The sequence below is a fragment of the Sipha flava genome, unplaced genomic scaffold (assembly GCF_003268045.1).
Source record: "Sipha flava isolate LNK unplaced genomic scaffold, YSA_version1 171_pilon_pilon, whole genome shotgun sequence".
Taxonomy (NCBI): domain Eukaryota; kingdom Metazoa; phylum Arthropoda; class Insecta; order Hemiptera; family Aphididae; genus Sipha; species Sipha flava.
The window spans coordinates 1,078,259-1,150,347 of NW_020271925.1; the positions used below are offsets into that span (position 1 = coordinate 1,078,259).

Here is a 72,089-nt window from a genome sequence, read left to right on the forward strand (position 1 = left end):
ATTTATGGCGGCCAACTTCACGCACACGCGAATTCCACTAACACAACAACACTTGCAGTGTCTTGTCGTTTTCATGTACAATTTACTTTTTAGTTACGAGTTTTTTTTACGCGATACCGTTTAATACGAGTGATTATTAGAACCCTTTGAATGTCGATTGCTAACTAGTTCAGGTATTTTTAGACCGTCGGACATACCACCGGCCACGGTTAAAAACGAATCAAATATTATTGATCGCGGTACGAATCGAAACGCGTGCACTGTTAATTCCAAAAAAATCGCCGTCCCCTTATTCAGGATCAGCACCGGGTCACCACGGTTTTGAAATGGTCGTACGTATGCCGTTCGAGGGTAAGTCAACCGAAATCGTAGTGCGGTAACGGTAATCGGATGTTGCGCACGACTGACGTACCGTCTCGTTCGACCCACGGTTCGCCGAGAGCTTTGGTCGGCGGACAACGGTGCCCGTCTTTTAACGTACGCCGTCGTACGCAACGACAGCAGATTTCCGGCACGGGCTTTCCGGTCAGCAGTCCTCGACCGTACTAGAAAACGAAACGAGCACCCAAAACTTGTTGAGCGCTGTGATCGTAACAATACGAGAGCGGGGGGAGGGGGGAGAGGAGACACTGTCGGTGTACTAATCGCCGTCGTCTCGCGCCACCCCCCTGCCCCCGCGAGTCGAACGGTAAAACGCGGGCGGTGGTCACCGGATCTTTTTAGTCGGCACCGCGCGTGCACGCCGTAGAAGAAACGTTCTCACGCCGCGTCCGCGGGGGATGAGGTGTCCGGTGCGACGGCGTTCGTTCATCGCGACGAACGGCGACGACGACGACGGCGGTCCGACCCACATAGGACGCGGCGGAATAATGCGATAAAAAGAAAACGCACCGTCCACGTGTACCGGGGCACCGGCGTTATGTAGGCGTGGGACTGATTTTCACGCGATTCCGGTCGAAAATTACAAATCATCGACGTCGTCCACGGTGCGTTCTCTGATACGGTTCCGGCGCCAAACGACGGCGCACGTTTGGCGCCGCGATTGTTGTCTCCCCGGTCGGCGAGGTACGCCGTTGACAATGGCCCAACGCTACGGTGCGCGGAACCGTCCCGCGGCCACGCGAAACCCGACGCGGAACGCCGAAGCGTACGTTTTCTTCCCGGGCCGCCAAACACTACCGGCCCGGACACCGTGTACACGTGTAACGTACGGTTTTCCATTATTTTCATCGCGAATCGCCTACGGCGGCGGCGCGTTGCCATTTTTTTTTTTTTTTTTGTTACCGATTTTCGTCGCGGTGACGCACGAAAAGTAGTCGTACACAATACGTGTGTACCGCGCTGTTAATTTCCAGTCGGAAGTCGTTGTTCACGTGTTGTTGTCGTTGTCGTTGTTGTTGTTTTTGTTGTTGTTGTCGTTATTATTATTATCGTTATTATTTTTATTATTGCCGTCGTCGTCGTCGTCGGACGCGTTTCGTGTGATTGTATATCGTTTTTGAATTCGATTCCGACAGGGTATATCATTACGTACGCGCGTGTAATAACGTTGCGCTCCGTAGCGCGTGGAAAGTGCGTTTCAACGACAATAACGTACCCGCGCGCGCACGTATTGTGCGATCCAAACACGAATCGTCGTTATAAAATCACGTGGATCACGCGGTTGCGCGGGGGATAAAATCGTTTCGACGAGATCGCGGAATCCGTTTTTAATAAACCGCCGCCGCGATAGTATAAATCTTCGTTGGACACGGCATATCTTGTGAGGTATTTTTATTGTTCCCGTGGATGGGTGGGCTCGGTGCGGAAATCCTGCGAGTGTTCTCGGATTATTGACATTTTCGCGAGATCGAGCGATGAGAACTGTCCGCTAACGTCGAAAGTTTTACGATTTTATGCGATTTCGAGGCTCCGAAAAGTCAGTGTCTAAAGAAATGCGTCGTTATCGTTATACTTCGTTTTAACGTGAAATTTATCGTTCTCGTTATGCAACGAATTTGTTGACTTCGCCACTAACCCCTTTGGATAAGAGATTTTCGTCAACCTAAATGAGACGGGATTTTGTTGACCGGTAACAGATAAAACGAGCGACGAGGTCATCGACAGTTAAAGCGTTTGACCGCACACGCGCCAATGTTTCTTCTGGTTGTTTAGCAATGATGTATTTAGGAATTTCGATACGAGCAACGTTTACGAACAGAAACGTTGTAGAAGTAGAGGACTAAACACCGTTTTTTGGGGTATTAGTAGCGATAATGAAAATACGTATTGTTTAGCGATCGACAAATACGTGACGACGGCGGTCGGTCCCTACTTTAAGGATCGTCGTCGGAGAGGGGGGAGGAGTTAAACCGGACTATTTATCCTAAAAAAAAGTTTTTGCAATATCGGTATTCTGATTGTCGACCAAATGTCAATTTTGTTAAGAATAGTACGATATTGTGGCAAAAGGAAGGTATAATTTTTATGTAACCATTTTTCGAATGTATCAATCGAATTTTATTAAACGTATCATCAATATTATAAAAAGTGATGAACAATAGAATCAAGCATCGTATTGCTTTTGTCACTTGGCGAGCACAATTTACGTGGGTGTCACCTGTACCAACACATCTGTAAACGAATTATTCCATTACTAAATGGTTAGAAAAGCAAATCTAACACTTGTGCTGTCGAATGTCTCAACAGTTGCACCGTGACGTTTGGGCCTTTTCACCTTTGACCAGTCAAATTAATCGTGTTGAAATATGTTTTAAAGGTTTTGTCGGTTGATGCTCGGCTATTCTAAAGCGGAAAACATTGATCGCCGTAATACAATCATAATTTCGTCGGGGGATTACTGTGACCCTTGTTATTGCTCCGAGCCACAGGGAAATTAAGATAGCGACAAGCAACAAAGACTACGGATAATCACCGGGTTCCAATATCCGATCGCAATCACTTCGTGTGCACAGCGGGTCTGAAAGCGTCCGGAAATATTTCTCCGAGGGCTGAAACGCAAATGCATACATGCACTTACCGTATGATCGGTGGTATAACGTATACACTATCCGCACACACACACACACACACACACACACACACGCGCAACATTCGAGTTGCAAAACAATCTTCGACGTGCGTACGCTATAATAATCATCATCGTACGCGAATAAAATTTTTACATCAATAATTATAGGCTGCGGGATCGAAGTCGAACGGGAAACACTTCACTCGTCCGTCCGCCGGGTGATGGATCTGATGATTTTCAACGTTTTCCACACCTCCATGTGCGGTCCTTCGCCTACATGATCGCTCGTTCAATTAACGCGCGATTAATAATTATGCACGGCTACGGGTGGAAAAATTTCAAAAATACTTTACTAATGAATCAAAAAATTATTATTATAATCGTCATACGACGGGTGGACAAGTTTAAAAGCGTACGACGCGCGGGACCCGATACGCGGACGATAAGAACAACTTATTTCTAACCGTCTGCGCACACACCACGTCGAGGTATACACGCCGACCGATACGATTCGTGTTTTCCCCGTTTCAGTACAATATAACACAATTTTTGTAATATAATTAGTGTTGTGCTTAGATAAAAAAAATTATCTAGATATAGATAAGATATCTGGATTTAAAATTATATAGATATAGATAGATACTGTATAAATTGAATATATCTAGATTTAGATAGATAAAATCACTTTTATCTAGATATAGATACATAAAATAATTTTTATCTAGATATTTGTATAAGGCATCAACGTTTTCATCCGTTTGTAGGAGAACTCTTTTGGTCTTGGGTAATGATTGTATTATGTAACGATCCATTTCAAAATATAAAATATTTCATCAATAAAATAAAATTGAAAGTCATAGACAAAATTATGAAAAATATGAAGACGGTCTGACGATAAACACTGAACAAGTTGTGGATAAGAGTACGCTGCATACAATACAAGCTTTTAATAAATAACGGACGTATCACGCCTAATATTTATTTTGTTGTACAATAATATGTAGACACATCAAAGTACGAATTCATGGAATTGGGGTCCGGTAATGACAATTATTTAGAGCACATGATTACATGAACAATGGACATAATTTATAATTAAATATTGAATTTAAGGCGGTCGAATGATGATGGAGAACGATCAATTTTTGTGTAGGTACAACGTAATGCGTATTGTAATATTGCTATTTTTTTATCGACAATTATTTCTGTATTTTAATATTTATAAACTAAAATAAACCGCGCAGCTGCAATAATAACCAGTTTAGACCCATGGTGCGTCATCTTTGGTTCTAATATTCTAGTAAATGCTCTTTCGGCGTTCATAATATCACAGAACAGTAGTAATACGGTCATGAGACTTCCCGTATGGGCCATACTATGAAATTATAAATAATTCTCACTCCGATGCATATTATGTAGGTAATATATGTCTATATACATAATAAATTGTCATTGTTCATAATTAATAATAAATGCTATGTAAAACTATTTTAGAACCAATTTTTGCAAGTAAATATACAAATGAAATTTCTTATTTAGTTTTTTATTTTATATTGAATGATAAAATTGTAGATTAGGTATTACTAATGATTAGCTACAGATTTTATGAATTATCTAGATAAATTTATCTAGATGGCTATTATTTTTATCTAGATGAAAATTATATGTCAATTTTATTTTTTATCTAGATAAGATATCGATATGAAGTTTTTATCTAGATAACACATCTAGATAAATTTATCTAAAGCACAACACTGAATATAATATTAAATCCAGAATAATAATTGAGTTATAATTACATCAATAAAGTTATAGAAAATTGTCTTTTACAAGACTGATGGTGATATCCTCAAACAATTTAGTACCTTTCGATGTGACCGTCCCATCCTTTATGAATCAAGATTAAACCAATACCCATATCTCAATAAAATACCATGTCAAGTAAAATACTCTTAAATAGATTTAAGTTTTGGACGGTACTAAATAATGTAAATGATTTTATAGTTTATTTTTTATATAATTTTATTTGTTCATAAATAATTTTTCCTTGAGAATACGAAAAATCAATTTGGTTTTATTTAAAAATCACCGTATAAATATTACGGTGCAACACGATTGCGCCCCGATCCTTTTTACCTGATAAAATCACAACACCATTGCGCACCAGATTATATGTGTATATACTATGTACAATAATTTATGTACAACATAAAATAATGTATACAATACATACTTCCTATAATTTGCATATACATGCACTCAAACTATTAATTCACAAAATGCACTTCTTAAAAATCAAAATGAAAAGTTGATTGAGCTAATAATAATTATTATAATAATATCGACTAATGACTATCAGTAAAGAAAAAAAAAAAAATGTTAATTAAAAAATTTAGACTATTTACCATGTCAGTATAAACATTTAGCGTACATGTAATTTAGAAAAGAAAACAACTTTTAACCAAGCTAACGATGATAATTTGTTGATAGTCCTAATCCTGAAATAATTGGTGAGGAAAATTGCGAATTAATAGGTCATAAGTTTGAGTGCGTGTATAAGAAAATTATATGTAAAAAGTATGTATTGTATACATCATATTATGTTGTACATAAATTATTATACATAGTATATACACATATTATTATTTGGTGCGCAATGGTTTTGTGATTTTATCAAGTAAAAAGGGATCGAGGCGCAATCGTGGTTTATTAGTCGGGTAAAAAAAGGAAAAATTGCGCGATAGTGTTGCAGTCAAAATATTGCCATCCCCTTAAAAAATGTTGGGTGGCTATTGCTTTCCTGAACCGCCCTTTAAATACGGTCCTATATGGGCCGTGTGAACTTTGGGCGATTGTGTAACCGGCCCGAGGAAAAAAATATTGTAAAAGGTCCGTTGTAAACTCGGCACCGATTTTTTTCAGATAAAAACAATTGATGTGTAAACTCGGCTGGACTTAGAAATTATACCCAGATATCTTATTAGCATAGATGTGACCAGATTTTTATAGTTTTTGTTGCTGAAACGTTCTAAGAACCCGCAAAAGTTTTATTTTTATTTATTTACAATACATTTAACAGTGATAATATTTTTTTTTTTTTTCATTGTACTACTGTAGTATTATAATTCATAATAACTAGGAAACGGATTTGAACGCAAATTGCATTTATTTTTGAACGTTAATTTCATCCATCAAATAATTAAAAAAAAAGGGACTTTTATTTTGAGTTTTTAAGCCTTTTTTACCTTTCAGATCATTTTTTGAAATTTTTATTGTATTTGTATGTTTTTAAGTAATTTTTATATAAGAATTGATAGAATTCGATAAAAATTTAGTTGAAATTCAAAAATGTTCATGTATTCATTTAAAACACTAGATGAAACCATAACGAATAAATCTATCTGGATTATAAATTGATTTTTCGGAAATAAAGATAAGAGATAAAAGAAGACGAATATTTGATAAAAACAAGAATTTACAATAACAAAACGAATTTTTCCAAAGTCAAATAGTACATCGTGTGGCAAGAGCGGAAAATAAGTTATTTCAGTCGTGGGCGACGTGTGCGGCACATACTATTTTTTGTCGCGCCCCTGCCGTCCGTGGAAAAAGTAATGCAGGGATCTACGTGACAGCAGACCGTTTTACAAAAACATTTTCATGGAAGAGAAGTTATTTTGTTTCGCAATCGTTACAGTCTCTACTTTATTTACATATATTTTCATAAATATGTCTTGCATATCAATGACCTTAGTATGTATTTTGATTTCTGGTTGTGCTGGAAACATGCGAATTTTAATGCATTTTGTAAAATTTCTGTTACGAGTGCATTAAATCGTATTTTTTTGAGGTATTTTTCTTGTTTTTTGAGCATTTAAATCCGTTACCTAATCGTTGAAAGCGTACACACAGAGATTATGAAAAATGGCTACTGATAATACTCAACCTCAACGTTCTACACTTTAGATTATTTGGTCTACTCAACACTCGTAGATAACCATGCTTTGTGACTATTAATGTAATGATGTAGTCGGTTACATTACATTTTTAAAATATTAATAAGTAATAATAATTTTAATTTTACAACTCACGCTTTTTATTGAGTCTTAAAAGCTATACAGTTTAGTTTAAAATACGTACAAGTATAATAATAAGTGACATATAGACTTAGGTGAATAAACTGGCCATTGGTGTACAACCGGCTTTTCTAACGTACTCTTCAAAACAATATAATAATTTTATACGCTCTTATCTTATAGCTAGAGGAAATCTTGAGGTTTATTTAGCTGATACATTGGCATTATTTTTAGTACTTAATTAAGAGCATCTGATACCGTTTTGTGACGTCTAGTTATTTTACACGTAAATATGGTAAAATAAAGTGAGTAAACACTAACTGAAAACACTCAATATCCTTGCATAGCGACCTGCAATTTGAATTATGTTTTTTAGTTATTTTTCCACATAAAAATACAAATTTTTATGATCTTCGATTTTTTTTATCTTGATAAGACAAGCGCATAAAACTATTTTTTCTTAAATGGACAATATCTATTTTAATCACTAACTATTTTTGCCTAATTTTTTATGAATTTTGGTAGCTTAATCAACTTCTTAAGTCCAAAATAGACCACGTTATAGCAATTTATAAAAAAATTGTTAAATTTTTATCTATTTTGGACTTATAAAGTTAGTCAAGCTACCAAAGTTCATTAAAAAAAAGGGCAAAAAATAATTAGTAGTTTAAATAGGGGGTGGCCATTATGGAAAAAAAAATTGTATGTGTATGTCCAATTAAGTTAAAAAAAAATTCGAAGTTTATAAAAATGTTTTTTTTTATGTAATAAAAATCAAATAAAAAAACTAAATTTAAACTGCAGGTCTTTACGCAAATATATTGAAAGTTCTCAATTATCGTTGATGCACTGTATATTCCTTATCTTCCATCATTACGGTTGATGTATTTTAGCGATAAGGATTTTGAAGAATTATTTGAAATCGGTATAAAGTTCGATGGATATTAATATTGTAAATCTAAAAATGTTGCCTCAAACTCAAGTATAACTTCGCATTTCATGCGGAATTCCAATGCGTTTTCAGAATCCATATCGTTTCAATACATCAACCGTAATGATGGACAAAAAGGAATATATTTTACTATATTGTAATTATAAGATGATACTGTATAAAACGATTATATTGTTTTGATGATTACGTTTAAAAAGTCGGCGGAACGCTAACGAGCAACTTCAGCCACGTGTCGGAGTGAATTATTACGATCGCAGTCGTACGTACTACTCTAAAAAAACGTTCAATACTGGTATTGTAGAGAACTCGGTTTCCGGACGAGCCAATTGTAGTTTCTCTCTAGGATGATTCGGTTAATCCTGCGAACTGTTCGAGCGGGTTGCATGCCGTTACCAGCGTATTTCTCAAGAGTTTTATACACCTTTCCGGCTGAACAATGTTTGGACACTTGGTCAACCTGAAAACACACAATCGGCAAAAAGATGCAACGAAAAAATCCTATAGATCGGTTTTTTGCAATACATAAAACTGATGCGAAAAACACCTCAACGATGCATCCAGAGGCGAGACTAGGGATTTTTACACACGGGAAAAATGTTAAAAACACGCCCTACCAAGAATCAAATACCCTTCCTTATAATTTTTTTCTAATAATTTACATACATTTCATACGTATTGAGTTGTAAACACATTACCAGTGACTAAGTTAAAAATATCAAACTATGATAGCAGTCAATAATAAATCATTTACTACGGAAATTTTACTCCCGGCGATAAAACCCCGTCTTCCTGCCGCTTCTAGTTCCGCCCCTGGGTGGTGCGATCGCATACCATTTCAAATCTGGGTCCGATTATCTGCAACAGTGCGCACAGGCATTCCAGGCAGTGCGCGTCGCCCGACGCCAGTAAACCACTGACCGTTTTCTTGACGGTGTGCGACATCTTGAATTTGTTCAACATGAACAGCCAGCCGATAAACCTACGCGACATGGTCGGCTTAAAAAAAAAGTCCCCTAATATCCAAATACCCGGACCAATGCGATTACCTGCAAGTTTCCATCGTGCGGACGCGCACCTTTTTGCTCACGCTGTATTCCGTCTGCGAGCCCGTCGTCGGATCGTACGTCTTGGGCAAATCTCTCAGCGCTCTCAGGCACGACGTCTTCATTTTCTTTATGAACACGTCGTGTACCACGGCGAAATAGCGCGTCTTGGACGCCTTCGTGACCGCGTCCGAACACAGACACGCGTACAGACCACTGCTGTCCGGGTCGCGAACGGCCTGACGACGTAAACAAATCCAAATAGATAAATTCGGCTAGTCAAATACGGTTCCACGGTTCCGGAACTGTGCGTCGTACCTTTTTCACGATCAAGTTGGTGATCGGCCCTACGTAAGATTCGTCGCCTCGTACCGCTTGCACTAGGACGGCGAGAAGAGCGTCCGTGTGCTTCGGCAATTCTTGCTCCGTGACCATGTTCAGCACGTCAGAAGCCTTCTGTACGAACATCTGAGAGCGCAAACGAATAAGGCTATCGTTTTTTTTTTTTTTTTTGTTAAACGGGAGGAAAAAAATCACTACCCTTCCAGATGTACGCAATAAATGCAGGGCCCGGATTCTGTAGCATTTTCCAATATTGTTTAAGGACACTAATAAAACAAGCTGTGGAAGCCATACATTTTATTTCACGGATTTCCAATATAAGATTGTATAATGCGTTGTATGTGTTAAATTTGACTTTTCGTGTTTTTAATATTATAAATCATATTATTGCACATATTTCATTAATTTTAATGCTATAGGATCCAAGCCCTGATAAATGACCCGCAAAAAGATGATAATCACCTTCTGCTCTTCGAGTTTGCTGAACGATTTGTTTGGCATACTAATCAATTCTAAGAATGATACTGAAGAAACTTTCACCGGACTCGGAGCTTGACGTATGTATTTATAATTCAAGTTTTGTTTGTCATTGAATGTCTCAGGAGATATTTAAATTGGTATACTTATCTGATATACTCAGTATATAATTACACAATATTAAATATTTATGAAATTAAAATATATGTAGATAATTTCCACGTCAAGTTCAAATTCATCTATTTTTCTTGTGGTGTATTTTCGTCTCTTATGTCGGCTTGAATTATCAACCACTGGCCCATGTACCGAAATGGATCACACCGATACCGTTCAGAAACTTTATGTAAACTTTCGACTAGCAATTTTCCTAATGATTGTTTAATATTATCAATATTTTTCTTCGTGGTTGCTTGGTACATTGTCGTCAAGGTAAAATTTGATTGTCACAGAGATTTCAAAATTCAAATTTTACTTGTATGTTGATTGTGATTATAACACCACACACACACACACTTTTATAACGTTTTAAAGAAATAATAAAAATATTAATATTTTTTATTTATTATAATAATAATAATAATAATAATAATATGAATAAAAATAATTATTTAGCACACTCAAATATTAAAATACAAATTCAAATAAAATATTAAAAATGTCAAATGATAGGGCTGCAAAAATAAAAGTAAAAGCCCACGAAGACGGCTAAAAACAAACAAGCTTGCCGATCGCTCGCGGTGGTCGGTACACCGTCCTCGAACACTTTGTGATACATCATTGTTTTCCAGAACTGATTCTTTTAATCAAGCAGGCGTTGATAACCGATCGTACGGTGGTAAAGGGCTATAAAGGGTGAGATAGCGGTATCCGTGTGACACGATCGTATCATAGTTACAGCCAAAGTTGGACTGTCCAGGATGGAAAATGAGTGATTGCCTCCTGGGCCCTCCATAGTGTCGTATTAATTAACAGTATGCAAGATGTAATATTAAAATATAATGGTAAAACCAATCGTTTACTATTAGAATATCCGAATTTGGATGAATCGAGCAAAATTAATTAAAAATATTGAATTATATCGCTTTGAAAAATGGTTAACTTTAAATTTTGAAAAAATGTGAATACTTTTTGAATTTTTTTTTTAAGTAATCAAAAAAAGTTAGGCTATTACTTAAATACTACCTTAAAAAAACTCCATTCAAATACTCGTAGTAGATTATGAGTTATCGCGACTGACTTTCTAATTAATTAACATACTGTATCATATTATGGGAAACAGTATACCTTTTTGGACTAATTTTGCATTGATTAGAACCATTTCTGAGGTAAAAGAACCAAAGGATCTGATGAAAGGAAATAGTGAAAGGGCAGAAAATTGTAATGATCTATTCGGCTGAATACTTGAGAAATATTATTGAATTAAATAAATGGTTGATAACATGTTGCATTGTTTTAAATTATTTTTTTTTTACACCTTAACAATGTATTTTCCATTACATAGGAAATTACGTTTGTTTGGCCAATACTTTTAGAATTATTACTTTTTGATGAGTAGTAAATGTTTTTAAATTTCGTGAGAATTATCTTGAAGTTTTTTTTTTCCAAGTACAGTTCTCCAATATTGAAGCGTCATGCCACCCATCAAACCCTTCAGACTAACAAAGCAAATCGGACCCAAAGGTAGATTGATGGTAGTTTGAATTCTTAGCTTAGGGTGACCTAAAATCATGTCAATTATTCCGATTAGATTTTCGCGTTGAAATTAAAAAAGTCTGTTTGTACTGAAAATCTATTGAGGTCAATAAAAAGTTAAGTTTTCACTGAAAATTAAAAATATTTCATAATGTGTTTAATAGTTATTCACTTATTTGTTTATATATTATTAAATGTTCATAAATTCTTTGTTTATTAATTATGTTTGTTTATGTACTCAAAATATATCTTTTAAAAATTTCAATTTATTATAATAATAATAATAATAAAATTATGTTAATTTATACTTTCAGATAAAAATAAAGGACCTAAACAATCATTTAAAAAAATCATTATGATGATGATTTGCATGTAGACAATTATGGTCCTTCAAATTCGAATGATATACCAAAATCTCATCCTCCTCACTTGAAAGGACGAGAAATTGGTAATATATAAATATATATGTTTTTTTTTTTTTTTTATCAAATGATATACTTATTTGATTTCAGGCTTATAGCATGCTCGTAAACAAGCAAGTATGAGAGAATAGTAGTATGAAAGTATGAAAGATGTATTGTTTATAAAATGTATCTTATAATAATAATATTAATAATTATAATTATAATTATATCGGTCGTGCGCCACCGAAATATAGTGTATGATAATATACAATATGATAATATATTATCCGTGGTAAAAACGGAAAAATATTTTGCTCTCAGATCATGAGTTCGAAAATTTGCAGATGGGTATTGTTGGGCCAGCAATATATTAAATTGAATAAAACCAAAACCCAAGGGGTGGCGATCCACCTATCACCCCTCCCCCCTTATAACTGTCACTTTATATATATTCTGACGCACAAAGCGTTTCGAAAATTTCAATCACAGCTAAAAATTATTAACTGTTTATTATAAACCAACAAAAACATTTAATTTTCTATTTGTATTTATTTGCATACTTTCTAATACCTCATGTAATTCGTCGAACGATTTTGGTAGTGCAGGCATTGAATTCTTATTAACGTTATACGTATTCCAGTATTGGATACCGTTAACTTGGAGATCTTGCGCGTCAGGGTCAGATTAAACTTTGTCATGTTTATCATATTTTATCGGCTAAAATTATGGTGCCGAGTTCACAATCGATTTTATTTTATTACCTGATGTTTCCTGGCCGAGTTTACAATAAAAAAGATAATCGAGAGCTGAGTTTACCCCTGTCCTGGACTTTAACGAACATTACGCAGTGGACGCGCATCTGTACGTCGACAGCCACGTGCTTTATTATGCTCTTCGCTTATATATATTTAAATAATTTCCTATTCTTTTGTGCACGCGTACGCCTATTGGTCGTCGATCAATTAACTTAAACTTATCATACACGATCAATTTTGAAACGTTTATTGTTCAAAAACGTTTATCGAAAATCTTCTCATATCCAACTGGTCCGAAAACAGATTTAAAACGCTTCCAACAAGAAGACTCGAGTGAAAAAAAATGGTCTATCATTTTTTTAAAAAGTGTCAAACAATGGTCGCTTCTTTGAATCAACATTTTATGTACATTAAACATTTTATAATGTAGTCTATTTTTATCCGTGTACAGTGCACAGAATGTCCTATGCAGATGCACCAATTGCGATTTCCTCTAAGATAAGTAAAATAACTTGATTTTTATCTTCATTACTTAATAAAATTATGTTTTTTTCACGACTCGCATCGTGTTCAGGCCCGTGTACATGAAAAGAGGTCTCCTCTGTTGACGGTCGTTTTACATACATTTTTACTAAGAATAGAGTCCTTATTTTATAAATGTTAAACTGACCTGAAAATTCAGATATAGTTGCCTACTTTTGTTTTAACAGTGTTAATTTTTTCGATTTGACGCACTTTTCGAGCCTTTTCCACATACTGTTGAATATCGTTGTAAATTCAATCATTGATAAAATGTATTTTTAGCTGTTCTAGTTCAGACATTTGTTGATATTTATTGATTTTCAATCAGGATATATTTGATAATGGACATTCCAATGTGTTTTTTTTATATTGACCAAATATAACATATATAGTTTTGACCACCTCCTTGGACGATTACTGTGCTCGGGCATTCTAAGGGAAAAAAATATTCATACGTAAATGTAAATTAAATTTCTAAGTTATGGTAAAAAAATTACAAAAATTACTTATTATATTATTTTTCGAAAAATTTAAAATATAGTTTCATGGAGTTTATTTTTTAAAAAAATTTTGACATTTCATTTTCATTAACATTGTGATTTTTAGCATGGTTGTTAGTGTATAGAAAAAATAGAATGTTTGAAATTAGCACAAAAAGGGATTAGATAGTATCAGAACTGAAAACAATATAATGTTAAGATGAAAGTACACTATTTTTTTCTAAAGTAAAATGAATGTTAAAAATCATAAGGTCTACGAAAATAAAAAATTGAAACATCAAATCACCCATAGAAAATAACTCTGTAAAATATGGCCATCTTCAAGTTTTTCAAATATAACAAAATAAAAAGTATTTTTTCTAAATTTTTTATTGAAATATAAACATATAATTAAAATATGAATTCCATTATACATATTATCTCAGGAGATGCAACGGGTAGTATATCTTTGTGAGACACTCTTTTATGGATTCTTTTATGGAGACTTTATTATTTATTATACTTGTGTACAGTTCGTAAAATGTAATGCTACAAAAAATTACCATCCCAAACATTTTCGGTTTATCCTGCGGGTTTTGAGCTTAAAAGCATATTATAATATAGTGGTGGATTACTTAATGCTATTTTATAAACTCGTCAATGGTTTTGCGGTTGTTTTCATTTCATAACACATCAACTTGTGGTTTATAACATAGACTAGTCGTAACCACCCCACATATGACAATACATGTTTTGTTGAATAAACTCTCCACGATATGGTAATATTAAGATGATTTTTAACGTTTAACGCGGGCACATATCCAGATGGGAGAGAGTCCATAGGGTCTAGACCAATAACCCTTATATTTTTCCGTTCTTGCCTACGAATGGTTAGCCATAAAAAAGAGGGTCTGAGAGTCTTTTTTCTCCTTACATTGTTTATGACCCTCTTCAAAAAAAAAAAAAAAAAAATCTAATTAATTCACTACGCAGTAAAATACATTGTTGTATTATCACTTATTATTATTATTATATGATTACTTTTCAATGTTAACAAAATATCGTTATTTTGTTATTATGTAATATTTGAGTTATGTAACCAATGTATGTGATATATTAAATGATGTGATGTATTAATTTTTTTTTTTTGTTACTTGCTAGACAGTTTATTTTTAATTTATTGTATAGAATTAATAAATTGTTTAACGTAATCACGAACTGATAAATTCCTTATCTAATTGTTACGTTCCAAAATCTAATAATATATTATGAATAGAACATAATTAAATATATATATTAAAAAATTATACAGCCCATCTCCACAAATTTCAAACATTGATTGAGCATATTAATTCATAATATTTAACAATTATAATATAAATAAAATAATTATAATTTTAAAAGTAATTTAAGAAAAATAAAATGTTATCAAAAAATGCATAAAATTTGTATAAAAATATATGTATTACTGATTACTGCACAAGGTTTTAAATTTAAGTAAAAACAATGTATTTTATTTAAGATACTCCCCAAAATAGAATTCCGCTTATTTGTCGGATTTTGCGTACATGTAACGTGGTGCATTAACGATTTTTAGGTGTAATTAATTTTTATAAAAGTCTATCGTCGTATTTAAATTTGTTTTAATTATACCCGATTGGAATCAATTAATCGGCTTCTAAATAAAGAAATGGATATTTATACAATATACATTGCGATACATTATTATACTGATACTATATATAAATCATTACTATCTTGATATTACACGTAATATATGCATACGCTATAAATTTAAATATATAATACCGAACAAGACCAAGTAGCCTAAAGTCTACTTAACGTACCATAATTATATAAAATCTAAATGTACATAGACACGCACGTGTATACGTGTACACACTAATTAAGATAACTAACAATATTTCATTTCGAATTCGAATAAACTCTCTTGTGAAATGTAAAAGTTTAGACAAATTATAATTAATGACGTGTACGAAGTACATGGATATGCATTATCATACAGCCGTACGTGCCTAAAATACGAATTACTCGTTTGTTGCGAACGAAAGTATTCTTTACATTTATTTTCATCAAATGTCGATGTCCATAACAAAAAACAATCTATATATTTCGTACTTCTTTTTTTCTTTTTTTTTTTACCTAAAACACCAACAGTGTAATTCATGTTTACCGTGTTTGCGTATAACAATGTAAGTAAATTATATGCTAGCTATCAGAACGTATATTACTGTTATTTGAAAAGCCGTCAAGCATCGGTTGCGTTAGTTAAATTGAAATGAAAAACAATTAATATAGATATCATTTTTTATTCGAAAACGTTCGGTGACTAAGATTGTAAGAATTTCTGGAACTCAAACTTTCGCGTTACGCATACTGAGAAAAAATTATTCTCGATCATCCATATTAGTCCATATCGTTTATAAATTATACTTGTCTAATAAATTATACGGTTCATAAATATTGTAAACGTTTAATTTAAAATAAAGTAAAAAGACACATCCACTGCTACTCATTTACGTTTCGGCTACGGGATAATAATTAAAAACGTACGTCGTATTTGTACAATAATCGGTCGAGTTGGTTCGAGAACACATATAATAATAATAATAATAATAATAATGGTCTCCGTTCTTGGAAACTAGTTTCTTGGATAGTAAATACGCTTAAATCGTTATTCGGTCATAATTATCGTAATAAATTATTAAAATCCGAAACGGAGCAACCTGCCAAATAATGAATAGCGATATCGGGGTATGTTAATTTAACGTTTTTTATTTATTTTTTTTATTTTCTATTTTAATTTTCTACTATAATATGAATGAAATATTATAACGTTACGCGTTGAACTCGTTTCTTCGAAACACACGCAACGATGTCAAGAAACGTTCGTGGGAGCCGTAACACTACCCCACCACTGCTCTGCTCTGCTGTGCGTCTACGCAAAGTCGACACTGAACGACGACGACGACGACGACGACGATGATAACGTCCACCGTTTATAAAGCCTAAAAAAAAACGTTTTAACATACAATGAACGAAACGATGTGGACGTATCCCGCGCGCACCTATGTACACCTATACGTACGTCGTAATACCGCGTCTTATCGGTACAATAATATTTCTTTATTATAAATTATATTCGACCGTTATTGGCCTCGCGTATCCGTCGTGATGTATATAATAATAATGCGATCGATCGTATCGTTTTGATATATTTTTATTTATTTTTTTTCCCATACAATGGAAATCGGACGTGTATGATGCATACGGATCGCACACGTATCGTTGTTACACATTTATTACGGTGCGCCGCGTAGTTTTCCGACCCAAAATCCAGCCGAGTCATGTTTGTGGGCCGTGCCATTCGCGCGTACCGGACACACATCGCAACGCGTACGTACGCGCTATCTGAAATTAAATCTTAATTTAAATGTGTGTACACAATTTTTTTCTTCTATCCCGTCTCTCGCGTCGTTTTCTCGGGCCAACCGTCGGGTTTCTTCTCTACTCGTTTCGCGTTCATTTTTTTATCGTTATTCCGCACGATTTTGATTGTCCGAATGCCATGTGATTTACTATTGAAGCGCTCCCGAGTCGTTTGCGTCTAGACAGCGATTTCATGCGAATATCCATTCTATTCGCGTTGCAGTGTAAAACAATTTTTACTGCAAATCTAAAATCCAATTATCTCTCACCTTACACACGCACACGCGACGCGCATCATTGACATCCATAAAAAAAAGAAGAAAGAAAAAAGGTTCTTCGATTTTATTTTCAACGCAACAAGAAATAATAATAATAAAATGATCATACAGCCGGGCTTGTCAATAATAATATAATTTCTGTACATACGTAATGGGTGTACTATTTTACTGTTGTCTTGCGAACGCGTACTATTGTAAATGCATTTTGCGCAGCTTATACCGTTTGTATTCATTTGGACTGTAAAAAATATCATTACTGTTGTTTAATTGCGGTATAATATTATAATATTATAATAATAAATAATATATAACAATAATGATGCGAAACATGATAATATATCAAATGGAAAAAGGAAAATAATCGATTGTTCAACAAATGGCTCACGTTTTAGTGTGTGGTGTTTTATAACATGTATATTTATATACATTTAGGTATACGCTAATACGTTTTAATGTGTTGTACGTGAACCCGTTTAATTTCAACATTTATTAACTTTTCAATTGCTTTTACGCGATTGCAAGCACAACAGAAATGCTATATTTTGAATTTTTCACTAATCAAATGGATTATTAATCACTAAAAAACGTACGTACTGTGAATCGAAATGAAAAAATTTAATATTGTTGAGTACAGTTACTCTTTACGTCGTTAAATCGACACTTTTCGAATTCGATCACATTGCCATCGATAAAATCTCGTGATGCACTTAGCGATAGTAATTAGGTACACGTTAACAACGCTGTTTGCGTCGGATAAACACGTATACGCGTGCGTCGAAAACGACGGGATCAAGTCGCGTGTCATTAGTTCGTCAAATATACAAGTAAAAATTATTCGTGCGGTGAAATCGTGTGACATTTTGTTGGCAATAAAACAGAACAGTAATTTCGACGAATATATATTATTAGTCACTCTTAAAAGAAACGTTCACATCTTGATCATCGCGAGCGGGGTAAGAGTTACAATTAAAAAAAAAAATCCATAACTAGACGACACGCACTCGTGAACGTGAAGGAGTGCATCTGGCATGGGTTGTATAATATGGAAAATCGTCATATTTTTTAGTACACGACACCGTCACGTATCGTGTTTCTTCGTACTTCTTCATAATTCTCCGGTAATAAATTTTAAATATACAACTCCCTATTCTCGAAATCGTTTCCCCTCAACATCAACCGGTATCCAGGAAAGGGTTGAACACAAGACCGACGACCTACATCCCTTCGTCATATTTCGTGTCTATTTCGGTAGCTTGCCGTGCATGACGATAAAAACTGAAAAATAAAAATATGGTTTCTAACCAGACTTATGGAAGATTTTAATTGATTGTGTCGACGAACCAAATGTTACACAGAATTTAATTACTTTTTCTGTAACTACGGGAGAAAAACATAATTCTACATAAGCCGTTCGTAACGTTCTGTAGTCGTTATTTTTACCGTCTCTGTACCGTATAATAATATTATTTACACGTTACGTACTTTTTCTCGAGATCATTGTGCGATTCACCTCTTGTAGATATTACTTATTTGCTATAATGCTATACCACCTTCATAAGCAATAAAAATGTGAGTACAGTAAAATCCATCACGCACTCTTGTATGCAATACGTTTCAGTTGATCTCTCGCGATATGTTCATTGTACAATATGCGTTAAGGGAAAAAACAATTATTTATCCATAAATTTGATTTCTTTTCACAGAAAAAAACTGTTTCAATTGAACAATTCGACCGCATTCGACCGAAAAAAGATGTCGGACAGTGAAAATTATAAAAGTGACGACGGTATTCAGAGCGAATTTAATCCGAACGTAACATACCAAGACGTGTTGGATAATTATAACTACGAGGGCGAATCTGACGGCAAATACGAATATTTTGCGGAAGGTGAAGAAGGATTCGAAGCCTACGAGGACAGGAATAAAAAAGTTCGTGTTAATGATATGATGTACATGTAAAATAGTCGAATAGTATCCTTTTTATGCAATTTTACCATCCTACTAGATCAGTAGTAAACAATGAAATTTTTTATATAATATTTTAGACTATATTTTTCAATAAGTCGTATTAATTGTTCGTAGTCATTCCGATTTTAATATAAATTCTGGTATAGTAAAATACTCGCAGGCCAAAAGCGTAAAAATGAAACGCTCGTAGGGTTTCATTTTTGAAAATTAAAGGTAAACGTTTTGTTGCCCGAATTCTTCAAGTTACAGAAAACCAAAAATGTAAAAATAATATACAATAAGTAATTATTTTATTTTTTGTGGGATTATCAAGAAAATATTTTATAGTTTTGAGGATTATAAAATGTATGTTTCGTTTTTCAACTCGCAGTACTCGTAGATATTTTGTTTTAAATTACTAGGCGGATAGTGAAGTGGCATAAATTAATAAAAAATTCTTTAACCGTTTGCTATGGGCATTCAGTTAAACGACCGACTTGGTTATGCGCTCAGCGTAACAAATGTGATATTCTAATCGTATTATAAACAGTATCAATGGTCGAGATCCATTTTGGAAGAAGACGCGTTGACCGACAACGTGTTAACTGCCGACGAAGCCGGAAAGTGCTTGTCACGCATCGGCCAAGTAGGATGCGGATTGTTATACGCTTATATTCAAATCGATGTCGATCACAGGTAAAACAGACGAACGATTCGCGTTCAATACAGTATTAATAAATTGCGGATAATGGCGGCCGTCCGTAATATTATGTTATTGTTGTATAGTAGGAACCTACGCGGTTTTATTTTTTATAATAAGTAATAACGTATAACGAATAAAAACTGATCGGAAATCATTACAAAAGATTCCACGTTCAATTATCCAAGTCGTCCGAATCCTCTCATCAATGGTAATACCTTCTCTGTTTTCTTACTCGACAATGTACAATGTCGTTTAAAAACTGGCCTGGAAATTTACTGAAATCGTAAATAAATAATAATTTTAATAATGAAAATCAACGCGGAACAAAACAAAATACACCAGCTATGGTTTGAATGGTTAAATTTATTCCTGCGAAGCCGTTAGTAAACTGTTTTTTCCACAAATTATCCGTGTGAACTGATATTGCTTGTACGCGAAACGCATTTACTGTTATGGATTATTTCAAACAAAAAAATAACAAATTAACGGACATCGTTTACAACTGTCGAATGCGTGATGACCAGTGGCTGAAATTTGGAGTACCTAATTATAAGGAAGAGTGCTGAGTTGTCCGTATCAATTGGACTTTACAATGTGGCTTGCAAATATTGATTTAAACTTTTGAATTGCATAAAAAAAATGTTTTCTTCAAAACAGTTAAAAAAAATTAAATAATAAAAATATTAGTAGTCCGGGTCAGTATTGTCTGTGATTTTTGTACTAATATGTGTCCACTGAAGCTGGTTTATTTACGTTAAAAATTTTAAAAAACTTTTTAACTATAATTTAATAATTATAAAAACTATTTATTATTGCTATTGCTATAAATAACTATTATTATTATAACTTATAATAAAAACAAAACTTACAAATAATGATTGAATTGAAATGCTTAACACTAAATTATAAAGTAACGAAAAATAAAATCTGAAATAGGTATTTAATATAAAATATCCAAGTCAACAAGAACATTTGAAAGTTGTAGCTCAGTTTACTGATAAACTGGACAAACTTAAATTTAATACACTCAACTTATCCTGATTAGTGTAGTTCGAAAAATCACACGATATTATTAATTATAATAATACAATTAGGCATTTTTGTTATTGTTAAAATTGGATTGCCAGGGAGGGGAGGAGAGTCAAAACATGTACTTGACACTTTTGGGGGGAAGGAATCGGTCCCCTTAAGCTCCCCTCCTCCTGATTTTCGCTTATGGCGATGTCTTAAACATTTTTGAAATCAAATAAAAAGAACCGCGTGTCGCAGTGCCCAGAATGTGAAACGAATCCCGTGCTACTGGTACGCCGTAACGATCGTTCTGTTTCAACGTTCCCAGGAACCTCACGGACATCGAGGTGATCACCAAATTTCGATGCTTGTCGCTCGTAAACGTGTCGCACAACGATTTGGATCTGACCGCTTTGGACGTGCTCAGGGACTTAGACTACGTGGTCGTCTTGCGCGCCGATCGCAACCGCGTCGATTCCCTTTGTCTGTCGTCCATGGCGTATCTACAGGTAAACAAGACAATCGACTCCGTGGGAGGATATAATGTGCGCGCGTTTTGACATGTACACCATTACCTCTATCCAGATAAATTTTCATCATTAATAATGTTTTTATTTTTGTTTTTTTTTCAACGGACACAACAATAGCCGCCGCCGCGTATAATAATATTATTTTTATTATAATTTTTTGTATTACTATTATTGTTATTATTTTTTCCACAGGTTTTGACCCTAAACTCGAACAGAGTCTCGTCACTCTCGGGCCTTAAACAACCGTCACTGGAGTGTTTGGAACTGAACGGTAAGTGGGGTGTGATTTTTTTTTCTTTTCCATTTTATTCCACACACCCTGTGCGACTTGGACGCGACGAGGAATCTCTATTATCAGTATTGCGTACTATTGTTATTATTTAACATTCTTAAAGGGTGCATTACAATGATTTATCGCGACACAATCGCCGTCGTCTCGGGCGTACAGTGTCAGTGGTGTAATATTATCTCCCCATTGTCCCCCGTCCATTTTTCTCGGTGGACAATACGTATGTATTGGTAAAATTACTCAATGTGTATAAAGTGGTTTTGTACGTTCCGAGTCCATTTTTTTTAAGGAGATTTCAAATATTTGTCCACGCGACACTAGGTAAAATCGGCAACGTTTGCCGTACTCGTAATTTCCATAAAAACCTATTCGTTTGTTCCGAGTCCATTTTTTCCTCCAAAAATGAGATACCGTTTTCCTTCACAGTCCATTTTCCTCAAAAAAAAAAAAAAAAAATTCTTGACCATTTTCCTCCAAAAAATGAAATAATAAAATCGTCATTCGTTGTCGAATGATAAATTAAAAATAAAAGAACAAATTAATTATTTTAATAATTAAAAATATTTGGAACTATCATTAATTATCAAAGGTTTTCTTCGAAAACTTTCAATAAACGTTTCTTTTTCAGACATGTTAAAAATTTGGTAGATTCACAAAAACTATAAAACACATTATAGATACTATTTGACGTACATTAAGCTACTAAAAATATAGTCTTATTGATACGAATATATCGTTAATTTGTGTGTCTGTCTCACTCAATGAGTCTAATCATAATAATGAGTGATAAATTATGATACACAATATAACAATATAAGTATATACGTATATTTACGTATCTTTATTAATCGCAATCAAAGTTACAATATTAAGTTATCGACTGTTATAAACTGCGAGTGCTGTCGGACACTTGAACTAGCGTTTTTCCCTAGCCGAAAAGAACGCAACCAGAATTTAATCAACAGATACGGGCAAATCGTGATCCTACAACACTGGCTAAAATATTAGAGAATAATAGACATAATTTTAATCAAAAATAATGTGGATGCAAATGGAAACCAACCTTTTTTTTTTATTTTAACAACACATTTTTTTTTTTTTTTTTTTTTTTTTTTTTATTCCGGAAAAAAGGTGATTCGCCCAAACGCATTACGCTCATCGGTGAGTACGGAATAATGCGTTGGTTTCCATAATACGCGCAATGCCGTGCAACATTACCATATGCATGTATGGTTACTTATTACTAGGGTTCAGGACTTCATGCATTTGCATATTGTTTAATAACGATTGTAGAATAGTCTAAGTAAGATATCAATTTGTTTTTAGTCATAACGGACTAAAATACAAAAATTTGAATTTCATAGTTGGCAAGTTTTGGCAATTTAATGTAGCATATTTATGTAGATTTTGTTTGATGTTACGTAAATTTATTTTAAAGGTTAACATTATTTATTTATTTTCTTTTCATGCGTCGGTCGATATACGTTATCATAGAACGATCGAGACAGGGCAACAAAGGAAATACCTTGTTCCTACGTTTACTATCGTTTATCGTAAATCGTTTAGAGAGTGTAAAAGAAAAATAAGTATTCAGTTAGTGTTTTTCATTGTAGAAGAAAATTAATTATACAGTAATATAATATATAAAGTGTGATTGTTGTCAAAAAGTACTAATTAAAATAAATTTATCTAAATTAAAATCAAAATCAAAATTTATAATTTTCATTAAAAAAATATTCAGTTGCATATATTTGCGCATATTTCAGTTATTTTAAATGCATATTTCCTAAAAGTTTGTACAATAAGTCCCGAACCCTACTTATTACATACGGTCTTAACGCACGGATTCCTTTAAGTTAATTCGTTATTCTAATTGCATCACGAGCATCTGTGCACACACCATCGTCGTGAAATTATTTCAACAGTATTTGCTGCAGATTGTACCACATTTTATTGGGTTTAATCGATTTTTATCGATTATTTATTTTTTTCCAAACATTTTGTTTCGAACGATTAACGGTACGAACATCCTTGTGACTTGTCCGTCGCATCTAGTTTCCACATCAGCGTTGGGAGAGTTAAAATGCTGTTCCGGTCGGTTTTCGAATGCTTTGATTCACCTTAATCGATTGTGATTTATGGAGTGCACAGATTCTCTAACGTGTTTATGAGAATAATAATTTAGCGAACGTTCCAACAGTTTTAAGCTATCAATTATTTAAACGTGTTTTCGCGAAAACTCCGTAGAAATGATTTGGTTGATCTCGGTATACGTGTTCATAGTTGTTTTCCTCTTTCTCCGCAAACGTTCCGAATCGAAGTTACAAATCATATTTTATAAGGCGACCGGCGTCTAGGGAATGATATGTTTCACCGGATGCGATCGGTACCCAAACTCTTTACAATATTCTTCAGAATGCTTATTTCATGCGTACATAAATATTGGACACAGTCTGTTTTTTGAACTTTGCGATGTTGATAAGTTTTATATCCGTTTTTCGAGTTGAAACAACAATGTATGTAGTAACGTATTCTAAGTTATTATTGAACGGCGTCAATGTTATTATTTTCTTTGCACAATAATAGCAAAAACGAAATCAATACTTTTAACGTAAAGTAAATGTTCAACTGCGTAAATAGTTAATATTCAATGTGTAATAATTATTACTATAGTCTCACGGCTATTTAACAACATATTTAATAAAGAAGTCTTTTTTTAAATGTTAATATATTATAAGACGATGATCCGAAAAACAAATGTCAACTACAAACATATTATAATGTTATATTATTCTCCGTGTATCAAAAATATTAATATAAATATTCATTGTTTTCACATTTATGTTTATTATATATTATTAAAATAAAACATCAATATATCGTACCTGTAAATGGTTTTATTCAAGTATGAATTTAAAACTAGTTAGAGGTACAAAAATTGTAAAATTAAATTAAATTTAATTTAATTTAATATCTATAAGACTGTAAAATTGTTTAGACCTTTTAAAGTACGAAATCATCCTAAATGAAACATTTTTACTAGACAGATATAGTATCAGATTTATTTTTATATCCAAAGACAAATATACAATCCACGAAAATGTTTACAATAAAAATGTTTGCTGAAATATGACGACACAGAGTTTACACGAGAAAATAAGTGACCCAGTGGTTACACCTAATATAATAGTATCAAATTATAAAGTCATACATATAAAGTGTGACCGTCGAATTACTTATTTTATCGTGCAACTTATTGCATCAACAAATATACTTGTTGGAAAAAAAAAGTTATTAAAAATTAAATCCAGAATTATGTCTAATATAAAATCGATCTATATTGGGTACGGAAATCAATTTTTTTTATAATACTATGCGTATGTAATATGTAGATATTACGCTAATTTGTTATTTATATTTGTAGTATAACAGTTTGTACTATATTGTATATACGGGTTTGAAATAAGTTACGCACTTCCGTTTCGACCGTGTCTGCATTTGTACAATTATCGTTGTTGCTTTTATAAACATAATTGTGCCTAAACTCTTGTGCAGAGTGAACATAATTTCAATACATTTGTTAAACGGACATTAAACGAACGGTACGTTCTTCGATTGTCCGCGCTAAGCTTTTACATGTTATTAAGACGCATTTGCAGTGCTTACGATTTCGAAATATTGAATTGAATCGGAAAACATTATATTATAAAATTTATAAAACACTCATCGAACGCGAACACTTTTCTTTATTTTTCTTCCTCGCCGCACTATTTCCCGTAATAGGTTTTATTCCAGCACGCGTACTTGATGTTTTTCATTTTCCGTTTAAATTTAAAACCAAAGAGTTTTCGAACGATCTCGTTTTACAACGCTAAGCACTCCTCGCACACATTTGGCATTATTCTACGTCCCATGCGCATATTAGGGAACCGTTTATTGTTATCGCGCGAGCATTATATTATTATTAAACTAGCATGCACTACACATACGTATGCACACGAGTCATGTATATAAGACCGTATTCAAATACGCATTCATCACGCAGCACCGTGCACGCGGCGTAAATATATTGTGAACAATATCAACAATTTCCCAGTTTGGATAATGCTCTCTTGCGGTTTCCATCCACCTTACGGATTCCATTTACACGAACGTCATAAAGTGTATGCACCCTGACATTCGTTTAACGCGGCGACGGGCATCCGCGCGTCAACGTCGTCCATGCGTGCGCGCGCGTTATTCTATTTTTGGAGGCATTTTCTCTCAGCCTCGATTAACCGCAGGATGTGCAGCATTAAAACCACGAAAAAATCTCGTCGGAAAGAAAGAAATAAATAAAAAAATAAAAATATCGAACACGCATGCGCGCGCGACGAGTGAGAGAAGTAACGGAATGTACTTAAAAGTGAAATACGCGTGTGTAGACCGACTTGCGAGAGCCCGTTTAAATGATTAACACGTGACGACGATGCCGATTCTTTTGACCCCGGCCCCGAGTCTCCCTTTTTGGATAGATACGACGGCATAGGCCTGCGCGGAGGCGGTAGTTAGACGCGCACCGTTCCCCACTGACAGGCAGCTGTCTTGAGTATTTTCCGTGTTTACGACGTGTAAAAAGTCGAAGGTCCTGTCGGGGAGGAGGAAAAAACATTTTTTTTTCCCAACAAGATTACGCGTGGCAGATTGCGCGCACCGTATAACGTACACCCGCAATAATTGAACTAATGGCTGTAACATGTTTGTATTATTTTATTATGCGGTTCCCTAAACGTTGCACAAACTCTAAACGCGCGCTTTTAGTACATTTCACCTATATTATAGTACATAAATGGACCGTGTCGCGTTTAATGGTTTCCGAAGTTTCGCGGTTCTGTCAGATTCAAATGATAATATAATAAGATTTACTCGAAGTACGTCTTGCTGTATCATAATCTACTACAATCGGAGCATGCCATTTGTAAAGTACGCAGCATACGTCAGCCCAACACCCGTAAACCGGGTAATCATCAATCCGTTGACCGCATCCGATTATAATTTTGATTTTGGATTGTATACGCGATTTATTTTTTTTTTTTTTTAAAAAAAATTTTATCGCAAATTCGTATTTTATTGCTCGAGCATTCGTATTTTATGTTTCACAAGCGGATAAAAGTATCAAGAAAATAAATACATTTTAATTTTTACCTGATTTCGGTTTAAATGTCATGCGCTTTTAATAACCCGACCAGTAGTGCTATGGTGTCGTACGTGTCGGATTATCAAGACGTTGTTGTGTATTACTGCGTATTGAATGTGAATGATGTTTTGTAGCAAAATAAGTATCGAAATGTCGGAGCGGTAGCTATTTGCATTGTGCGCGAACAAAAATCGAATAAATAAGACTGCGGCGGAGAGAAAATAAAAACCGAAAACTTTTTAAAACCGTCGACTTCCTCCTTTCTTTTTTCTTATAACCAACACACTATCTTAATTCAACTTTTTGTTTCAATGCGTCATTTTGAGCATTTCAATATTTTGCGTTTGTTTTGAACAAGAATGTATCGATATTAAATGTTAGATATTTGCAGTATTTGAAGTATGAGATATTTCTTGTGAAACATTGACATTTTTTCTAATATTTATTAATTGTTAATTATATAATCTATTAAATAATGATTTCTCTAATATTATAAAATTGTGAAGGTAAGTCTTGACAATTATACGTAAAAATAAAACTTATTTAAAAAAAAATGTATAACTATACTATTATAATAACTAACTATTATAATAGGTATTTTACAATTTTAAGATTCATAAAATTTTCATACACTGGATATTTGATATGTATAGGATTTTGAACGCTTGCGGGTAAAATTTAAATTAATTACAGTTATAGTTCTCCGTGAGATAACTAATCATTTTTAATTAATTATTTTATGTTCCTAAAGATATTTAACGTTAAAAACGGAACGTTTCCAAACAATACTCAACCTGAAGAGTCCAATTGAAATACACCCTTGGCCCTTTCAGTATAATATCCATCGTGTTTTGAAACACACAGTTGAACAGCTATGGTGACAGTACATCTGTACTAAATAATAGATATAAAATTTCAATCGAACAAGATTGTTCATTCCCATCCCCCACCATCCATCCACCGATGAAATTCGGTACACATTCCACGGCATCTGTAATATGTAATTTAGCCCAAATGATGTATATAAAATAGTATTTATGAAAACGCTGTATTATTAGAAGATAAGGTATATTAAAAATATTTTATTTTATTTTTATTTTTTTCAATGTCATAAGAAATACGTATTAATAGATTGTTGCGTTTAGCGTTAGTAATAAATATTTTTTAACGCCATTTTTATTTTAAAAGATAAAAGACATTTTTTTTCTAAATAAAATAATTGCCAGGAAAATAACAATAAGTTAATTTAATTTTCTAGCAAACGCATGTATATCGCTATGAATTTAAACAGATTTTTTTTTTCTCGTAAAATTTAAATGAGGAACGCACGTCATTATGTACATCAACCGACGCGCATGAAATAAATTCACTATTATATAAATAACAGACCTAAACGCAGTTTTGCCATTGACTCGACCGACCCAAATATTCCGTTTAAAAATATAATTTACCGTCCTAAATATTTAACCGAACTATTTCGTGTGGAGCGTCAGCCGCATTTGAATCGCGTTAACACAGCAGCAATGTATTTCTATAATAATACACACGTTGCAACACGTAAGAAAAAATAAAAACATTTCAAATCGATTTATATCGTACCACAATATCGTGTGTACATTTTACATCACGATAATTATTACGAAAAATTTAATATTCTATACAGTGTTGTACATGGAGTGTATTTCAAAGGATTTCGACGGTTATAATGCCAACTGCACACTAATATCAAATAATATAATATATATTTATATAGATGTGTATGTGTGTGTATGAAACTTAATGATGATAAGCCGGCATACGCAACACATACACACGTTTTTACAATACTCGGTTTTTAGGGGTGAACACAACATTTATCTCCCGCGGGGAATGCTTACTAGAATTAATGTTTTCAATTACTTTCAAAAGCGTCAGGTTCATTTTTCTTTTAAAACGTCAGAATTTTTCTACGGTGTTTTTCTTTTTTATTTTCGGTATTATTATTATTATTCATCCATATATATATTTTTTTTACGATTATTATTTTCCTTGTGCAAGTCTCCGAAGGGGTTAAGCTTCCGATGTCATTTATCAAATATTTTTCGGGGTCGATTCTTCGACATTTTTTTTTTTATTTATTTATTTTTTTTTGTTGATGATTTTTTTTTTTCGTATACATAAACATACGTATAGATATTATAAACGAACAGCTCGATAGCGATTATCTATTTACATTGTGAATTACGGTAGTTATTTTTGTCAATGCGATTTCATTGTCGCGCGCGAACAGGGCTTTTCGAGCGTTCGAGTGTGACCGTTTACGTGTATTATACGAGTGCATAACGTGTACCATGCACGTTGGCAGGACGAGGTCGATCTAGGCATCGCGTGTAAATTCAATCGGTTAACAACTCGATCGTTCCGCGCACAGTAGACCTACGTAATGACGACGAACGACTATCGTTTCGCCCTTTGGGTTTGTTCGCAGTTTCGAGTACGTGTTTATCGGAATCCGAGATTTTCCTCCTCCCTCCCCCTCTCCCCGACAACCTTTGAACCCCGCGTGCGACGGTATAGGTTTCACAACGTCTGCTGCGCGTGTGTGCTGTGCTGCTACATAAAAGGTCACATTTTTGTTTGTTCTCCCGTTCGCCCGGCAGAGTCGCGATTCACATACGTACTTGTGTGTACGTCGTTAGACCTGTTCACGTCGATCCCGTTGGACTGTCCGTTCTATATTGTCTCGGCATTTTCTACAGCTCAACATTTAAAATCGTAATCGAATATCGGTAACGCGCGACGAATTTATTATTGTTCAAATAACCCGTTTTCGAGTACACTCGTGCATAACGCGTCCGTAATACTACAATGTCAGTTATTCCAATGCACTGCGTTTCGCTATCGATTCGGACCAGTGTAAGGAATAGATAATGCAAAATTTATGAAAGATTTATCAAAATTTATCTAGATAAAGATAAAAGATATTTTCAAAAAATGTTATTTTTTTGGTCAATATTTTATATTTTAATATCTATGAAGACTCAATTATAATCATTATTATCAATAGGTACCTAGGTTTTAATGTTTATTGTAGTAATGTAGTGTACCATTAAGCAGTATTTATAAATAATGTTCAATATGATATGATAGTTAATCACTAAAATGTTACATAAATAAAAAAAAAAAAATGAAAATTGCTCTGTACCTATCAGGACGAATACAGAATACAAAAAAAATTATTTTAAGTAAACAATATTTTTTTCCATATAATATTAATTTGATGATTTTTCATTTTTCTATAAGTAGTTACAACTTTACGGGTTCCAAGAGTGAAGTAATGACTATTCAGCATATGAGTTACATGTGTATACTAAAATCAAATACCTACTATATTTGGAACTTCCGTGGAAAAATAAGAAATTAAGTTTAAAAATACCAAAAATATTTTCCCAACATGAAAATACAAACAAAATGTCTACCAAGAAATAATAATTACTTATTAATAATACACGAATTATGATTATGAATACAAAATCTATATGTATAAAAGAAAGTCAGATTATTTACAGACTTATAATTCAAGAACGGCTGGACCGATTTTGATGATATCTGATTTGTTGGATTCGTCTCCGTACAAGAATAAAAATAATTCTAATCTTGGCAGGAATACAGATAATTATCTAGATAAAATTATCTAAATAAGTAAAAATTTTATCTTAGATAAGTAATTAGATAACTTAGCCTTATTTATCTAGATAAGATAAAATATGACAAAAAATCTATCTAGATAATTTATCTAGATAAATCCCTACACTGATTCGGACGCACAAATTGAGAATTTAACTATAGATACCACGTGTACGCGTCAATTTTTGATACTCTGGAATGCACGATTGTACGATTTCGTTTTGAAACGATATTCCAAGGGCGTATTTAGACTTACTTCTAAGGATGGAGGGGAGACTCAAATTTTTTCTTTAATTCAGGCTAAAATTTACAAGCCAAATTTTAGTAATATTTAAATCGGGCGAATCTTTAATATTTGTGGTTTTTTTTTTTGTAATCTAATGTCGGATCCACTTAGAATCGACTTTTGTTTAGTTATTTTTTAACACCTGTCTGTGTTTTGAAAGATACGCTGGTGTTTTATTTGATTTTTCACTAAGTATGGACCCGACAAAAAGCCTTATTCAATATTCACAGTCACGCGTGGTTTGATTTCGTTGTAAAATGATCCACATTAAAAAAATTTGAAATGTGTGTCTCACATACTCGTATTATCGATTCCTAAAATACGGATTAGGGGGAGGTGACCGCCCCCTTTGTCCCCCGTAAAATACGCCCCTGCGATATTCCGTCGCTACCATATTTTTGGCGCATTCGTATCGACTTGTATCCCATAATTTAACACACGAGATATGTGGTTAAGTCGCAGCTGAACAATAGTTAAGCGCATAACATTGAACAACACCGACCCGCAGGCGTACACGCGTCGGACGTTTAAAAAATCAGCGTAGTTAAGGTAACGGTCCGTTGCAGTAAGATGTTGATTTCGAAGTACCGCGAGACGTGGCGGCACAAGACGTTTTTGTCCTATGTGATCATTGGGCGCCAAATGATTTGAAAACGTTTTTTACCGCTTCAGACGCCACCGTGGGAAAACGATTAAATTCGAGTCAAAGAAAAACTTCGAGTGCGATGAACCGCGCACCGGTTAGACTATGTTGAGATCGCGTCGCGACTAATTTTCGGTATATATTCTCGTAATATACGTCCTTCATTTACACAATCAATCACTCCCAGGACCGAATTTTCTATGTAACGTCTCTTTAAGTCCCGAAAATAAAAAACTGCAGCACCTGGCGTCGCACAAACCCGTTTTTTCGTCGAGTACATGCAAAGATCCACTGTACGTGTATAGGTACCGTAACGCGTTATCATCAATCATCGCAATAATCGTCACCGCGCGAACGACTTCCAAAACGACGCGCGAAGTACTGTTTTTTTTTCCGCACCGAAACAACAATAACAATAATATTATTACTATTATTATTCGCGCATCGCGTGCGTTGTGTATGGTTTACTCGAATTCCCTCGGTTTACCGGTGCTCATCATAATACGCACCCCCTACCCACCCCATATGGATGTTCGGCTTATCTTTCTCCGCTCACCCGTTGTCCGTTGGACTGGAAACCCGTCGATGGCCGTACAATCCGTTCGTTTTACATGCATTATTTCACGCAGTGCACACGTACCTAATTACACAATCGTAAATTTCCGTTCGATAATGATGTATAATATCGTATTATACAAATGACGTGTTTGAACCGTTACCGCGTTCGTATCCGTTGAAAATGTTACAATACGAGCATATACGTGCACGTACAAATTCGCACTCGCGTCCGTACTGTATTCACGCGCGTACATGCATTATTATTGCGTTTACTGGGCATTAAGTATCTGTTACAATGCGGTACAGTACACATTGTACGCGTGTGCAGATGCGTCGCGCTCCGCGTGACGGACGTTATTCATTAATTAAAACATTATTGATACTAATCCTACGATCCGGGTCGATCCCATGGACGGAAACGTCCTGAACCGTCGATCGATAATGCGTTAACATGTCGTTGCTCGCGACGGCAGATCCTGCGAAATCCTTGCAAATATGTGCGTCCAGGTGCGCGATCGTACGCGCGTTTTGTTGCTCATTTAGTCAACGCGAACGCGGCTAAGACAGTTTCAACCGTTCGCCAAACAACGTAACGTAATACGAACGAACGAAACAATCTATTGCTGGAAAACAGTGGAATTGATGATTCGTTTAAATCACTAGCTTTACTCTTCACTGAGATACAACACCTTTTACCATGGACTAAAAATTCTCGTCAAGATTTAGAATTTTTTTTTTATAGTAACAAGAAAAATAAAATAAAATAACGATAATAAAAAAAAAGATAACAAATACAAAATAAACGATAGACATGTCACTTTTATCAGGTGTAGAAAGAAATATAATAATAAATTAAAGAAATTCATGGTTCAAATCATTATTTAGGATATTAACACACGATAAGCAATTAGTGAATTCAATTAATGGTTTTATGTATGTTTCAAATAATGAATAGTAATAAAATTAAACTAAAAAATATTTTTACAGACTACCATTGATTCAATATTTTAGTTTTTGTTTAAAACAATATGGCAATATAGTAATATTTATAATATGATGTAACATATATATTAATAAAGCATGCCTATTCCGTACCCAACGTGATAAGTAGGTATTACCTACGCACATTGTTACTATATACATGCTGTCGTATCCATAGGCGTGCGCGGACCTATATTTCAGGGGATGCCTACAATACTTTTGGACCCTATCCATTAACAAAACGTGTAGGTATATTTAATAAATTATCATATATGAACAATTAAATAAACATATCTTTAATTTTTTATTCATTATTGTGATGTATTAGTTTCAATGAATAAGTTTTCCTCGAATCTCGTAGACTTTTCTCAGACAGTTTCAATTATTTATGATCCGCACTTTTGTAGACAATTGTGTAGGTGTTGCGTTATTATAATAAGTTTCTGCACGAAAGTTTAGAATATTTTGTTTTATTTTTTCTATCAAGAAACATAATTTATTTCGAATATTACCAAATATTTTAGAATCGATTATATTTAATTTGAGCAGCATCAGTTGAAATTCGGGCCCCTTACTCTTAGACTTAAATTGTAAGGTCCCATTTACAACATTTCAAGGGGTGCCGGGTGGCGTATTTCTGAACCCTAACTGAGCTGGGGCATTAGTGCCCGAATTCGGTTAGACTCCATAGTACACGTCTTCACTACGTTCCCTAATTGATTTAGGACACACTATTAAATATTCGTGTAAAATGAATATTTTTGTACATATATTAATTATATTCACTTGCTAGAAGAAAAGTAGGATTGATTTTAGTTTCAAAAATAATGCAAGCAGGAAGACCTACTAAAAGTGTTCCTCCAAACAAAAAAGAAAAAGAAATCTAGCTAGCAATATTGACGATAATAAATGTTACTCCAAATCGCATTAACTTACTGACATACAAATATAAATAAATAACAACATTGTAAATGATTTAATGTATTATTATGTAATTGACTAGGTATAGTATAAATCGCATTGTTATAAACATATCCTCTTTTTTTTTTTTTTTTAAATTGATTTACCCAAATTATATGGAATATAAATAAATGTATTAGTTGAATTATTTATTACACTTATTTGTTTTAATATTAGCATTAAATTATTAAAGTTTAAAAGTACTAAATAAGGTACGTATAAAAAAAAAAATACTGTAAATATAATTAATATAGGTACAAAAATATTCATTTTACGCGAATATTTAATAGTGTGCCCTAAATCAGTTAGGGAACATAGTGAAGATGCGCACTACGGAGTCTAACCGGATTCGGGCACTAGTGTCCCAGCTCAGGTTTCGGAAATACGCTGCCGGGTGTGCCTGGTCATATCCCATGTGCACGCCTTTGGTAGTATCGTATAGTGGTAGTCCTCGTTACTCGTTGGACGTATCTATGCACGAGACGGAGTTGGAAAGAAAAAACATTGCTGTTTTCACACAAATGCTTTGCTTTTATTTCTCGATGCTAACGATACTCATAACATATTGAAACCCCTAAATAGGTATACCTACTCCCGTCACGGTTCTTCTGAGTATAAGCCGGTGAGTTCTAATGATATGCGGTCGCTCGCAAACATTATGCATAACCATTATAAATTTTTATTAATGTATAAATACATAAATATGTAATATCGAGACAGCGATACGCGAACTTATAGATTCGTCAAAACCGCTTATTTAAAAATTGATCCCTCGATCTATAGAAAATGGTGAGTAGGTGTACGGCGTATGATAAAGTTCAAGTATTATTATTTTTTTTAGAGCCTCTATATGATGTATAACTATAGTATGTATCACGAATTTACGACTTCGATAGCATACAGTTTTGGTTATACAAGACCGCATTCCCGTAGAAGTTAACAATGTTAGCCGAAATACACATTTAGTAAATTAATTTAAAATGCGATGTTGGTCACGAAACTGTATTACATTATAATAAGAGGCATGTACAAAATGTATTTTATTATGTATCCGTTACGTTTTATTTCTTCAAATTTCTACGCGATTGCCTCGATACGGTGCAAAAAGAATCAAATATATTCATGTTTATATCTTTTAATCATATTTTTATAATTACGATCAGTATCGAGCCACGACGAAACTTTGCGTTCTACACGAAAAACGTCAAAGAACGTTTGGTTATTTAAATTCTGTTCGTTCGTAATAAATTTAAATACATGATTGGAACGCCAATATAATAATTATTTTTATACCGATAGGTATTAAAAATACAAAAGCGTGTCTGTACAAACCGATTTCTTGTATAGTTCGTAATCTTAGAACGGCATAAGGTTATGTTATAATAATGAAATGGTTTTTTTTTTTTTTTTAATGATTAATAAAAAGTATTATTTATCTCGTGTCGTGAAAAATGTATGCGTGCGTAGTGCTGCGCAAGGCTATGACACTATTAAATTGACAGAGTTTCAAAGAAAACAGATGGCAAAGTAAAACTTTGCTATGAAAAAAATATTATTTTTTAATGAAACATTAAAAATTGTTTTAGTTAAATTTGTTTATCATAAGTTTCTTCTTAGGCGGCGTAATTTTTTATAACATGACAAAGTGAAATTCATACTAATTCGTTTAGTTGTATTAGATATTACACGGTTATTTATGTTTCATGCATGCGCGTATATATATTTAACGTTTCTAAATTTTATGTTTATGACAACGCCATAATAATATTATCGTCAAAACATTCTGCGGCGAGATGTTAAATGCATTAATAGGCACAAACCGTTATAATAATGCTAACGTGAAATAAAAATGATTATGAAAATTGAAAAGTAAAAAGAAAAAAAATTAAATTAATGTGAATGTGAACGTTGTGCAATGAATGGATTTTAAAATATTATAAAAGTCCTAACGTCATCATTGTGCGTTAAAAAATTCGATAAGACGATTTGAATGATTTGATTTTGATAATAAATCGTTGTCCGTCAATGCTTCCGGGAAAACGTAAATCGAATTAGACATGATATGTACACGGGATATGATAAATAGTTTTCGCGAAAAACGTTTAAGGTACGAAATGTACTCGTATACAAATCTAAGCGTGCGTATGTGTGTGTGTGTGTATGTGCCGGATCTCACAACTATTATTATGTGTATATTTAAATAGTAATAGTTGGTTAAGTTGAAAACTGAAAAAATAACGTATAATAATAATAATGATGAACGTTTGTTGCGTGGGCACCTGCATAATAATATTGTACCGTTGAGTCGTTTTTATTTTACTAACACAGTACTTTTTATTGATTTTCGCGCAGCGTTCGTGTTCATTTTAATCTCGACCGTCATCAAAATGATCGAAACAAGATTAATTATAATCAATTATTTAAGTATTTTTTCGAGTTATCACGATCAGAGATTCACAACCGTCACTATACGTAATGTATTCGAAACAAAACTACAGTGTCCTATTACAGTTTTACGTATAAAGAACTGTTCCGTAAAATGTCCTCCGGAAAAGAAAAAAAAATACAAAATAAGGTTTTCTAATTTGGAATTAAAAAAAAAAAAAAATTAAATTGAATAATAATCTTCATATTTTTTAAACTGGAATATGAAATATTATTCTTAAAGTACACGCCATTATTGCACACCAATAATATTTTCTTTATCTGTAAATACTATTAAAAAGTATTTCCTGAAAACGATAACAAAATGAATTTATCATCACTCGATTATCATTTTTATTGTATCCTTTTAAAGCGTTCTTATTTCTTTTATGTTTTCTTTTCATTTATTCATTTGTAAAACGTTGTATATAATATCATGTAGCCAATATACCTATAGAATTACAATAAATAATCTTTGAAGTCAAAATCGTTCATTTCTTCATGGTTATCAAATTATTTCATCAGATATTTTTTTTCTAGTATAACTAAGTCAAAGACATTTTTTTTTCTTTTTCCGTTTAATTAATTGGAGTTATATCTTCTTGAATATATGTTAATAGAACAATGTAAAACATTAAAAAAATTAAATCATCGAGGATAATGTTTTTTAAAACAATCTTATTGATAGACGCAATATTTAAAAGGTTACTTATCGTCAGGTTTTCGAATACCTAATCTAAACGTATAAAATTAAAATATCACTCAATCAGTGACTAGTCATAATCAGCGTACACCTGAGACTATCAAGCTGATTCATTTGAAACTAAAGGAATATACCAACGACCGTGTATAAATGCATTAATGTAGGTTTTAAACAGTTTTGGGCTTGATAAGTATATTATCCACTCTTTGGTCACCTAGAAAATGTTTTAATTCCGTCGTTGATTATATCATTGCAGAAACGAGTAAATTAATTTAGTGTAGTATAAATAAATTTAAATTATATGTCATTGGAATAACAAACAGTAGTGCGCTTTTTCCAACATGCATTTTCTTTTTACATTGAATCAATAATTAATTATTGCTCTAATCTAAAACATTACATTTTAAAATATTAAAGTATCCGAGATACTTCAACTAGTATCAATTTATATTGATAAATATCGTCAATAACAGTGAAATAATATTATTATTTACGTGGATATTTAATAATAGACAACGCTATCTGTCGGTGGTGCGCGATTATATGTACGTTCAGAAACGCATGAGTGTTATTTACATTTACCTAAGACTCGTGTTTACCGTATTCAACTCTTCGTCCACTTCAGACATCTTCGAGTATTGTCGAATATACGGAAATATTTTAAATAATCAATATTCACGTATTTATTTTTTAAAAAGAAAAAAAATGTTTCAAACATTTGAACCATAGGCATGGGCGATAAAAAATAACTAATAGGTGAATGGGAGGTGGAAATTCCCCTCAATCAACTTAAGTTACCTTTTAATACTAGAAAATACAAAGTTATAATTAATTCTATACACTTCCTTTAAATTATTGTTCGTAATTATATCAATTAATTAAATATTATACACTCCAAGTGTGTCACCATTTTTTTTGTTGATATTTTTAATACTTCGTTCTTCTTAGTATAAGAACTATTACGACGGAATAAAATAGACAGGTAATGAGTACAAACAGTGGTGTATTTTCGAAGGAGAGATCCTTGAATTCCCTCCCAGTAAAAAAAAGTTCAAAAGTCATAAATGACTTGCTGCGGAAGTTCAGAAAAGAGAACATTAATTTATAACATGTGTTCTTAAACAATTCTTTATCAGTATTTGTAATAATAATAAAATAGTTTAATTATTAATTCATACATTATATGTATTTTTTGTAATATTAAAAAAATCACTTATTTTTTAAACCCTTCCTGCAAAAAATTTGAAAAATACCACTTTATATAGGTACGTACTTAACACATATTTATGTTGACCACAGTGAATACAGAATAAAGGTAGTAAAATGTGCTCTAAATACTGACGAAACGTGCGTTGAAATATGGTATTAATGATCAACATTTTTTAATTACTAGTTTTATCTTATTATTTCGATAAAATACTGGTCTGTAGAGGTAGCGCTGGTTAATTTAGCTAGGCTGCCATTTCGAATCAAGTATAATCGCGCTAGAGCACATATACAGCAATGGGAAAAATATGACGGAAGATGAGGGATAAACTATTATTATTCCACGTTATGGTGTTTGTAAAAGTACACGCGTTCGGAGGTAACACGTGGTTAGCCCTTTAAGAAACGTCTCAGCGTTCTGTTACCGTCCAGGTGTGTAACGCGAATCTCATTTGAATTCGTAAAATATTTTGATGGCAAAGAACTGTTTTAATAGGAAAAGCTCGAGGTCAACAAACCGACGTGCCCGGGTGGGAAATGTTTGCGCGAAGTATTCGGATCGTTTTAGTTAATGCACACTACAGCGGAGTTGAAATCTTGGGGGCGCTACATTATGAAGAAACACATCCCTCAACATTACACATAAGCAATATTTATATTATACTATTATTATATTCACAAGACGGCCAAAAGAAGAAAAAAATGCATTTTATTTTTGTATTAGAGTATTTTTTACATTAAAATGTATAGTGTCATACATGTTTTCGTATCGACGTGAGCGAATGTGTTCAGTATTTCATTTGGATCAACGTCAATGGACATGCATAGATATTTTTAATTTACGACGATATGGAACGTGGAGGACGTGCTCTTAATCAAGTCGGGGGTGCTCAAGTACCCCTCAGCACCCCCGCAGTTTATCCACTGATGCGTAGTGTTTCGGCCCAGTACCCGCGTGTTCGTGTCCACGGTCATAAGTTATTTGAATACGCAAATGCACTATCGAATCGTTCGAAAAACGGTTTCCGCCCACGCGGACGCAACCACCGGATATCGCTGCAATCATTCACGTCACTCGATCAAAAAACCGGCGCTTTCGATGATATCAATTCAACCGTCCAACCGTTTGAAATCGTTTTTCAACAATTGTTATTTAACCAGTCGATGACCATTGTCGAAAACGTGTTCTCATCAAATTGAACGCAAACGTTCACGCGAGCGACACCGGTTTCCGATCGATAGGGGATAATGGCGTGTCTGAACAACTTAAGATCGATGGTGCAATATTCTTATCGATTTCGGTTTATTTTTTTATTTTCGTGTTTCGACGGATAGTGCGGCGCACTGGTTCTCGAAAACGTATAGCCAAACTTTTATAGCAGATGTTACAGAAATGTTCCATTAGCCCATGAAAGTTTTATTTTTATTTATTTAACACTGGAATGTTAACACCTATAACTGATTTTTTCCCACTGTACTATTGAAGTATAATAATTTTTAATAATTCTTACCTACTAACCGTTGACAACGTGTACATCAATATTATAAAACCACGGTACAGGTAGTAATACTTGACCTATCATATTGTTGATATCACACGTTTTTTGGTATGAACGAAAGGGGCTTGAACATTCCACCTGAAATATCAGAAAAAAATATAAAAAAATGATCTGACCTACAAATGTAATAGTTATTTCAATATTTCTCATGGGACTTGCAAATATATAAATATATTATTTGATGAGTAATAAAGCATGATATCTGTCAACATTTAGAATTTTTCGAATCATATCGCCCCCGAAATTTTTTCCTACGCTCACTTCTGCATATTCTACACATTATATCATGAGGTCTATATCGACACTTGAAGATTACCGTGGCTTGCAATAGGCTACATCTATACGGTAGTATGGTTCACGTCACGACAAAGCCATAGCAAGGGGGTAGCGAAGATATTCCTTGTGCACCGGGTACTGTTCCCTGAGAGGGTGGAAAAATAGAAAATTTTGATTTTGAAAATGTTTATTTACAAATGTTTCAACGTAATTTCAAAGCAATTGTTGAAAATAATATCTAATAATTACAATATTATTAAACTAAAAACACATAAGGGTGCGTTTTAAGGTTTCGCTCCCATTGCAATATATTTAATTGCCACTGATCTGCGTCATGGTGCCAAATGTAGGTATTATTTGTTGTGATCAACTAAGAACGTTGTTTTTGTTTAATGTTTTTTCATGAAATGAAATAAAATAAAATTCCAATTGTTTCATGTATTAAATGGAGACACCTACAAATCGATGTACCTACCTTTATAAATAATAATCTAAAGTAAAGATTCAGGTGTTGGCGTAGCTTACTCAGTAAAATCCGTAAACAAGCCTGTGCGGTCGAGACTTACCGGTATCCGATGAGGCCGGTCATACGGTGTTCATGGCTTTCCATTTTATCGACCGTACATGAGGGTAATCTAACTCGTAAGTTATCGAAATATATACAATTTGTCAGGACCTAGAAGATCGGTGGTCCGCAGTCTTCACAGGTTTCCGTTTCCGTTTTTTTTTTCCTTTTTTCTTTTTCTCTGCGTCGTTGACAAGTTTCACTGCAATTACTCGTTATACGGCCATGGACTCGGCTATATCGGATAAAGGCGTATTTCGATATTAATTGACCACGTATTCACTCCGTTCGAATTACTCCCCAGGGAACTTTAAAGATTGTAATGATACTGCTACATATAAACTATTAAAAATTGTACAACATTTGTCAAAAAATCACAAGTCAACTATGACGATACAGCCGAATTATAGTTTTATCACGATAACAATATCTGCATTTCATATACATCATATTTTATGGATACTGGTGACTAAAATAATTTAATCAGGTCTCGCGTTTTTGTTGGACGCATTAACCTTTTACCACCACACATTTAATCCGTTTTAGGAATACATTTCAATTGATTAGCATAATATTTTTTAAATACGTACACAAGTTGGTTTTAAAAAAATCTCTTAACGTGATTCAATTCTACTCGCGAATGTTCATGCAATACAACCAATAATTATTTTTCTTCTTCTCCTTCGTCTTCACTTTTCTCCCAACAATTTGTGATCGGCCACCCTTGTTTTAGACTTTCACTCGTCTCGATTTTCTACATCCCCTATACACATACCATCAGTCTTCATATCATTCTCAATCGTATCCAACCATCTATCTTTTGGTCTTCCTCTTTCTCTTTTCTCTTCAACGTTCATTTTCATAACCATTATTACTGCTGTTGTTTCCCTTCAACTCAAAATATGCCTAAACCATCTCAGTCAATTTTCTTTAATCTTTTTCCCTATCGATGCTAGACCAATACTACCTCTCACATATTCATTATTTACTCTATCTCGTCACTCCACCCATTTATCAAAGCATTTTCATTTCCGCAACACTTATACTCTGTTATATTTTCCTGCCAATCACCCAAAACTCTGAACCATATAGCACTACTATAACATACTACTATGGCATACTACAATACTACAAATAATAATATTATGAATCGGATAATCGTATTACAACACAATAATCTAGCAAAAATGTTTTATGAAAACATATTCTTGTCCCCCTGAACATGACGAAATTATATATGATTTTTAAAGCAGTAAGTGTATAGACATTGTATTCAGATTATTTTTTACATATTTAACCGGACGACTCATTTGTATGATTTAAATTTAACGTTTATGTATACAAACTATATTAAAACAAATGCTTAGTAATAATTTTGCACTTAAACAATAACATAGTTGTATAATTGATAACATACGAACATAATTAATAAATTAAGGTTTGCAATGACATTACGAGTATCACTACTGTATATTTAATTTTTAAATATTATTAACTATTGTTACAGTTTCTTTTTATTCAAATTAAAATTAGTTTTTTAGAAGACCCCTAAATAAATAGATATTTTAATTAACATAAAATGTAAGTACATTTTCAACTTAAATGGCAATTGTTATTTTAATTATTCATTAATAAAAATAAATAATTTATTAATAATTAATAAATAAAAATTGAGCACACTAGGAAAAATGAGATATTATATGAATTAAATTATATTATATTTATACTTTTATCATTATTTCCGAATCATTTTATTGACTATGATTAAAATAATTATAATCTCATAGTATTATATAATGATAATAAATTATTAAAAATCATTTTTTATTACTGATTGAGATAATATAGAAATTATTATTAATAAAGCATAATCACTAAAGACCGGATTTATATGTATATATGATACATATGATATATTTATATGTTATAGAAATTATTAATCAATATAGCAAACAATGGATGGATAATACAAAAAATTATAGTTGCAATTATTTGAGCTACGATGATTTTTTAATACTAAAAAAACAACACAAACATATATATATACATACAGTAGAAACCGTTTATAATGATACTGGTTGTAGTGACATATCGGGTGTAATAAACTTAGATTGAAGGTCTCGAAAAAAACTCCTATAATGTATACATTTTTATCGGCTATGATGTTTGTATTATGATTATATGTTATAACGGTTATTTTTAATTATATTGCAAAATTATTTTGTCTATAATGATTTTACTGAATTAACTACAATAATTAACTAACCAATAATGTTAACAAATTATTTGGCTTTGAATAACATTAGTTCAAAAAACAAATTTTTAAAATCTAGAAAAAAATAAAGTATGATTTTTAAACAAACAAAGATAATAGATTTTTCTTATGCATCGTTGTGAATTTTATGCTAAAATAACAGTTAAGTTATTAAAAAAAAATGTATTATTTTTATTTTTTTCCGATATATAGTATTAATGATTTTATTGAATAAATATGTATGACACATTAACTATTAGGTTCTTATAAACGTATAAACGAGTTTTTAAATGGTTTTATTCATTTTGATTATTATAATCGATTATTAGGAACTAATTTTTACAAGTCCTTTGAATGTCAAATTAAATGGTTTTAATGATATGAGTAAATTTCTTCAGGCTATTATTATTTTGGTTATCCTTTGTTATGTCACCTGTATTACACTATCACATAGTTTCCACCCGATATTGTATAACTAAAATATTGCACCGAAATAATAATCCGGGATTAGTTAAAAGTAAATATTTGAATTTTGATAAGAAAAATATCTAGCATGTTACAAACATTAAAACTAAGTATAGTGCATAAAAAATATTGTTTGAGTAACCGTACGTAAAGTTAACGAATTGTTATTAAAAGTTTATAAAGTTTAAATTGTAAAGGGCTGAATGTCGGATTATGAGAATTGCATAATTATTGTGTAATTTTTATATGTCTGTGTGTGTGTGTGTGTGTGTATAGGTGGATATCTTATTTTATTTCATAATATAATTTAATTACTATCTGTACGGTAATTACCAAAATCATGGATAGTTTTAAAATCCTCGTGTATCGAATGATTATAAATATTTTTATTTTTCATACTGCCGTTAGAATTTACATTCGAATGGATTAATCGACATTATATCGAAAACACCGAAATTATTTTAATTTAATTTATTATACGTCCGTAATATTTTTTTTAATCATTATTGGTGCGTGTATTCTGGAGAAATATTTATTCGGGTAATGTTTTCCCTACAATGGTAAACGCTCATAAATTATATAAGCATATACTTTAAAAAAAAAAAAACTGCGTGTTTACATCACTCTAACAGTGACGATCATAAATTAGCACTTCAATGCTGTGATATAATTATATAGCTGCGAACTCATAAATCCACCTCGATCGTTGTCTGTTAATGGACGCGTGTTCAATGTTTTACAATTCAATTGTGTATTAATGGAATTACTACAGTTTTCAACCAATAAATCTCCAAAGGTATTGTTGAAAAAAATAAAAAAATCTATTACTACTATGATATGTATGTTTTATTGGTGCTTCGGTGGAATATTATAATGCAATATACAATTATTTGAAAATATCAATATTAACTGATATCATTATTTGAATATTGCAAATGTCTTACGATACGTAATATGTTCGTATTGCATCTTAAACTTTAACCCGTAGACAACGTGATATCGCATCTGATCCAAAACCCGGACGAAAACTTCGATGGTGAATACTGCAGCGAAATTGATTGTCCAAACCTATCCACGTTGGCGTTGTCCAGAAACGCCTTGGAGACCATCGAACAATTCATGTTTGTATCTATCAAATTGCGTGTATTGTACTTGGTAATTCGATATAAAACTTATAATATACTAGGGTACTAATGAAACAAAACTTTGTAATCATGCTAGAGTTACAACAAGATTGACAAACTAAAAGGATTAGAACATTTATCGAATTTGTCTCATTTACACTTGCGTGGCAACCAGATATCGAGCTTGGATGGTTTCACTGATAATTTGAAACATTTATCTTACTTAAATCTGAGGTAAGATTGCGTACAGCAAGCGTACTCAAAAAATAACATATTAGCACAGCATCGATGATGATTCATCTGGTGTAAACACACACATTCAATAATCAAGAAAGGGGAATAGTTACCTTTTACAAAAGTATTGAGTTTAAACATTAATTAAATTATGTTAGGGCGAAAACATGTTCGACTATTTTTTTTCTTTTTTATTTAATTCGGGAAGTTCTATTGTCTTTTGGAGTAGTCAATAACTTTCATTATGTACAATACTTAATAAATTGGGTATTTACTCGAATCACACTTAAAATGTCCTGATAATTTTTGCCAGTTGTAAAATATATATATTTATTTATTTATTAAAATTAGCAGAAATTAGCAGGAAATTTGAAAAATATAAATAATTAAATTAATATTAATTAATATTTATTTTAAATATAAAATCAATATTCAATTAATATTTGAAGTAGATATTTTTTACAAAATACAGTTATACAATTTGCGATAAAAATTCAATAAATTAAATCATATACCTATCATTTTTTTTTTTTTTTAATATCTAAGGTATATTTTTATATTATTAAACTACCTACACAGGTACAAATAGTAAAAATTAATCAGTTCTTTTAATACATTTTTGAATATTATGTGTTGGGAACAGATTGAACTGGTAAAATAAAGCCTTTGCGCGTCCGCGCAAACCAATTAGCGCATACCCATAAATGCTTTAATAATTCTGTCGAGATATCGCGCCGTTCCTCCGCCAACCGGTTTTTCACGGGAAATGGTCGACAATTATCAGCGTCATCACCTGTCTTCGAGGGCAGTGCGTTTTCTGATGGCTATCGGTTGTTGTTTTGCAGTCGTCCGTCGCGACACACATACAGCCTAGATATATCCGGCCGGCATTGCGTCTGTCAACGGCCTTCTACGCCACTCGCGTTTGATGATTCCCGTGTGTTTTTTTTTCGTTTGTGAACCCGGCCTTTGCGCTTCCGACACGCCAACCGGTATCGGTGTGTTTTCCGCCACTCGATCCCCGGGTTTCACATGCGCAAGGGTGTCGACCACGTGTCCGCCTGTGTTTTCCGACTATCGCCGTCCGGTGTATATTCTTGTTTGTTTACGTTTCGGCCGCGGTTATTCTGTCGCCACCGCCATACTGTAACTTGCCGTCCGGTCAGTTCCAAACTTCAACGTTCACCATCAACAGCGTCATTCCATCTGTTCCAGGAGGGTCAAGCTCACGTTCGTATTTTCTTCCTTTTATTATTATTACCTAGTTATTTGATCGTATTAGTTATTTATTATTCAATATGTGTTAATATACGTCAAATAGTTTAACTTTATTTAGTTTATAGTGTTATTGGTCACACCATGTTACATACATGTATATATCTCATCCTCATTCCTTATACAGAACACTGTCTTGTTATTTTTCCTATATTTTCTTCCAGCTAAAATCAACAGCTAAAATCATTATACTTAACTAATTATATGATTTATTTACAATTATAAAATTATAAAGTACCGATGTTGTTTCTGTAATCTCCTTTACTTCCATTTACATCTGGTACAGGTAACGTTACATTTTTAACAATTGAAACGATTAGATATATAAAAATACTAGGTATCTATTTTCATTCTTTTTTCTTGATGATGTAATTAATTTATAGCTAGGTTTTTATTATTTTTATTTTACCCTGGACAATCGTAATTTATCTTGGATTTTATCATCGCTCAATAATAATATCTTCACTAATGTTTTTTGTTAATTCATCATTAATCAACGCCAATGAATAAATTGCTTGGTATAAATCATTTTTATACTTCAATGTATTTAGTAAATTCTTAGATAAGAATTAGAAATAATTAATTAGTTATCGAATTCAGGTTGTGCTTTTCAGCCGAATACAATGCCTTGAATTGAGGTTGTTTAATACCAGAGTGATGCCAACTATAATATTTTTGATGGCAAAATAATTGAAAAAATCGAATTTATTCCATTTATTGGATTCATTATTAGCCATCCATTCTACCCTTAAAATATTTTACACATATATATTTACTCCTTCAAGGCTTCCTTGAATCTGATAGGTAGTGGTGAGATTTACTAAGTTCAATTTTAAATTGCTGACACATTTTTTAATTCATCAATTATACAATTGGCGAACTCCGGTCGTCATCTGACTGAAGAATTGAAGGTGTACCAAGAGTACAAAATATATATATATATATATATATATATAAATTAAATTATATGGTACTTCAGCTATAGTTTTCATTTTTAAGAGTACGCAACGTTAATAACTTTGATAAATGGTTCTGGTAATTTAATATAAATCTGTACCATCCATTATTGCAAGACTGCATATCGATTAAATCAACTTGTCCACGTACATTGACTTCATTAAATATCATAGGTTCAACAACAAATCTTTTTTTTTTTTTTTTTTTTAATATATTTTTATTTAAACACGTTACACAATAATTGTTTATAAATAATTGAATAAAAGAACGAGATATATCAACGTAATTATTTCTTAAATTATAAATCATTTTATGATTTCATCATGGCCTGTTTCTTTATGAGACTTCATAAATATCGTATGTTTCATCATTATGCGCATAGTATTTCTTTTCATTATTTTCAGAACTATCTAATGGAAAAATTAATTTATTAACTTCACTAGCTTTCATTATGTCGTAGCGATTCAAACATCTGTGGTTTAATGAAATCTTATTTTTTTGATATTTAGCTTCAAGTATATCATTTAGTATTTTTTTTGAAAATATAAGGACTTTATCGATTTTGTTTTATTTTAATAACCTGACAAGCTAATAGAATTTATACAATTTTATTTTAACAGTATGATACATAATATGTAGTTTTATAATAATAAAATATTTTTAAATATCATTTATATGCTTTATGACTGTGGTTAAAATTACATTAATATAATATGTTTTTACATTTTATGATTTGCACCATGAAACTATAAATATCGCGGCGAATTATATAATTGTGTATTGTACCAAACTATCTACTTTGTACAGCAAAATTGTGCAGTACGCAATATGTAAAAAAATCTTTGTACGCAATGTGAAACGTATAATTCTGGACTTTGTATGTAATACACACATACACACATATATGTTACCGGCAATATGGATAATCCGGTATTTTAACAAATGCCTAGGTATTATATAAAATTCCAAAAATCACTCGTTAATATACACAATACGAGCTTTGCCTAGGTATTATGTATAATGCCAAACGTAGAGTAGGCAATATGATGAAAACAAACAAAATTGGACATGGCCTATTACTAACGACTTTACTTATCGTTTATCATAAATGTGTGTGTTTGATTTAATGCAATAAAGATTAATATTCTTTTACTACTATAATAATAATTCTGAGATACAATATTGAACGTACTAATAATTTTATTACTATATCGTCATGTTTCTCGTCATTTTCGTCTCTCGTTATGGTGTTGCAACTATGCATACGAGTTATATGAAGTTAAATTTTTAAAACAAACTACAAATTTTTTTTAAAAAATTGACTAATATTACTAGGCCTAATTGGCCAAGGATTTTTAAAATGTGTTTGTAAGTCCAAGTATCAAAATAAAAAGTGTATGTGCCTTACAAATAACAATTAATTTAATAATTTTGTGCACTTCAAAATGTCACTTTTCTACAACATGTTATAATAAATAAATAGTAGTTCAAGTAAAATATTTATATAATAGTAATAATATAATAATAGATAAAAATTAAATCTTGTCTGTAATATGAGTAATAATTAGGATTCTTCAATGATATCGATATCGCGAACTTTTTTTCTCAAACTTAGATATCGATAATCGTAATATATCGTACGATATATCGATAATTGAAATATATCGGGTGTTCTGGGTTAAAAATAGCAATACTAGTTACTATCTAGTACCAATAAAAAGGTACCTATTACCTAACCTTTTTCTGTAGCACCTACCACATAATTCTGTATACCTACTACCTAGTCAAATGAGTATTGAGTATTTTTTGAGTAATTTTATTATGATAGTCATAGATATCGGAATATCGATTTCGATATATCGATACCTAAATTTTTTTTTCGATATCGCACAATTCAAAATAATATTGATATTCAAAAATATATCGTTGAAGAAGCCTAGTAATAATATATAATAATTATAAGAATATTAATGTAATATAACATAGAATAAAATTTTTTGTACTTTGCCTAAAAAAAAAAAAATTGGCATTTTGCTTAATGCCTAGGTATTTTATAAAATATTAAAAAATAAAATATTGAAAATCATACGTTTTATTTACATTGCCTAAAATGAGTCGGCAATTTGCATTTCCTTTAGACCGTGATGCGACTCATGGTGAGCTAATAATTATTGTTTAATATAAGACGGAATAAGACGAGTGTCTATAGTTAATAAAAATAATTGCTCTTTACTAACTGTTATAATTTAATTTTTACCTTTTAAAAAAAATGTATAATTTAATTAATTATCTATGTTCATTTTAATCTAACATATCTTTTTTTTTTTTAAATATAAGAATTAATTAACACTAAAAATAATAATCATAATATCAATCATATTATACTTATTATTCCTTTGGGTGTTGTAATTTTTAATAAATTTAAATAAATAATGTAAGAGACTCAGGGTTTTATGCAATGTTTTTATCTAACATCTATTGTTGGAGCTGTTCAGAATATAAAGATGCTTTTCGATAACATAAATATAAATTGTATTGTATTATATTATTTTATTTTAGTTCGATATATTTATAACAGAAGTAAACTTTAGTCTTAAAAATATATAAAAATAATTTCAAAGCTCACTGAAACATAAGTATTGTGATTAGTGTAAAGTAAACTGACCGTTCCAAATAACAATTAAAAATAAAATAAACGACATAAATAAATGTTTTGCTCTTTTATGAGAAAATAATCCATCTCGGTTTTTCATCATTAGTTTTCCAAAGTCCCTCACTGGTTCAGAAGTTAAATAAATAATTAAATATTTCATTTCGCGTCGAATTTCAGTATTTATTTTTAATTAAATTGAAATTCATCAATATTGACAAATGTTAGCCCTAATTATATGGGTGATATATTAAGTAGTGGTATCTATTATCTTAAAATTTTTTCTTCCGCCCGTATGGTAATTATTCAAGACTAATAATCGTTTTTAAACAGTTATTATAAATATATACAGATTTGTTTGTCTTTCCTACGGATAGAAAATTATTATTTTTTCTCCTTCGGTTGTTGCAGAGAGAATCTTTTGCACGATACGGACGAACTAACCAAGTTAGTGTGTCTGAAGTCGCTGAAAACGTTGGTGGTGTCGCACAACAGTTTCAGGAAGAATCCTCGGAGTATCGCCAAGAAAGTGTTGAAGTTGTTGCCGTGGCTGGAGCGGATCGACAAGGGAACGGTGAGCACTGTTCAGTCGGATAATGGCGTCAAAGGATCTCAAGTATACAGCGATAGCGGTGAATCGGGACAGGACGAAGATGAAGGATCGTACGAGGAAAAATAATACAAAGGGAACAAAATACACTTTGAAGCGAACTTTTTTCTCCTCTCTTATCGATTAAAACACAGCGTAGAATACGTATACGGCTAATACCACTACTACTACAAGACTCTTTATTTCTATCCCTTTCACTCTTTATATAAATGTGCTTTTGTTTTTGCTATTGCACACGTGGGAGTGTGTGATGTATGTGTATGTGTGTGTGTGTGTGTGTGTGTGTGTGTGTGTGTGTGTGTGTGTGTGTATGTGTGTGTGTGTCTGTGTGTGTAATGACGGCCAAACAAAAGTTTTAATTCCGTGCGTTCTGTCCGTGTAATAAAACTATAATATAATGTACCTTTTCCATCGTCAGTCGGCAGTCGTTATGATAAAGCGAACGCGAGCCACTGGTCGGACTTGCCGGTTTAATATAGTTGGCGATGAAATTAGTGTTTGAGTAGAACCGCTACAACTAAATCATCATCATTATCATTGTTACTATTGCTAAGTATTATCATTAATATATTGATACATATTTACATGCTCCTAGATATATATCTTATGTTCTAAAATTATATTATTATAAAATCATTCGATTAAGTGTTGTTCGATCGTCGTCTACCATCATATGTACATGCACAAGTATATTTTTCATAATATCATTAATTTTATAGGCACCACGGTGTTGGCACAACAGACTTAACAGGCGACGAACAGATGTCATATTATATGAACCGAGGACGTTGTATTTATTCATAAGGTTACTCGACATGACAACTTTGAGGAGTTTTCATTCGATTTGGAGATTTCTGATTGATTATTATTTTATTGGTACAATAATCATGCACTAAGTCCTAATTTATGTCATAATAATTGATAATAATAGCAATAAAATATTATTATAAAATAATAATAATAATAGAATTGTTGATTTTAGCCTCGTGTCCTAATTTTGTGCTCTCGATATTTTTTATCGAGTTAATTATATGAACGTGGACATAATGTTGATGATGCATCTCTTTAACAAAATATTTCCATTAACTCATCTAGCTGTCGTTTCTACAGCTGAAAACCTGTTATTATTAAGTCGAATGCAATTAAGTCATATTAGGTACAACAATTTACCTAATTTCAATTCAATTATCAATTTTATATTACCTACCGCTGCCAGTTGCCAAGACCAAGTACCAACCTATTTAAATGACACCCTCCCCAAACTTTTTAATGATTTAGTGATGCATAAAATTAATAATCAAGTCGCCTCTGGTAACGACTGTACCGTGTCCTTTAAACGTGTCGTTAGACGGCAGTGGTACACGTCACACGACAGCCGATACGTACTATGCTTTTCCGAGTTTATATTTTACGCGCCGGGCCGCTGTGCATGTCCAGCGCCGCGTGTGCCGGAAAAACAAATTAGCCTTTTCCGAGATGTACAATAATATAACCGTCGCGCGAAACCGTCTTTAGTTTTTTGTTGTTCTTTTCCCCCGTCGTTCGTTTTAATTTCCGCGCTCGAAATATTCACTCCGTGACCGGCAATAAGTCGCATACAACGGTCTTATTTCCGCCAACGCGATGAGCCGCAGACCTCTACTTCGAAGGACGTCTACAATACTTTTGGGTTTCGCGAAACGTGTAGGTATATTTAACAAACCGTAACGTATAAATAATGAAATAAACATAAATAATAATTTTTCATTTAATATTTTGGTACATTTGTCTCAATGACCATATGTTCTCCTTGAATCTGTTATATTCTTCTCGGCTAGCTTCGATTATTTATGATTTGTCCTTTTGTAGCAGTCAATTGCAGCTGTTCTACTATCATAACAAGTTTTTTCACGACATTTTAGAACACTTTGTATTATTTTTTTTCACCAAGACCGCATTATTTATTTTTTATCGAATATTTTAGAATAAATTGCATTAAATTCGAACAATATCAGTTAAAATACTATTAAGCTTAAATTTTAGGACCCCTCATTTTAATTCATTGTTACATTGTAAGTCAATGAGTTCAATTTGAAGATATTCGACATAAGTTTGAAAAGGAGATGAATATATTTCAAAAAAATTTTCTTGTATTTGCCTAAATTGGTGAAACGACCCTCAAAATCAGCTATATATTCGTAAATTATGTTTCACATTTAATGTACCAATATGTTATCAATATCAATATGGTAATCAATATTTTTTGAATTTTTTGATTTTTGTTTTTTTATGAATTTTTTCCAATTCGTTTAGCAATGGATTAGGATGGTTTAGATCGTAAATAATACAGTCACCGCGTTGTGCGGGCATTCCAGAATATTCTATTGACATAAAAATAAAATTTTTTTCCGGACGTACGATAAATCTCGTAGGCCACAAAAACTTCTTAGGCCATCCCTGGTATAGATGTTAATAACGTGACTTTCGACAAACGTCACGCCCCACTATTGCGCACTGCAGTATGTTAAATATCAAAGGCTGTTTCTCGGAAGTTACAAATATTATATTAAATATCAGGTATCGTAGACGAGATGTATGCACACATTGTGTGTACTCGTACCAATATACGAACATTTTATGCAGATAAGATTCCTCTACGAAAGCATTTTATTTCAAAATGTAAATATCTTCGGGAATATAAAACTGTCTCAGTGTAAACTTATCAACTATATCCGTCTACCTAATGTGCTAATATACCGCAGTGAAACGAACAACTCTCTTGCGCTACACGTGTGTATGCCGTGAGAATTCAACGGTATTCGTCGCGACATGTGCGAAACTTTAACCTCGTGATATTATAATCGTGTAAGTCTGTAGTCCTCCCCCCCTGCTCACCAAAAATTAATTAAAAACCTATACATCAACTGTTTGAAATGCGTCGGTTTATTTTCCACTACGTTTAATCGATTTCCTCCTCTAAAGGGTTTTGCACGCATTATATCATACCTAGAATACGGATTATAATGAACGATAATTTTTTTTTTCACTCACCGAATAAACGAAAAGTGCTTGGTATACCTTTTACATTTCATTTTTTACAGTGCATTCAAGTGCAAGGGTGCGAGATAGTGTAGTGTATAAGTTTCATGATAGCACTCGTTTTGTATTTTTCAACATCCGTAAGCTGGCATAACAAGTAGTGTACCATTAATATACAAGTATATTATGTAAAAGGATAAGATATGCAAATTTGCTAAAATAAGATTATCCCGCTTGATGTTTCGATAGCAACGGATATTAATAGATAGGGAAAATACTAAGTACACAAATTCGAAAATAAATACTTAAGTATATAATGCTGATTCGTCCGGTTTTGTCTATGTCATACCATTGACTTTATAATGGACTTTAATATAATGAATGGTTATAACAAATCATTTTGTATCAAGGCATTAACGAACATTTTCATATTCACTCTAATGTTGCGACAAAATTCATTGTACAGGTGCCAATAGTTTTTTTATGATTTCTAACATTTCATTGTACACATGAGAAATAACTTGGACAAATCTATAAATATTAACTCCAAAAACTAGGATAATTTAAATTAGATATTTAACTTTCTCCGTGATAGACTATATAATTAAAAAAACTCTGCATTACGATCAGATGAGTAGTTTTGGTGATCAACAAACATTGAACACGTATACCAATTTATAGATATTTACCCGTGAAATAATAGTGTATGTTTCTATAATATAAAATTTAATAAATACAGATGTAAAAAATAAACTAATTAATTGTTAAAATGTATAATTTTTTTGTTTTCGAGACAGTTGTAATAATCTCAACATTATATTTTTCCCCGTATTTCTTTTTTTTTTTGTGAACGTTTTATTTTCGTCTAATAATATTATTAGAAAAACTTGGATTGTTTCTATTATATCGTATTACGTTTAACGTCGGTGCCACAGTTTTCATATTAATCTAATGGAAGATGAGGATGGTAAAAACATATATTATAAACATATCGTTCCCTCTATTTTGTAAAATCTTGCATGTTTAATATGTTATCTACTAAATTGATAAGTAGTGATGAACCAAAGATTTTCTTTTAGAAGAGAGGGCCCAAAGTTTTTCAAATAAATATATAATACCTACATTAAAAAAAATAGATACATAATAGGATAAAATACACAATTTTAAATCATAATTGTACATCAGTTCTGCGATAGCAGTCATCCGGCGCGCACGTACTCGCTCCCGGTGTGTTTATTAATTGTCTTAATTATTGCTCTCTGTCAATAAATATCACAAATGCGTTAATTGCATAGCAGTTATTTTATTTTTCTGATTCCTAACATTTCTTATGTTTTTAATGCAACTCATGTGTTTGTGTGTACTATATTCTCTATTATAGTGGTCATTGACAGTGTATACTTAACTCGGCCGTCGCCGCGGCGGCCTTGGTTTTTATTATAGTTTCTTATCGCGACTCTCAATTCTCGCTATCGTAGTCGCAACAAGCTAATTAATATATATATATATATATATATATATATATATATATATATATATATATATATATTTACACGCATATCTATATACTCACGTAATAATGAGTAACAACAAAAACCAAAACAATAATCCAAAAAAAACGGTGCCACCAATTACAATCATTAACAAAACTACTCACAACTCAGCATCTCAATCGAATGTCTCAGACACCTCACCAAATGGTGAATGGATCGTCAAGTCTACTAATAAAAGAAATCTCTCAACCACCTCGACTTCAGAAGCTCAAAACTCACCTAAAACACCAAATCAACCAATTAAAAAAAAAACTATTCGCGACTAGAAATAGATTCGAAGTTTTCACCCAACAAGTCAATAATGATGACATTCAACACGCTACCAATACCACAAACAATTTAGATCAAACTAACGCAGAATTTCACATCAAATTCCCTCCACCTATTTTTGTTAAAGGAGTCCAAGATTTTCCAGGTCTTTGCACAAGTCTTATTGAGATTCTTGGCGTTGAAAACTTTATCTGTAAATCCTCTACGGACCGTCTAAAAATTCAAACTAGTACTCCGGAAGCTTATAGAACCCTTATACACTTTCTCAAGGATCAAAATGCACAATATCATACATACCAACTGCAACAAGACAAACCCACACGCGTAGTGATCAGGAATTTACACCCATCAACTAATACCAGCCTAATCGAATCTGAATTGGAACATCGAGAATTTGAGGTACGTAACGTTACAAATGTTCTTCATAAGGTCCACAAACATCCACTACCACTCTTTTTCGTTGACCTTGAACCTTCCCCTCAATCAAATGACATATATAAACTGACCTCCATGCTCCACACTAAAATTAAAGTAGAGGAGCCCTATAAACCCAAGATAATTAGCCAGTGCTTAAATTGTCAAGAATACGGTCACACGAAATCTTACTGTAATTACTCATCACGCTGCGTGCGGTGCGGCGACTATCACCAGACATCCGACTGCACCATTTCTCGTGACATCCCACCTAAATGTGCGCTCTGCCAAGGTAACCATCCAGCCAGCTATAGAGGATGCTCTGTTTATAAAGAAATTCAACGGCGCAAGAAACCCTCACCAAACAATGCTTTTCTCTTGGATAATTCTAGATTTAAGAAATACAATGTACCAACTAGCCATCCAGAAAATGACGCTCCCCCAAATAATTCTCGGACATATGCACAGGCTACCTCTGGCCAACGCACAACACATCCTTCTCCTTCCTCTGAACCTAACAGTAATAATGCAATGACTCTTTTTCTAGAGGAATTTAAATCTTTGATAAATCCACTTATAGCACTACTTACTAAAGTAATCTCCTCGTTACTGGATAAAAAAAATGACTAATACCGCCACAAATAAATCTCTACTTGTTTTATTATTCAATGCTAATGGACTAAAAAATCATTTATCGGAACTACAATCAGTACTAAATAATAGACGCATTGATATTGCATTAATTACAGAAACGCACTGTACCTCATACTCACACTTACATATACCCGGTTATAGGCTCCATAAAGCCAATCATCCCGATAATATAGCCCATGGGGGTGCCGCAATTTTTGTTAAATATTCAATCTTATATCAATCTCTTCCAAGCGTCTGCGAAGATATTTTTCAATCTTGTGCTATTCAAATTTATGTTAAAAATGTTCCAATCACAGTTGCAGCAATTTATTCACCTCCAAAGCATAATGTTTCCTATCAGAACTTTTCAAACTACTTCAGCACAATAAACAATAACTTCATCATAGGTGGGGATTATAATGCGAAGCATCAGAGCTGGGGCTGTCGAGCGAATAACCCACGCGGAAACGTTCTCTTTAATTTTGTAAATACAAGAAAATTCAAAGTGCTTGCGCCTCCAGGACCCACCTATTGGCCTTCATCCCCACACAAAAACCCAGACATATTAGATATTTTTATAACAAAAACCCCTTCAAATGTGCACTATGTTATTGACAATATTCTAGACTTAAATTCTGATCACTCGTCGGTTATTCTCACACTTAACGACTATCCTTCAATTAATACGGAACCACTAAAATTATTTCACACCACTACTGATCGATACAAATTTCACGACCTGGTAAACCAGAACCTTCAACTAAATGTCAGATTGAAATCCAATGACGACATAGACGTAGCTGTAAATAACCTAACGAATGTTATTCAATCAGCAGCCTGGGCGGCCAACACAGTTAAAAATGTACACAAAACCAACTCTAATTCGCTGCCGATTAATATCCGTATCCTAATTTCAGAAAAGAGAAGAGCTAGAGCCCTCTATCAACGTACTCGTTTACCCTCCCACAAACAAATATACAATAACTTAGGCAATCATCTGAAAAAAGTCTTAGCAAAAATCAAAAATCTTAACTACGAAAACTTCCTGAGTAAATTATCTACAAATAATGGTAGCCTCTGGAAGGCGTCCAAACAAGCACTACATTTCAAAATAACCACTCCACCTATTAAAAAATCTGATGGGAGTCTCACTGTGTCTGACACAGAGAAAGCTGAACTCTTCAAAAATCACCTCTTTAATGTTTTTCAACCTCACCAAGATATTTTACCTGTCAACTCTGATACGATTCTTAGTAGTCTTGATATACCTTTACCTCTATCTTCCCCAATTAAACATTTTTCTCCGAGCGATATTAAATTTGCAATTCAAAAACAAACTCTTAGGAAGTCTCCGGGTTTTGACCTAATAACGGCGGAAGTAGCCAGATGCCTTCCTAAACGTGCCATTGTATTACTAACTCATATATATAATGCCATACTCAGATTGTTATACTTCCCACTTTTATGGAAGTTCTCCAAAATCATACTTTTCCCAAAACCAAACAAGCCCCCCGACCTGGTAACGTCATATAGACCAATTAGTTTATTACCTTTCTTTGGAAAAGTGCTAGAAAGATTAATACTGAATCGCATACTTCCCATAATTAGTGAAACAAATATATTACCTAACTATCAATTCGGTTTTCGCGCACACCATTCTACTATCCATCAAGTACATAGGCTAGTTGACTCGGTTTCTTTCGCACTTGAAAAAAAAATGTATTGCTCTTGTGTATTTCTTGACATTCAACAGGCCTTTGACCGGGTATGGCACGAAGGGCTGCTTTACAAGGTAAAGACCTTTTTGCCCCCAACATACTACACGCTACTTAAATCATATCTAACTGATCGTTATTTTCAAGTTCATTTTAAATCTGCTTACTCTCACATAGCAAACATCAGAGCTGGTGTTCCACAAGGGGGTATCCTTTCTCCATTACTATATAACTTATATGCTTCTGATCAACCAACCTCCGCTAACACCATTGTGGCTGATTACGCAGATGATAAACTTATCATATCTATAAATGAAAACCCTATTGTAGCATCGCATAATCTACAAAATCATCTTTCCCTTATGGAAACCTGGTACAATAATTGGAGGATTAAGGTAAATCAAACCAAATCTAATCACACTACTTTTACCCTTAAGCTAGGACACTGCCCACCAGTCACTCTCTATGGTACACAAATTCCATCCACTTCAACAGTTAAGTATCTTGGCTTAACCCTTGACCGTAGACTAACATGGGCCCAACATACACGTGCTAAAAGAATCCAACTAAATCTCCGACTCCGTATGCTCAAATCTTTACTAGTCAATAACAAACACACCAACCTTAATATAAAACTACTAATGTACAAATCCCTCATTAAACCCATTTGGACCTATGGTATCCAACTGTGGGGAAATGCAAAAAAATCAAATACAAATCGCATTCAGACTTTTCAAAATATAACATTAAGAAAATTAACAAACGCCCCTCCTTATGTTTCTAATCATACTCTTCACACAGATCTAAAAATTAAAACTGTCAAAGAAGAAGCAGCTATTTATTATAAAAGATTTCATAATAGGCTTGCAACTCATTCAAATCCTTTAGTGAAAACACTCTCATCAATTGTTATTCCGGGAAATCCTCCTAGGCGATTAAAACGCAACTGGTGCAGAGATATGCTGACTTAAAATCATAACATTAAAAAATAAAAAAAAAAAAAAAAAAAAACAATCAATAAATATACTATATAGATGTATCTATAAGAAAACTTATGTATAACCTCAATTTATAAGTGTCATCACTGGGTGGCTGCTTTTATCAAGCTATTCATGTTATTTTATTATATATTAGCTAATACTCTTGTTGTGCCGATGGGGTACAGATTGTGTATCGAATAATAAAGGAAAAAAAAAAATAAAAAAAAATAATTGTACATTACAGATAACATAATTTGACATTGTTGGGTATTACATCAATGAGTCAGTTTCAATCTAATCAAATTTAAAATCTTAGTAAATTCGTTCGCAAACTAATTTTATTAAATTGTGTTATTTTTTTACTTTGTAACTATTATATAAAAACTGAGGTTCTACGCCAATGGGGGCAAGTTCTCTCTAGCTCTTCCTTAATTTCCCAATACTAATAAACTAACAAATACGAGAATATTGATATACCTATTTTATTAGATAATCAAATATATAGTATAAATATAATATATAATCGCCAATTATCGTTTTTATATCTTTATAAAATGTAAATAATATTATATTATAATGTCGATTTATGAAATAAGTTAAAACATTTTAAACTATTATAAATACATTTTTTGCGATTTTTCAAGAAATGTTTGCATTTTTTAGAGTTAGAGCATTAAATTCACAGTCCTAATAATAAATATATTGACTGTAAATGATTATGAATAATATTATATCCTTGCTTTTAACTATAAAAGTTACACTATATATAGTTAATCAGTAGCGTAGATACAATTCTTTTCTGGGGGGGGGGGGGGGTGTTTAAGAGTAAGTTTTTAAGTGTTCGTAATATATCTTAAAACGAGATCATATATAATATTACATTTAAAATAGTATTATTATGTCCCGTATTAATGAAAATTATTTTGTTATTCAATTTTTAATATATACCTAATCATAGTAAAATCAAAATATTTTACTATAATATATAAATATTAATAAATAATAATCAAATATCAATAAAAAAAAAATCTGTGGGGGGGGTGGAAACCCCTTACACCCTCCCCGTAACTACGCCACTGTAGTTAACAATAGTTAACAAACCGTTTTTTTATCTACGGATTTAACGCTGCAATAATGAGTAATGTCAAGTTCTTATATTAAATGGCATTATTTTCCAACAAACAATAAAAAATAGTTTTAATAATAACACGTTAGGTGCGTATTATACAGTCAAAAACTGCAACAATTTTGCTCTACAGCAATCTTGTCAATGATCACATGACCCGGTTCAAAGACCGTCTACGGTATTGCGTCAAGTTTTCAAGTCACTGCCGCATAATAAGAATCCCGAAATTATTCAAAAACTCTAAAACACTTGTATAAAGTTCTTCTGAAACTCGTCAAACCGTCACATCTTGAGTAAACTTATTTTCCCTGATACTGGATTACTTCAGATAATTAAACTTTAAAACCGTTTTTAAAGATTTTAATCATTATTTCCATGTAACTTGAAAAATTAGAAAATTCTACAACAATATGGAAAAATTATTCGATTTTATCGTTTTTAATAGCATTCGATAAGAAAGTTATTGCAACAACTCGATTGGCTGCCAATATTTTTATTGTATATTGAACACAAAAAATGCCATGCCGGTTGCGGGACTAATTATAATATAACACTTTTCTAATTATTATAATCATGAAGGTAATTATAAGTGACGCGGTGAGACAGTTATATGAATATAAGTTAGGTACCGAATAATTTAATGTTGATCCATTTTTATCTTAATCCTATCTTTACCGCTCATAACAAATTAAATAATTCTGCATGGTTAATTATTCCCCATCGTTAAAAAGATAATACGTTTTTTAAATATGTAAAAAGGATTATATTTAATTTCGGATTTAATATCCTTAAATATTAGTATTAATCTGAATCAGTTGTTAAAAACAAAAACATTAAAAACAAATAATAATAATAAGATTCTAGAGAATTTCGATTTTCAAGTATAAAAATGTATGTAAATACACATAACTATTAATTAAAAACGTTAAATCATTTTACAGTTTAGAGATGATAAGTCGATTTATTTGATAATTGTTGCAATAAAAAACCTGGCTTACATTTTTTATAACACACAATTCAATAATATTTAATACATATTCATGATAAAATTATGTTCGAACGCTACTCGTGTGTAAAATTGGCGTTATTATTTTACTTTTATACACGCTAAAGGTGTAGGTACTATTGGTGAATAAATCACATTATCAATGAATTATATACATAACCGTATACGCACATATTATTATGTAATTGTAAGTATTTAAAGGTAAATATTCGTATTTCATCATCGTTTCAGCCCACACAGTATATTTATTATTTGTGTACTAGTTATTACAAAATTGTAATTAAATGAAATATTTGGTTAATTATTGTTTATATATACATTTTATTTGGAAAACTCTTTAAAATATAATAATAAATATAATATATAAAATGAATAATAAATAAATAATAAAATTAATTTATATAATTTATACGTTAATACAATTCAATAATATATACAATACGATATTTAGTGCAGTAAAAAAACATTTTTATAGTACAATTATTCATAGAAATTAAATTAAAAAGAAAAAAAATAACATTAAACTCAGGGAAAAGAAAAATCACTTAAATTGTTTTCCTTTCGTGGAAATATTAATATTTTATTCATTGATCAATACGTACATAGGAACAATTAAATTTCAAATACCAGTGGCTCAATCGGGTATGTTCGTATGAATTCTGAATCAATGATAAGTTTTAAGTAGTACGTATTATGCAAATTTTTTTTTTTGCTTATTATATTAATATAAGGTAATAGATATTTTTAGTCTACATAAGAAAATATAGTATTGTTTTAATAAACTAATTTTTGAAACAATGTAAAAACTAATTAATGAATACACTCACATATTGTATACTATCTGTTTTTATGCGATTGGTAACTATTTTATTTTACATTAGGTACTGCAAATCTAGTTTTTGAATATAAATATGTTAATTATGTATTTACAAACGTTTCTATTGTGTTTGTTTTGTCGTAACAATATCTCTTTAAATGGAAATCTGTATACAATAAGGTTTGCGCACAATATAAAACTATACAATAATACGTGTATGTATAACATATTATACATGTATATAGCCATGTTCATATACACATAAAACTACTCGAAAACCATAAAAGTATATATTGTATATGTAAAAGATATCTTACCGTTATAGTTTCATTCTACAATTTTCCCCATTTATGAACTATGAACTATCGGGAATCAGTAGTAGACCCAAGTAGAGTATTGTGAGTTTGTAGATACCATGATTTTATTACTCTCTCCGCATCATCAAGGTTTAATTAAACATAACATCGATAAATATTCGTACGATAATAATGTAATTTATTTCCAATAAAAAGAGTTGTTTAGTTTTCATAATGCTTATACACTTTTTAAGTATTTCAATAACTATTTTTACATAAATTACTAAGTGTGTGATAAATTGTATTAGTCTCACAGCCTCATGTATTATATTTTAATCTATATGATTTGGTCCCCAGATTTAGAAAGAAACTTTTATTTTTTTTATTTTTCAAATGAAATCTCATCGTTTGATATATTTCATTATGTTATTTTTTTCTTTGTTTATTTTAAAATCAATTTACAATCTGTAAAATTTGATATTTACAATAAGATTAAAATAACTTTTTCACTTGTTTCCTTCGTTATAACGTTCCTCGTAGTTTTAAGTGTAGATTAATGACAATTATATGGACTTATAAAATTGTTTTAAGATTTTTAATAATTGATCTTTTTTCCTTTTAATTAAAATTTTGTTCACTTTTTTTAAAATTCTTCGACAACGGAACTCAGATTATCAACAATAACTGATGGGGTGATTAGTTTGAGAACTAAATTATCATTCATTCTAGTGAATTTACATTCAACATTGATATTAGAGCCGAATTCAAAACACGCTCTGATAATACACGACTTTTGGGCATGAAACTGTTGGAAAATTGTTTCAAATGTTTTATTAGATATTTACTACAATATATGCGATTGGTTATCAGTTTTCATTGAAATCAGATGAATAGTGTTTATTTATATTTGTTGAAAACTGAATTAAAAATCTTATTCCATTGTGTATATACAACTAATAATTATAAAATAATTTTCAAATAAAAGAACTCTTGCCAATAGAAACTGAGACACAAAAAAAAGTATAAAGCAATATCTATATTGTGATATTAATAAACAATAAGAACGCTTGTGAACAACACATTTAATTTTGTACACTTTCGACTTACTAAAATTATAATTATTATTATCAAAGCAGTTCACAATATTACTACTACTCCATAAAATTATAATTAGGTTGATAAATTCACAAATTCTTATTTCCCTTGTGGGTTTTTTTTAAACCATACATTATCCACCTATTTTATAACTATAGTTGATAATAAAATGTTCATTAACTTAAAATTACTCAGGACGTTAACTGGATTTTTTTTACTAGAATATCTGCGATTTCTTTACAATTCATAATAGATTAATATATTATAACTAAATTATTTTATAAAATCAAATTTATATTTATAATCAATCAATCTATGATAAGCTAAAGATTTAAGAAAAAAATGAAAAAATTATAGTAATTGTTTTTACTTTCTTCATGCAACGTAATTCATTACACAACTAGAGTTTATTATTTTACAATGAAATTATACAAATTTTCAGTTTTTACATGAAAGATCAAAAGACAATTTTCATTAAATTTTTAACTAATAACCAAATTAACTTTGATGACATTTGTAGACTTTTTCCCCGAATTATTAACATTTGGTAATTTTGTCAGATACTTGGAACATAAATAAAATTCCAAAACACATTATTGAATACTAAACAAATAACATAACCATTACCACTAAATAGAATGATTCTGGTATTCAAATTACAATTAAGTATTGAAACGGTAAAAATTGAGCGAGTTTTGTTAATAATTTTTCAAACCTTTACGATTTTAATGGTATCGGTTTCGGTTCCGGTATTTTAAAATACAAAATTATGGTCTCCATTTTGGTTAAAAAAAGTTGTAACCGATTACAATTTTTTTTTTTTATTAATATGGAAAAAATTATATAACATTCATTTTAATAGGAAATATTACTACTCCAATACTCCTAAACGCTACAAGCCATAATGACTCTTGTCTTCCAAAACTATTCTTCTCCCTCGTCTTAGTCTTAAGTTAAATTTTTCCAGTTCTGTATACCCTTCTTTCTTAGACCATTCATAGATCTTTCTTTACTTCATCCAACTATCTACTTCTTGATCGGCCTTGTCCTCTTGTTCCTTCAAATTCTTGCATTCATTATTCGTTTTAGTGTTCCATTATTTGTACGTGACCTATCCATCTTACTATTTTTACTTTAATAAATCTTACGATGTTTTTCTTTTCTAAAATTTGTTCTATTTCGTTGTTACTTCTTATCCTCCAAACACCACACCATATATTTTATCTTATCATTTTTCTTTCAAATATTTTTAATTTATTGCTATCCACTTTTGATAATGTCCACATTTTGGCTCCGTAATACAATACGGGTCTAATAAATTCTATATAGCTTCATCTTATTAGCTTTTGGTAACAGTTTTAATCTAAAGGATGTGATGCTGGTAAAGTATGCGTGATTGCCAGCCATAATTCTTTTACGTATTTCTTCGAACAAGTTATTACTATTATCGAAGGCAGATTTAAGACACATGAAACTCTATACGGCTTCAAACTTGTATTCACCAATTGTAATGTTTTGTACTCTTTGATGTGCTTATATTGCATATTGTTTCATGTATTTAGTTTTGTCTGTGTTAATTTTCAATCCAATAAATCTTCTATGGTTTTCAATACTAGAACAAGTTTCCCTTAAGGCATTTTCACTACTTACTATTATTACAATGTCATCGGAGTACACACGAATTGGGGATGATTTATTAATAATGCTTCCAGATTTTATTGCATCAGTTACAGTCTCATGCAGAGCAATGTTAAACGGTGTATCGAACAGAGGAGCGTCTATTTATCTAACCACAGATTCAGTATGAAATTAGTCACTCAAATGTGAAATATTATACTTTTTCTATTAAAAAAAAAATCTTAATTTTTTTAAAATTATTATTATTATGAAATAAAATGATAGTTACCTATGAGGATTTCGCTATTAAGTTAAATTTATATACAAATTAAAATATTTTCGTTTAGTTTAAAATCTTAAACTTATTATAAATAATATACTTTACTTTTGGTTTTTTATCTTTTAAGACAAATTCCAAAAATGTTACTGCAGTTAAATATAAATTGTATTATACTTAAATATAATAATAATAGTAATGCATAGGTAATATTTATATAAAAGAAAATAATACATTTTTTTTCCCAGTTATAGTAAGAAATATTTTTGACATTTAGCGCTAAGACAAATTAATAATTAATCTTCTAGATGTTTTTAACTTACATCATGTTATTCATATCAATAAATAACAATTATACCATTTTATTTTTAAATGTACCATGCATACATGATAACCGAACGAAATTTTTTAGAATTAAAATTCAAAAATCATTTTTGATCCAGGTTTTGATTCCATTTTGGGTTCTTTAAAATTTGAATTAAAGATTCTTTAAACGTTAAAAACCCATAATTTGGACATGGTTACAATATCAGAACTGGTTTCTTTCGGTTTGTTTCCAGTCCCTGGTTCCTAACGTATAAATTTTTAACGAGTGTTATAGTTTCGTGAACGGCAAATCATTCGCCTGGTTGAATTCAGTAGTGGGGTATAACGAGACTTCCTCGTTTGTGCTTGAAAAATCAAAAGACCAAAGTGCACTTCATATGAGTACACTATTACGGTGATCATAACGAAATAATAGCGGGAATAATGCTTAAACGACGCAGAACAGTTTTGTATACTCGTAATACGTGAACGTGATTTCCGTTACGGACGAACAGCGTTGTTGACGATGAATAAAAATCAAATAAGATCCACAATATTCGTTGCTCGAGCACTAGACCGCACTACTGTTTTTCGAACAGTATACATAGTAGTAATAACGACAACGATAATCGTAATCGAATTTTGTCAATTACCTGTGTATGTCTGTTATTTGTTTTTGTTGTTGTTCTCGTCTGTTGTTCGCGTCGTGACGGCTATAGCGCAACTAGTAGGCCGCAATAGGGTTTTTAACACCCCTAAGTTCAAATGTATCACTCCTGTTTTTTTTTTTTTTAGATCTATAAAATCCATAGTAATTACAGTTAAATAAAATTTGATTTTATTTTCAGCAATTTCAGCACCCCTAATATTTGGGCTCTAGTTTCGCTCATGGCTATGGCACAACGGTACGAATCCAGGCCGGCCGCGCGAACGGACCGAAATCTAAGAAACAATATCGCGCGCAACACGATAGGTACGTTACCAGGATTAATAATTAGACGTACGTTCTTTCGCCGCTAAATCATTTCGTTTCGAAACTTATCCGCACGCGCATTTAGTACATGTGGGTGCACGTTCGTATTTTGTATCCAGACACAATATTTGGATACAGTTTCCGCCAAGTTCAGGTCTTGCGACCTTCTGGTAGTCCGCATTGCTTTATGGCCGTCAAAAAAAAAACTAAAATTACTTTGTTTTGTCATACAATTTGAAAAATTATTCTCACGTGCTCAAATTAAAAGAGTTTATGCAGTACTTAGAGATCAGGGTATACATGATGTACCACCCTGAAAAAATTTCAGGACATGCCTATGATTTTACTCGTACATTAAAATATGGTTTAATATTTTATTTCCATCTAAGTGTGCTTTTTGATTAATCGTAATTCGGAATAGAGATCTCTATCCATCTTTAAACGCATCTTCACCACCACCATAGTCTTCTTACAGTGACGGGTTTATGAGTAAAGACAGAGAAGCTTTTCCCTTGTCCCATTGGCCTAGGATCTCTATTAGTTGTATAACAGTTACAATATAAACATTTTGAACAACACAACTCCATAAAATTATTTTGTGTACGAATTTATAAAGTTTCTAGACTATATTATTGGTAATATGATATAAAATACAGACTGATTGATGTAATGACACCAACCATATCAAATAATCTTATCGGCTATTTACAATTATGACTAAATGTCGTCAATATCTTATTCCCATGTTTTTTTTTTTTTTTTAATACTTCGGATCACACTTAAAAAAAAAATACTATATCCATCATTGCATTCGGAATGTGTTCAACTTATTCCAACAAATATGGACACATACTGCATTCAAACACTATACTGTGTGTAGTCATACGAACTAGAATTTTGTTTTTCTCTCGAATTCGATAATATACATTGATCGCAGCGTAATTATCCAGTAAAAACGTACGTTGAAATATTTTGAATTTTTCAAATGCGTTTTGTGAATCAATTATAATCGTAAAATAACTATTGTGAATAGTTTCTTTTTTTATTTTATTATTTATGTAATATATTTATATTACTCTTTTTTTTTTTTTTTTTTTTTTTTTGAAAACAGCAAACGAACAGTTTAATTAAAACATATAGTTTTCAATTGAACATTATACATTCATTCGAACTTTAGTAAACTTTCGACAGACACGTATTCGATTCGTCACTGTGAAAAATTGTATTTGCGAAAACTTGACAACACATAACATAACAATACGTACCACGTGGGCAACGTGTTATTTCCAACGTAATACCATTATGACCAATGGATTAGTCAGGGGGAATAAGGAACACCTGATGAAATATTGTCGATTACGCGACAAAATGGCCTCTAATGGAGATCATCGGTGTACGAACGCAGTGTTGGTCGCGAAATACTAATGCTGGCCGACCAATGAAGATAATATGTAACGCGTGAGTATAATATACAATCGATGTAATGTTTGTAATTCAAATAATTGTATATGCGCATCCGATGATGAACGATTCGCACGAGCACGGAAATCATTTGTTTTCGCAATAACGCATGTGTACACGTATTGAATGTGTGAGTGTGCGTGCATGGTTGCGTGTGTGTATGTGTCGTATACATAGCTTATTTGATATTAGGTTTCACTATAACGATTTAGTATATGAAATAGAAAGCTTTTGAAAAGTCACTCTGGGTTAATTTATATTTCACGGATTAGTTATACGTCGATAATTATATAATACATGCGTGATTTATAAACTCTAATGTATATAGTTTTGAACTATAGGGTTGTACAGAGGTTCCCAAATTTTTTATAATTAGACTGAATTAGATCATTTTTAAATGTTGATTGATCATAAAAATTGTATATATATTTTTTTTTTTTAGGTTTTTTTTTGCATTTATAAGCATATGATAAAACTAGATTTGGAAACTTCGTGAAAAGTAATAAATATATTATATAGAAGAAAATATTGTTTCAAATTATGTTAGTATTTTATTGTAATCTAATATTAAATATAATGTGAATAAATTATGAAAAAGTGTATTTAAATTGTACGTGACCCACTAAAAGTATAATCGCCACCCACAGTTGGGGAATCTCTGGTGTAATAAATAAGTAGCTGTGCTTAAAAAATGTTATCCAAAGTTATAAATCCATGTTTTCACGAATTCGTCGACGAGAACCATTATATTAAGGTTAGATGACATATGTTATTATTGTTAATATTTAATTAATTTTCGATTATAATGTGTTATTTTTTAGGAATCTGATGATATTATCTAAGTACGGTGCTTCGAAAATGCATTTATTTTTAGTTCGTGTGAGAAATAATTTCAATCTGTTTCGATCAATATGTTATATTTTTGATAAAAACTGATTACTTGTTAATATAAAATACATTTTAATTAGAAAGCAATTCAATTTAAATTGGACTATAACGAAAATTCAAAAATATTTTTGAAGATTTATGATGATTTATAACATCATTTAAAATGTAATTGTACTATAATATGTTTATAAAACCCTTACGTTTTGAAATAAAAATTTATTTCAGAAAACCAATATTACTCGTTGATTAAATTTATACATACACAAATAGTAGATTATTTATTTCTCATTAGCATGAGACTGTTTAGTGGAATTTCCATAATATTCATATCATTGTTATCCATTTTAGTATATTACATGTATCCAATAGTTAGTTTTGAATTAAATACTCAACAGAAAACTGTAATCTTAAAATGCGTATCCTAGCAGTGTTATTTGTGATGAACGAAACAGCTACAGAAGGTGTGAATTTAATTTTTTAATACAACTATAATAATAAAAGTATTAAACTTTTTTTTAAAAAAAAAAAGTTTTACTTTAACTTTAAGATATTACGGATATTTTTTTCAATTTAGTTTCTCTTTTTATACGTTATAAAAAATGGGTTTTCTTTTGTTTCTTTTGTAAATTTATAGTCGTTCTAGATAAAATAATTCGTTTTAATTTAATCTTTTAAATGTTTACCAAAATTACTGTATTAATTATTAAATAAAATTAACTTAATAAAAACATTAAACTGTTTAATTTACTTAATGAAAAATAAATGCTTTATCATCAATACCGTATTTACAAATATCAAAATAATATTATAAAAATTATAAATATCCAAAACTTATTGGAACAGAAAGTAGTGTACCTCTTTTATTTCTTATTTATTTCAATAAAGTGCAACATATTTTGGTTTTATCTTTGATAACAAAAAATGTTTATTTCCTCTTGAACACATTTTATCTGTCAAATTATATTCATTCACTTTTTCTCAAAATCCACACTAATGTATTTCACACACGTTTTACGTGATTGTCGTAATTCTTTATACATTATATAGTATGAATATATATAATATATATTTATTGCCAGTTAAAACATCCTAGTCGAAAACTCAAGTGTAATATACAGTAAAGTATGTAAAATTAAGAAAATTAATATTTTTAAAAACGAATAATGGATTACTATAAGGGATCATTACATTGAATTAGAATAAAAATGAATGTTTCGTGAAGTTTAGTACAGCCTTCGGTTTTACCAAGTGTTCTTCTGCAATTATACTATAGGTATAGAATTTCATTTAAACTTTTAATTTTAATTAAAAAATAAAAACAGCTCGTAGCACGTGATCTTAGATAAGGCAATTATAAATGCTAATGATAATACGAAATGTACACAAGGAGTTTTGATACATGAAACAACAAGCAGAGTTGAAAGTTTAAATTATATTATTGAACTATATTAATGATAAGGAATGTGATGTGAGATATGTATATATTGATTTCTTACTTTTTGTATTTTATATGAGATTAAAATTGTATTTCTTTTATCAGTGATTATTATGCTGCAAAAATGTAATAAAATTACATGGTACAATAAACAGCTATGAGATGATAGAAAATTGTATAATTTTTTTAATTTTTACACATTTATAGTCTTGTTCTTAAAAGAAAAAAAATACTGGGAACATTATAAATATATTTGCTTAACATTTTAAAATTTCTTTGGACGTTGCTGTTTGGACTAAATTTAAAATACCAATAATATTCCATTACTCGTACGCCTATGTGGTATTTAAAGTTGTATAAAGATGATTTCCTTCCTATTAACCTAATCTAACCTTGGCTATTTAGAATCTAGGAATATTGTTAAATATTAAAGAACATAGCCGTCCTAAGAGAGAGAGTGCAAATGGGACAAATGCCTTAGGGCTTACAAAGTATTAAGAATTTAGGATGCGTCTTAAAATTAATGTTAATAAGAACTAGGTGTTTTATTGTAAATAAGTAAGTATCAATTTTTCTTTTATATTGAAATATCTAAGATAAGTACCTATTAAATTGTGCAATAAATATTATTAAATATGATATTATGTAAATAATGTGTTACATTTCTACATGTATAAATATTATAGTAGGATAGAATATTATTGTTAAATAAATAATGAGAATTGATGATCATAAATTATAAATCATAATATAAACTATAAATTATGACTCTGTAGGTATTGTATAGGTAGTAGGTTCCAATACCTAGTACACGGACTACAATCTTAAAGAGTTTATTAGGAATTGTAAAAATTGTAAAAAATGGACATAAATCAATAACGCAATTTATTATATATGAAGAAGAGCAATTATCAAATAGTAAAAGAAAAGCAGAGAAGTTTTAGAAATATTTTGACCAATTACTGAATATTGAATACATTATAAGTATCAATTATCTGTCCAATATTTAAAAAGGGTAACTTTAAATGCGTAGAAAATTATAGATGTATTTCTTTCCTAGAAGAGAGGTTTAAGGTTCTGTCACTATTTCTCCTAAAAATAATATGAGATACATCGGAACGAGTAATTGATGAATACCAGTGTTGCTTTAGGAAAGGTAAGTCAACGATAGACTATATATTTACACTACGGCCAATCTTTAGTAAACATTACGAACATAATATCCATTAATTGTTTGTAGATTTCAAGCAACAATATGATAATATAATTCAGAACAAACTATGGAAACTAAACAAAATTTGATTAAATTATGTACTTATCCCTACTGAAACAGTTAAATTAATACAATTATGCAACAGTAATATAAATTGTGTTATCTTGGTACAAGGAGAATTATCAGAATATTTTGATAGGGTTGTTAAAGGATTAATGCAAGGTGATGCGCTGTCGCCTGTTTTGTTTAATTTGGCGTTGTATAGTGTGATAAGGAGAATGCTATAGCCACAGATAATAGAAGTAAATGGAATTTATACCCTCCTGACTTATGTGGACGACATAATAATCTTGGGCAACACGAAACAGAATATTGTAAATATTATTCCTGACCTAATAAAAGTGTATAAACCCTTGGGGTTGGTGGTAAATCAGGAGAAAACCAAATATATGTATGTGACTAGA

General features: G+C 31.7%; 2 protein-coding genes across 2 annotated transcripts; one reads left to right on the forward strand and one right to left on the reverse strand.

Moving 5' to 3' along the window:
- Positions 1 to 8,321: 8,321 nt before the first annotated feature.
- Positions 8,322 to 9,549, reverse strand: LOC112679971. The gene is made up of 4 exons (XM_025549926.1): positions 9,400 to 9,549; positions 9,085 to 9,320; positions 8,870 to 9,017; positions 8,322 to 8,495 (listed from the first exon to the last, which is right to left on the reverse strand). Exons 1-4 carry the CDS (start codon positions 9,547 to 9,549, stop codon positions 8,322 to 8,324), a joined length of 708 nt encoding a protein of 235 aa, XP_025405711.1.
- A 9,423-nt stretch (positions 9,550 to 18,972) lies between these two features.
- Positions 18,973 to 50,826, forward strand: LOC112679988 (leucine-rich repeat-containing protein 23-like). Its single transcript, XM_025549949.1, has 8 exons — positions 18,973 to 19,049; positions 19,184 to 19,415; positions 19,978 to 20,123; positions 21,470 to 21,650; positions 21,864 to 21,942; positions 44,671 to 44,837; positions 44,904 to 45,040; positions 50,334 to 50,826. Exons 2-8 carry the CDS (start codon positions 19,233 to 19,235, stop codon positions 50,599 to 50,601), a joined length of 1,161 nt encoding a protein of 386 aa, XP_025405734.1. The 5' UTR covers positions 18,973 to 19,049; positions 19,184 to 19,232; the 3' UTR covers positions 50,602 to 50,826.
- Positions 50,827 to 72,089: the final 21,263 nt, after the last annotated feature.

What these genes read in the sequence shown, in the direction of transcription:
- LOC112679971 (XM_025549926.1), bottom strand. Translation starts at nt 9,549, where the DNA reads ATGTTCGTACAGAAGGCTTCTGACGTGCTGAACATGGTCACGGAGCAA. An exon ending in CCAACTTGATCGTGAAAAAG is followed by an intron (nt 9,321 to 9,399) that starts GTACGACGCACA and finishes TTACGTCGTCAG; the next exon opens with GCCGTTCGCGACCCGGACAG. An exon ending in CGCACGATGGAAACTTGCAG is followed by an intron (nt 9,018 to 9,084) that starts GTAATCGCATTG and finishes CATGTCGCGTAG; the next exon opens with GTTTATCGGCTGGCTGTTCA.
- LOC112679988 (XM_025549949.1), top strand. Translation starts at nt 19,233, where the DNA reads ATGTCGGACAGTGAAAATTATAAAAGTGACGACGGTATTCAGAGCGAA. An exon ending in GGAGTGTTTGGAACTGAACG is followed by an intron (nt 21,943 to 44,670) that starts GTAAGTGGGGTG and finishes TTTAACCCGTAG; the next exon opens with ACAACGTGATATCGCATCTG. An exon ending in TTATCTTACTTAAATCTGAG is followed by an intron (nt 45,041 to 50,333) that starts GTAAGATTGCGT and finishes CGGTTGTTGCAG; the next exon opens with AGAGAATCTTTTGCACGATA.